The following is a 72,089-nucleotide window of genomic DNA, read 5'->3' as shown; positions in this document are numbered from 1 at the left end:
ACTGGCTACAGTGCTGGCATCCCATATGGGCTCCAGTTCGAGTCCCGGTTGCTCCACTTCTGATCCATCTCTCTGATATGGCCTGGGAAGGCAATAGAAGATGGTCCAAGTCCTTCAGTCCCTGCACCCATGTGAGAGACCTGGAAGAAGCTCCTGGCTCCTGGCCTCAGATTGGCATAGCTCCAGCTGTTGCAGCCATCTGGCGAGTGAGCCAATAGATGGAAGACCTTTCTCTCTCTGCCTCTCCTCCTCTCTCTGTGTAACTTTGCCTTTCAAATAAGTAAATAAATAAATAGATTAATCTAAAAAAGAAAAGAACTCAGTATTATGTTCTATAGATCCCTTTGTACATTCTCTTTCTATAGGGACCATATGGGTGCCCTTTATTTATCTGCAACTTCTATCACAATATTTGAAGCACAAGGGAAATAGAACAGTAGATTTTAAATCTAAATTCTTGCAGGACTCTTATTCTACATTCTGAAAAGATGACTTTTCCATAGAAAACTTTTGAATTTTTCAAACTCCTGTAATGAAAGAACATTCTTAGTAAGCAACAGAGCACTGAAGAGCATTGGCATTTTGCTAATTACAGGAGCCTGGAACAAAAATAGAAATGGATGGGGAAAATGCAAATGAAATGGTCCATTTTATGAATGAGAACTAAGAAACTATGCATAAAATACCTGAGAATTTTGTTCAATAATAAAGTTACAGTCCATTTTTAAGTGCCTTAATGAAGCTATCTAAGTCATAATAAACTTTATTTAACATAAAGAATGTTTAGGTTAGAGAATAGCATTTCTTGATATATTATATACAAAATTTGATTTTTTTTAATTTATTTATTTGACAGGTGGAGTTATAGACATTGAGAGAGAGAGACAGAAAGAAAGGTCTTTCTTCCATTGGTTCACTCCCCAAATGGCCACTATGGCTGGTGCTGCGCCAATCCGAAGCCAGGAGCCAGGTGCTTCTTCCAGATCTCCCATGTGGGTACAGGGGCCCAAGCACATGGGTCATCCTCCACTGCCCTCCCGGGCCACAGCAGAGAGCTGGACTAGAAGAGGAGCAACTGGGACTAGAACCTGGCACCCAAATGGGATGCCAGTACTGCAGGCGGAGGATTAACCAAGTGAGCCTCGGCGCTGGCCCCAAATTTGATTAATCTTATTCATCACAATATATATTATATAAATTGCTTTATTATAAATACTTATATTCTGTGTCTTTTCATTATTTTCAATGATATAAGTAGATCTATATTTTAACATCACCAATTTCATGTTCCAATTAGCACAAATTCTTTTGCCTTCAACATGAATAATCAGTTACAATTTATTGACTGAGAAAATCAATGAATCATAGACATTAGTAATCTAGTGCCACTTTATTATCTTTTCTAAATTTGATTCCAGTTCTAATTGATATGATTTTTAGATAAGATCATGTTGCCTCTGTATGTCTTCAGCCCTGATGATGTTAATTTTTGCAATAAAGAGAATTTGGCATGCAAGTAAGTGAGCTGTCTATGCTAGAGTTATAGTTCCACTTGCTCTCTTTGTGACATTTTAGTTAGGTCAGGATAGCTTTGTACTCCATAACCTATTGCCACTTAATTTGTAGGGCCTGGCAAACAATTTCCTATTTATAACACAAAACTATTTACTCCCTAGGGAGTACTGACTGTCAGTTAAATTAACCACTGCTAAAGCAATTACCATTATAAAGATTCAAATCTCTTTTGAACAATCCAATTATATTTGGACTAGAAAACAACAGATTTTAAGCAATTATGTATAGCACTGCCATGTATACACAGTCTCCAAAAAAATTAATTGACTAATAAATTAGGTGATTATTTACAAAAATGTGATAATGCTTCTTTTTTATTTTAGAGAACCACAACTTCTTAATGAAGATTGCTTTGTTCCAGATGTACATCTGTGAGTGTGGAATTCTTTTAAAAAAAATTATTCATTTATTTATTTGAAAGGTAGAGTGACAGGGGGCCAGCACTGTGGCATAGCAAGTGAAGCTGCAACCTGCAGTGCCAGCATCCCATATGAGTGCCAGTTCAAGTCCTAGCTGCTCCACTTCTGATCCAGCTCCCTGCAAACATTCTTGGGGCAGCAGAAAATGGTTTCAGTCCTTGGGCCCCTGTATCTATGTGTGAGACCCAGAAGAAGCTCCACATTCTGGCTTCGGATTCTCCCAGCTCCAGCCATTGCAGTCATTGGGGAATGAACCAGCAGGTGGAATACTTGTCTCTGCCTTTCCTGTCTCTTTATAACTCTGCCTTTCAAATAAATAAATAAATCAAAAAAATAAAGGTAAAATTACAAAAACAGTGAAAGAGAAAGAGAGAGTTTCTGTCAGCTGGTTCACTCCAAATGCCTGAACCAGCTAGAGCTGGGTCAAGTCAAAAGCAGGATCCAAGAACTCCTTGTGACCCTCAGAGACACAAGTCCTTGGCTTAAAATTCATAGCCTCTCAGGTGCATTACTGAGAAACTGGATTGAAATTGAGAGGTAGACAGGCACCCCAATATGAAATGCCAATGGCTCAAGTGGTGACTTAACCTGTTGCCATACTAAAATATCTTCCCTTGCTGTTATCTTATGCAGATGTTTTATTTAAGTCCTTCTTCAATATTCAAAGTTTATTCTTAATCCATGCCCCTTAAATTAATTTTCTCCCTCTGTAAAACTTGGATTTGTAAATTAAGCTAAGCTTCCCAGATACACCTTTGACTTTATTTTTTTAATTCTTCATTAATGGTTTTTTAAAAAGATTAATGTCACTTATTTGAAAGTCAGAGTTACAGAGATAGAGGAAGAGACAGAGATTGAAGAAGAGAGACAGAGAAGGAGATACAAAGAGATATCTTCCATCCATTGATTCACTCCCCAAATGGTCACAATGGCCAGGGCTGCACCAGGCCAAAGACTACACAGCCTGTGAATGTATCAAGCTCTCCCATGTGGATAGCAGGGACCCAGGTGTGGGCTATATTCTATTGTAGTCCCAGATGCATTAGCAGGGAGTTGGACTGGAAGTGGAGCAGATGGATCTTGAACACTGGGATGGCAGTGTTGCTAGTGATGGCTTAACCTGCTGTGCCATCCTGCCAATCCTATATTTCTCCATTACTGTTGCTTAAGCTCTTGATTCAATGCACTGATACTTTGGAAATGTATTTCATAGCCATGGAATATATGAGTGCATTTATCTCTTCATATTTCCTTTTCTTTGGCCTCATTTTTAACTTGCCTGAGGTATATCCCCATCTTCCTATGTGGGAAAGAAAAATAGTGAGGTTTGGAGATAAAATCATTATCATCTGAAAAAATAAAATAAAACATTAATATTTGAATTTAGTTTCTTGTATATTTGTAAGTCTTGCAAGTAATTAATTTAAAAGTCAGGATTATCAGCACAAAAAGGCTTTAAATTTTCTTTATCTCTTTCTGTCACAGTTGCACTGCAAGTCAGAAGTAAGGGGAGAGGAGGGGCATTGTGTGTAGTAATAGATAAGCCCAATAAAATTTGCTTGTACACATGGGATGGTAGAAAGAAAATAGCTGAAGATGAAGACTACCGTCCCAGGGCTTATGTGTTCCTTAAGCATCTATCCAGCAATGGTCTTCAGAAAGGAGGAAATTTTGTAGGCATAATAAAATAAGTTTTTTGCAGTTCCAGACAGTTCACCATGCTCTAGATAGGGATTAAAAATTTTAAATATGTGATTCTTGAGAGACCATGAGTCTAAGTAAATCTTATCCTGTGACATATGATAAGAATGATCATACTATTTCCAAGTTCATTTGCCTTAGAGAAAAGTTTCTTTCATGCAGTATACATAAATGCATCATCATGAGCTTGGAATGAGTGGAGAAGCATAGACAACTGGTCGAGAATTTATCAAAAATATTATACAATTTGTCCTAATTTTCTACTCATAGTAGAAGAAAAATTTATATACATTTTCTGTAATATATTTCTGTGATTTATAAATTTTCCTTATCATTTTATAAAATATAAATTTTATTTCTCTCTTTTTGAGTGACGTTTTTTCTAATGTTTCATAGTCTAAGTTATTACCCAAGTTTATTTCATCAACACTGGTTAACTTTACTTCAATTGCAGTATTATGTAAAGCTTTACAAAGCTTAAGTTTCCAAAACATAATTGAATTGATTTTTCTCTACTAAGAATATTCATAACTTAATTCTCTTATCATATTATGTTTTATAATTGAGAAAAATAACAAGTGCTACAATTAGCCAATAATGAAGAGTAAAATACATATTAGGATTTTGTTGGCTATTTCACAATATTTACAAGCTTCATGTCAAATATACTACTGTTCTTACACGGTTACATAAAAATACACAGTTCAGTTTGTTAGTATAAAGTAAGTACCTTTGTAATGACTATAAGTAAAAAAATGAACTCTATTTTGCAAACCTCCTATAAGCCCTTCATGAACCTAACCTAAAGACTATGCCTTTATTCCTTAATAGTGAAGTCTATTATGAAATTACAGTGACCACTCTTTTCATATAGTTTTATCACTCAAAAATACAGTCTTAAGCACTGCAGCTTGGTCTTCATAAAGAGGGAGGGGAGAAGGGAGGATGAAAGTAAGGGAGAAAAAAAGAAAAGAGAGAGAGACAGAGACATAGAGAGATACAAAGACAGAGAGAGAAAAGCAACTTGACATATCTTTTGAGTCTCTTCCAATGCATAGATTCCGTATTTTCTTTCTTCTTGAAGAATGCTAGCTCTTTGATTTGCTGTTTCCCACTGGCTTGAATGAACTGACTGCCTATTCATAGAGCAAAGTAACATGTTTCCCTGTCCTCTGCGTTGCCTGTTTTTTGGTAGCTGGTTCCAGAGAGTTACTTCTGAGACCTTTAGTAAGATTTTAAATGGTTTTCTTTTACCACAAGGCACACAGGTATCTTTGCATATTTTTTTCAAGTTCATGCCTGCCCACACTCAATATCAGACAGTCCAGTTATTTATTTGAGTTGCCAATTGGTTTTTGAAGTCAACATATTTTCATTTTTAGATAATGTAATTTTGAATCAGTAATTAAATTCTTAGTGGTGAAGTTGACATGAAAAATAGGTTAAATTATCAATTTTATTATTCTATCTATTTTTAAAGCTAAGGAAATTGCTTTGTTTACTTCAGAGAGAAACCTGAATTTCAATATCACTTTAAAATAATGTAGTTAAATGTAAATAATTCACCATCACTCTTATCCTGCTGGCCTTTGTCTAGAGAATCTAGTCTTCAAGTTGGCATGAATCTATGTTATCACTGGCATATTCCTTATTGTTTGCTTTCTTGTGGTACAAGAGATTCATCTTGTACCTATGCACAGAAGTAGCTATTTCTCAAAGAATCTATAATTCCGCTAGTGGAAAGTGGTATCTCTATATTACAATGTGTTTTACACTCTAAGAACATTTATTGGTTTTACACCTCGATTTTAGGCCTCTGGAAGACAGGACAGAATGGATAGAAAGATGGAATGTGAATAAATCATTTCATATTACCTTTTATAATAAAGTTTAGAACACAATATTTTACTTAATTATTCGTTATTACATGTGTATTATTTATCTTACATCTTAAATATACCATTGTCTATCTTTAATCTTATATCTAAAATTATACTATATTATTTCTCTATATATTTCTTACACATAATGAGTTCTTATTTTCAAAAACACAGAATAAAGAATCAAAGTATCTCATAGTTATTGATCCTACATTTTGCAACTAATTAAATACAACCACTGCTAATTATGACTGCTGAAAGAAATATTATTTTGGATATGTTAAAGTCCATTGCCTTTTGAAATTTTCCAGTTATGTTTGGGTCTCAATCCTGTGTCCTTTTTATAGGATTATGAGTGTTAAAGTTTTCTTGCTTACTATCAAAATAAACAGAAATAAGTGTCTGAATCCTGGGGTTTGAAGACAAAATTACAAATTTTAGAATGTTTTAAAATTAAACTATAAATGTTAGAAAAATGGCGTTGGCCAGTGCTGTGGCTCAACAGGCTAATCCTCCGCCTTGCGGTGCTGGCACACTGGGTTCTAGTCCCGGTCGGGGCACTGGATTCTGTCCCGATTGCCCCTCTTCCAAGCCAGCTGTCTGCTATGGCCCAGGAGTGCAGTGGAGGATGGCCCAAGTGCTTGGGCCCTGCACCCGCATGGGATACCAGGATAAGAACCTGGCTCCTGCCTTCGGATCAGCACGGTGCGCCGGCCGCAGTGCACTGGCCGTGGTGGCCATTGGAGGGTGAACCAACGGCAAAGGAAGACCTTTCTCTCTGTCTCTCTCTCACTGTCCACTCTGTCAAAAATTAAAAAAAAGAAAAATGGCATTGATACTACCATAAAAGGCAAGTACATTATTAAAATTTATAGAAGAAAACCTAGAATAGTCCCTGAAATTGAAGTAGAAATTCATTTTTAAACTTCCATTAAGTTCAAATCCTTAAATTCAAGGAAATGATTAATATACAGTTTCACAGAAAAATACTCTCAGTTATATATTAAAATATTCTCTATTAATTAGAAAAACATGAGTATTTTTCTTAAAAGTTCCAGAAATTCAGAAAATTAAATCAGTAAACACAAAGAAGTATTATTAAGAAATGAGCCTGTAGATGGAAATAAATATTCTTTGACTAACACTAGAGGATGGCATCCTTGGCCAAAAGGAAAGAGGAATGAATTGAGCTGTAGGAAAGGCCTAGCCCCTAAGAGTTTACTTAGGAGTAGAATATGAATATCAAACTCTTCAAAAACTTAGTTTGAACATACCTATGCAATTGCAGATTATTCAACTTTGAATTGCTCTGTATTTTCTTCAAGACAATGACTGTATCAGCTCTTTATTTTACCATTTCCCTGACATTTCATGCTTCCTTAAAAAACAAAACAAAACAAAAAAAACAGCTACTGGTACCCTGAGGTTCTGCAGCTCTGCACTCAACCCTTTCTGTTTCAACACATTCCACTTCTCATCTATCCTTTTTCATTTATAACCACCGTAATATAAACAGTAGGATAATGTTCACTCATATGGGTAGTGATATTGTAGAGGGAACAGTCTAAATTCTGCTTGCTGATTATGAGTGGACAATGAAAAAAGAAAAAAAAAATTACTCCCTTGCAAGTTTAGAATTTATTCACTAAAAGGAATTGCTCAGTAGATGACAAATAAGGAACTAAGCCATAAGAATTTGAAATCTGAATATAGAGTTCAAGCCTGATGGATGAGGCAGAAGAAAGAAAATACAATGATGGGCTTTCTAAAGCAGCTGATGCATGGAAAGTCCAGGGTTACTGGATTTGTTAGGAAATATAAAGTCTAAAGGCCACTAAAATAGAAGTGTATCTCTTAAAAAGAAATTGGGTATTTGGCTTAAGATCCACATCGGATTACCTTGATATGATGGCCACCACCTCTATCTGAGTCTAGGTCCCTTCAAGTGTGAACCCTGGAAGCCAGTAGTGTTGGCTCAATGAATGGGATCCTGCCATTCATGTGGGAGACCTAGATTGAGTTTGTGTCTACAGCTATCACCTGGCTGAGTCCTGGCCTTTATAAGCATTTGGAGGGTTGTCCAGTATAAGGAAGATTCTTGTCTTGTGGTATCTTTGCATCTCCACCAATGCCTTTAAGGCATAATTTTTGTACAAGTAAATTAATAATTTGGGATAGCATTGTGTTGTCAAAGGTTAAGCCTTCACCTGAAGTGTTGGCATCACATGTGGGCACCAGTTTATATCTAGGCTGCTCCATTTCTGATCCAGCTCCCTGCTGATGTGCCTGGAAAAGCAGTGAAAGATGGTCCAAGTGCTTGGGACCCCTGCACCTACATGGGAAACCTGGAAAAAGCTCCTGGCTCCTACCTTTGATGTGTTCCAGTCCCAACTCTTCTGGCCATTTGGGGAGTGAACTAATGGATAGAAGATATCTTTCTCCCCTTCTCTCTTTCTTTCTCTCTTTGTATCTTTGCCTTTCAAATGAATAAATACATCTTTTAAAAATCAATAACTTGATTTCATTTTTAATACTTGCCTAAAAAGCACAATTTGCAACAAATTTATGAAACTTCTGTCTTGCTACTAAATAATCTCCTATGTACATGCAAGGAAAATTCTTGTTCATAACAACTTCATTGGGAATAAATTAATGCACTGTATGAGTTAACATTTTCAGGTTATTGACAAAGTTGTATAACCATCACTATAATCACTTTTAAAATATTTTCACAATTTTGGGGCATCACCTCAAAAAGAAATTTCATGTATATTGGCAATCTCTTCTCATGTCCTATTAAGCCTCTCAATACTAAACCACTACTAATTTACTTCATTTCTTTATAGATTTATCTGTATTGGACATGTTATAAAATACTATCATATAATATGTGAATGTTTTATTGACTTTTTCCAGCTATTCCGTTTTGTACCACATATCAGTACTTAACTTCCAAATGTTACCCATAGTAGTCCACAATCTGAAGAACTGACAAACTATTCATAAAGTAGACTGAATATTTTAGCACCTCCAGTGTTTTAAGGTACTAGTTTCTCTTTCCGCATGCTTAAGCATTTTATTGTCCTCTTTTTAATTATAGCCATTTTAATGAGTAAGAAGTTACAGCTCATGGCTGTTTTGATTTGAATTTAATGATGCTAATGATGTTTAATATTTTTTGTACTTACTATCCATTTGTACATCTTTGCAAAATATTCATACTTTTCTCCATTTTTAATTGACTTCTTTTAATGGTTCAGTATATTATATATTCTAAGTTAATCCTCATCAAATTAATAAATACAATTTGTTCAGCCCTTTGGATGGTTTTAACAGTTTTGAGATAGTCTGTACTGACGCACATTTTCTGAACAGTTCAGAAGAAATTCAGTATTTTTCCTTTTCTTGTTTTTGCTTATATTTTTACTGTCCTAAGAAAGCTTTTGGGACCAGCATGGTGGTGCAGCAGTTTAATCTACAGTTTGTGACATCAACAACCCCTATCATAGTGCCAGTTCAAATCTTGGCTGCTTCACTTCCAATCCTAATGTACCTGAAAAGACAGCTGAGGATCACTCAATGATTGTGCCACCTATGTGGGAAATTTCAATGGAGTTCCTGGCCCAGCACTGTCAGTTGTGGCCATTAGGTGAGTGACCAACAGGTAAAAGTTCTTCCCTCTCCACTTCCTCTCAAATAAGAAAAAATAAATATATATTAGTATTATTCCAAGAGTTAAGTTCCATTTAATTCCATTTAAGCTTCTGTAACAAAATATCACAGAAGGGGTGATTTATTATATATATATATATATATATATATATATATATATATATATATATTTCATGATTCTGAAATTGTGGAGTGCATGATCAAGGCATCATCGGAATTGGCATCTGTTGAGGGCTGGTTCCTTCTCTGTGTCCATGATGTTACCATGTTGCTCCATCTGGAAGACATGAATGGTGTTACCTTACATTGTGAATGAGATGAAAGGGCTAAAGAAAAAGGGATGGCCTCTTTCATTTGAACAATTTTATAAAGGTACTAATTCCTTTCATAAGGGCAAAATACACATGTTCTGATCATGTTCCAAGCCCCCACAATCTTAATACCATCATCCAGGAGATTGAGGTCTAATCTATGGATTTTTTTTAATTTTTTTTTAACTTTTATTTAATGAATATAAATTTCCAGTGTACAGCTTATGGATTACAATGGCTTCCCCCTCCCATAACTTCCCTCCCACCCTCAACCCTCCCCTCTCCCGCTCCCTCTCCCCTTCCATTTGCATCAAGATTCATTTTCAATTCTCTTTATATACAGAAGATCAATTTAGTATAAAGATTTCAACAGTGTGCACCCACATAGAAACACAAAGTGAAACATACTGTTTGAGTACTTGTTATAGCATTAAATCACAATGTACAGCACATTAAGGACAGAGATCCCACATCAGGAGCAAGTGCACAGTGGCTCCTGTTGTTGACCCAACAAATTGACATTCTAGTTTATGGCGCCAGTAACCATCCGAGGCTGTCGTCGTGAGTTGCCAAGGCTATGGAAGCCTTCCAAGTTTACCGACTCTGATCATATTTAGACAAGGTCATAAAAGACAGAGTGAGGATAGTAACTAATCTATGGATTTTACAGGAACATGTAGGTGAAATGATACCATTAAGTTCATGAATATTTAACTCAGTATTTTCTTCTAAGAATTTTTTAAATATCTTTAACAAAGATATATCTTAATTTGATTAAATTAATTTTGTGTGGTATGATAGATTAGCTTATAATTCATTTACAAGTAGATATAACATATTCATACATGAAGATCAAAAAACCTTATATAGTAAATGTGTTTTTCCATTGTACTGCCTTGGGATTCAATCATTGTTTATTCTCTCAGCCTGGAATGTTACTCTGTGAATGAGTTGGAGCTCCATTATTTTGTGCTTCCAGCACCTTGATTAGAATATATCTCCAACATTGGTATGTGCATGGCAGAATAGAAACTCTGATCTCTTGACCACAATTTCTTTAAGTTCAACTTCTGCTATAGGTAACACAGTGATGGAAAATGTGAGTTAACTATACATCCTGACTAAATAACATAGCCCTGAATTGGAACCTGAGGAAAGAAAGAATCCTGATTAGATCCGTGTATACCTGGAATGCAACTTGTTTCACAATGGGCTTGGTGGCAGGAGAAGAGAGTGGGATAGCTATGGGTTTATTTTTTTTTTAATCTTAGATTTCAGAGATATTCTTGTTTCTTGCAATTTGAGTTTGCCCTTAAAGAAATTTCCAGATATTTTAGATAATTTTAAAAACCCATCATTTTAATCACAAAAAGAGAAATATTTGTGGAGTACCTCAGCCATCTTTGCAAAAAATATGTCTTTTCCCCAATATTGATTCATATTCTAATTAAGTACTTTGATATAAATCATTCTAATTCATTGTTGCCTTAAATTATCATTATGGAAATATATACAACATCCAAAAGTTTCAAAATCTCTCTCATCAGTGTACTCTCTTAAAAATATTCTACAAGAGCAAAATTATAGTGATAGATGTACAACAATTATATGGAATACCTTTTCAAATTTACAGAAAAAAAATGATGTTCAAGCAAAATCACTCTTCTGAAAACATGTGTCAGTTACTTAAATTTAAACAGAAAAGGTAAAAATTTGAAAGTTTAAGCATGAACTACAAAGTATTTTATTTCAAAGCCTTGATAACGTATAATAATTTGTTGATTAGTTTTTGATTAAAATAATGTGGATTGGGGTTAGTGTTGTAGCATAGTAGGCTAAGCCATATGGGTGCTGTTTCATGTCCTGGCTGCTCCTCTTCTGAGCTTCTCTTAAGAAGAAAAAATAGGAAATAAATGATCCTTTTATCTCCTGGCAAACCTCTACTCGAGCCACCTCTACCACTTTGCTGGATGCTGCAGGGTACTGTGTGTGTATGGACTCAGGATGACAAGGAATCCTCCTGCCATGATGTTTGGGCTTGTGAACGTTCCTGAATCATATGGATATCTTTATTCAGCTCTCTGAGGAATCTTCGTAATGTCTTCCACATGCCTGTACTAGTTTACACTCCCACGAACAGTGAATTAGGGTACTTTTTTCCCCACATCCTCATCACCATTTATTTTTTTCTATATGATAGTCATTCTGAGATGTGAATAAACCTCCTAGAGGTTTTTCTTTGCATTTCCTAGGTGGCTAGTGATCATGAGCTTTTTTCATGTGTCCATTGGACATTTGAATTTACTTTTTTGAGAAATGACTGTTTAATAATTTAGCTTATCTATTAAATGGATTGTTCTGTTGTTGTTGAGTTTCATGAGGACTTTGAAGATTTCGGATATTAATCTTTTATCAGTTGCATAGTTTGCAAATATTTTCTCCCATTCTGTTGGTTGCCTCTTACTTTGTGGAGTGTTTTATTTGCAGTACAGAAGCTTCTTAACTTGATGTAATCCCATTTGTCAAGTTTGGCTTTAATTGACTGGGCTTCTGAGGTCTTTTCCAATAAATCTTTGACTAGCTAAATGTCTTCAATAGTTTCCCCAGTGACCTCTGTGACTTGAACATAAAAGTTGTGGATTGAGATTCTTAATCATTTTGAGTTGATTTTTCTATTAAGTGTGAAATAGGGGTCTTGTTTCATACTTCTGTATGGAGAGATCAAATTTCCCCAACACTATTTGTTGAAGAGATAATACCTTGATTTTGGCTCATTTGTCACATCCTAGTTCATTGCAGTTACATGGGTAGATTTCTGGGGTTTCTGTTTTGTTCTGTTGGTCTGTGCATACTTGTTTGTGAATAGCAAGGCTGTCATGTAGTATTTTTGAAAATATAGTATTGTAATGCTTCCAACTTTGTTCTTGTTTAAATTTTTTTAGCTAGTTAGGGTCTCTCATGTTTCCACATGATTTTTTTTAAAGACTTATTAATTTGTTTGAAAACCAGAGTTACACAGAGAGATAAGGAGAGGCAGAGAGAGGTATTTAACCAACTGGTTCACTTCCCCAACTTACTGAAGCAGCCAGAGCCATGCCAATCTGAAGCCAGGAACTTCTTTTGGGTCTCCCACATGGTTGCAGGGGCTCAATCTTGGGCCATCTTCCACTGTTTTTCCAGGCCATAGCAGAGAGCTGAATTAGAAGTGGACCACCATTACTTGACTCTGAGCCTGCATGGGATGTTGACATTGCAAGCAACGGTTTTACTCAATATGCCACAGTGCTGGCCAGTCCGCATGAATTTTAGTGTAATTTTTTAGACCTCTGAAATTAATATCATTGGTATTTTGATTGGTAAATATATTGAATCTGTAAATTTCTCTGGATAGTATGGACATTTTGATGATACTGTTTCTTTCAGTTCACAAACATGGAAAATGTTTCTATTTTTTATCTACTTCTATTTCTTTAATGTTTTGTAATTTTCTTCAGAGATCATTGACCTTCTTGGTTAAATTAACTCCATATTTAAAATTTTTGCAGCTGTTATGAATAGTATTGATGATAGAAGTTCTCAGTCATGCCATTGTCTGTGCATACAAAAGCTATTGATTTTTACTTTAAATTTCATTTGTACTTTTACTGGTAAATTTTCTGCCTTCACATTTTTCATAACAATGGGTATCATGCTTTGTTTCTGTGTATAGTGTATCCTTAAGTATCTTTTGTAATACTGGATGAGTGATGACAAATTCTTTCAATTTGTATTTGTTATAGAAGGTCTTTATTTCATCTTCATTCACAAATGAGAGCTTTGCAGGGAGCGGTATTCTGGGTTGAAAGTTTTCTTGTTTTTCTCTTAAGATTTGGACTATGTCTCACCATTCTCTTCTAGCCTATACGGTTTCTGATGAAAAGTCATCTGTGAATATAATTAGATATCCTCTCAAAATAATCTGGCATTTCTCTGGTGTACATTTTAGAATCTTTTCTTTATGTTCTACTGTGGAAAATTTGAGTACAATGTGTTGTGATGAAGATCTTTTCTGGTCATATCTGTTAGGAGTTCTATGTTCTTCTACTTGGATGTCCTTTTCTTTCTCCAAATTGGGGAAGTTTCCTATTATCATTTTACTAAATAGATCTTCTATTCCATTCTCTCTCTTTGCACACCTTCAGGAACTCCTAAGATCCATATGTTTTACAGTAAAGTTTCACAAAAATCTCCAACCCTGTTTTTAACTTTTCTAATTTCTTCTTCTAGTTTTTGGTATGTCTGGAAGGTTTCCACAGATTTGTCTTCTAGCTCTCACATTCTTTTTTTCAGCCTCACTAAATCTGCTGTTCAGGCTTATCACCATATTTTTATTTTGATCTGTTGAAGTCTTCTTTTCTAATATTTCCATTAGATTTCTTCTTAAAAATCTCAATTTAATGGGGAAATTTTATTCATTTCATGTACAGTTTTCTCTACTTCGTGGATTATTTTCTGATTGCTTTTGAGCAATCCTGTGATTAATTTTTTGAATGCTGTTTCAGATATTTTATCAATCTCTTCATCTTCACATTCTAATATTGAGATGGTGTTGTGTTCCTCTTGAGAGATTATGATATCTTCCTTACTCTTGTGTCTTAAAGTTACACATTTATTTTTATGAATTTGTGGAGTTAATTATTGTTTTTCCCTCTGATGGCTTTTATCGTTGAGCTTTGCCTCTTTGACTTAGTGGAATTTCTTCACTCTCATTGAATACCAAGAATGGTGTGGTGAGTATGGCCAGGAAGTTCTGATGACTGCTCCAGGGACAGGTGAGTATCCAGGGTAATACTCAAGTTGGTCATGATAGATCTCTTTCTGTTAACTGAAAGGGGAAATGGTCATCTCTGTTGGTGTGATCATTCCCTCACCTCCTCTCCTTTAACCTGAGAAATATCCATGTGTTAGCCCCCAGTGTGTTTAATACTCATCCACACTGCCATATGAACCTCACAAATGATTTGCACATTCTGTACTATGAGCAATGTTCCCACTGCAATGACACTCCCCAAGCAACCAAGGAACTCCGAAACTGTGGAGCCATAACTTGTGATTGCTCAGAGATCCATCTACACCCAGCATCATCTCATGTAAACACTGGAGTCCCCATGGTTCCACCAGTTGCTGGAGCTGAGTTTTTGCTCCAACCTGCAAGCTCATCCAATCAACAGAGAGGAACAGAGAGGCAGATGTTTATTTGTCAGCTCTGCTTAGGTGGCATGATCCTGGGAGGCTGGGGGCACCTCACAGTCCTACACGGGTGCCCAGCCACCACCCAGCCATGCTGAAAGTCAGCGAGGACTGTGGATTTTTCCCTCTGCTGGAATCTTTAGATTACATGTGTACACTAGAGCTGTTGGCCAAATGTTGCCCTCTCTCAGACATTGCTACCAGTACTGCCAAGAAGAAGGCATTCTATCTCAGCCAATTTCTGTGCATGCGCACAATGGTTTACCCAGATCCTGCTGAAACCCAAAATGATGCCCACGCTTTCCCAGCAAGGCAGCGGGCACTGTTTTGTAGAAGTTGGGGTGAGATAAACATGCCCCTTCTAATTCCACTGGATTCGTAGGCAATAGCTAGCAACAGCTCGTCCCTGGATCTCTAGGCCAGACTCATACCATGCTTTCCCTCTGGCTATATCACCACAGATTGCTGCAGTTTGGTCTCACCTCCATCTCTAAGCTACTGCCCACTCTAGTGCTCAGCTGCTGCAGCCTTATGTTGTATACATATTAGGGTTTCATGCCCACACTCTCCACATAGGTTCAAAGCATTCCTCTTAATTTTGTGCAGTTTCCTCTCCAGTTCTTCCCTGAGTGTTCATTTCCTACACTTTTTTTACTTTTCTTTCTTTTTTCATTTTGTCTTTTTTTTTTTTTTACTATTTATCCCTAGCCTAGTCTGGTGCAGTATGTCATTCACTAATCTGTTATCTTTGGAATTCTCCTATTAATTCTTTTTGATAGTCAAGGACACTAAATTTACTGAACACTTAATATATATTATTCTTGAATTGTAGTTCAAGATATTTTCTGCCTTTGATAATTTTATAATCTAAGAAGGAAAGCAATATATGCCTAATAATATCCATGACCTAAACACATGATAAGAATATTTGCATACACATATGAATGCAAGTACATCATTTTAGGTACTGGAACCATTTAAATACAACATGGATGAAAAAAACGACAAAAAGGTACATAATAGTTTTATTTCTAGTATCTCTATGAGTGGCATGTACCAATGTCATTTTACTAATCAAAGTGATCAGTTAAAATCATAATTGATCATAAGGACAGGATTAAAAGTCAGAGGAACCACATAAACAAGATGAGTGTCTGCTAATACTAACTGATAGAATTAAAAAGGAGAGAACGATCCAACATGGGAAGCGGGATACACAGCAGACTGATAGAATGGCAGATGTCCTAAACAACACTGTGGCCTCAGAATCAGCCCGTAAGGCATTCAGGTCAGGCTAAAAAGCCCATGAGAATTTCGCAGGTAAGGAAAACCAAGACACTGTGCCAAAAAAAAAAAAAATTACCTGAATGAAAGATCTCTACGAATGAAATCCCAGTGGAAAGAACGGGCCATCAAAGAAGGTAGTACCTTTCTCTGAAGGGAGGATAGAACTTCTACTTTGATTATGACCTTGTATAAACAAGATTGGAGTTGTTGAACTCAAGAGGCTTCCATAGCCTTGGCAGCTCATGACAAGGGCCTCAGGTGACATCATAAAGAAGAGTGTAAGTTTTTAAGTCAACAATGGGAGTCACTGTGCACCTACTCCCCATGTAGGATCTCTGTCCTTAATGTGTTGTACTATGCAAATTAACGGTAAAACTACTACTCAAACAGTACTCTATACTTTGTGTGTCTGTGTGGGTGCAGTCTGTTGAAATCTTTACTCAGTATATACTATGTTCGTCTTCTGTATATAAAGATAATTGAAAATGAATCTTGATGAATAATGGGATGGGGGAGAGAGTGGGAGTTAGGATGGTTTGCAGGTGGAAGGGAGATTATGGGGGAAAAGCCGCTATAATCCGAAAGTTGTACTTTGGAAATTTATATTTATTAAATAAAAGTTGAAAAATATTTATGTCCACATATGAATGCAAGTACCTCATTTTAATTACTAGAACCATTTGCATACAATGCGTATGAAAAAAGGACAAAAAATTGTTCCTGCTCTTTGACTAGTTAAAATGAATTTTGGCATAATAATTTTATTTCTAGTATCTCTATTGGTTATACTGAAGTGCACAGTTATAATGAATGAATACAAACATTAAGCTGTCAACTAAATGCATGGGAAATTCTTTTTCAAATGTTTAAGCTACAAGATCAGACTTTCAGGAAAGGGCAGAGGAGCTCTGCAGAGCAGCAATGTGTCTACACAACACCAGAGGCCAGTCCATTCAGATCAATTCATCCACTCTTTTCTTTCCACGAGGAGGCTCGGAGGGATTTCAGTGAAATCATAACTACTGTGTAACCTGGACCTACATCTTCTCTTTCTAGGAGGTTCAAAGAAATATCTATAATCAGTTCCTCGAAACTGGAAGTGATCCCACTGTGAGAAAATTGACAAATGTTTGTTTACCTGCTGGGTAGAAAAATTGAAAAATATCAACCTAAGGACATATTTGTTTTGATCTTGTATTGTGCTTGGTGATTACTCAGCAACTGGAAACTGGCTGCATGACAAGAAATTAGGAGGTGGTCATACACTCAGAAGGAGTTCAGTACTGGAAAATAGATATTTCTTTGCTGTCAGAAGCTTCTTTTTCACCAGAAAGCTGCATGACTCCAAGGTATGTATATATCATGCAGCTCCAGCATGGTGTGTGATCAAGTCCTGGAGAGAATCTCCATATTGTTGTATCTCAGGGATACTAAAGGGAACTTACTAAAGAAATAAATGTTTTATAATCCACTTAAAATTCTGATTTAAGCACCAAAAGTTTTACCATAAAGATGTTTTGTGATAGGAGAGAGAGATGTGCGACTACTGCAAACCAATTCACTTATACTACTTCAGTTGCTCGATGTTCATAATAAACATCTTGAATATATCATGAAACTTTTGTTTATCACATGATTCAAATCAGCTATATTTAAAAATAGAAGAGGAGTCTTTTTCAAGATGTTCAAAAAATGTTACCTTAGAAATGTAGTCCCAGGTTGAAAAGCAAGCAAAGTTGAAAGTTTCAGTACAGTGTATGTTTTCTAATGTAGATGGAAGTGGTTTGCTTAACTCAGACAATGAAAATAAATGCACTCCAAAATTGATGCTATTTCCGCATGCCACAGAGGACCTTACTGTATAACATGTCAGAATACAATTTCTGCATGGGTAGGGAGTTTGGAAAGTTGTTTTTTTTTTTTTTTTTTTCCATTGCCATGTCAGCAGCACCTAAATGAGTTGTGATATACAGAGTACCGTGTATTAGCTTTTTGATAGTAAGGAAATACCTGAGATAGACTAACTTCATCATGGAAGGAGGTTTATTTTGGCATCTGATTCTGGAAGCACAATATCTGTGGGTTTCATCTGTGAACATCCTTCATGCTGGCAGAGTCTTAAGATAGCATAGAACATCACATGGCAAGAGACAAGGATCATGGGTATCTCTTTATCTGTGTCTATCATTCTACTGACTAAGCCAACAAGATTCAATCACGAACCTTACTGTAATGACATAGCCTACTCCAATCACTTTACAAGATCCTCACCTCAAACACCAAAAACTGGGTTAAGCTTGTACCCTCTTGATATCATTAACATAAAACTTTGGGTGCTAAATTCCTGAATAAATTTTGGGGGAATATTTAAATCATAAAAGTTCATAGTTGTGGATGGTTGAATGAGTAAATCGGCAAGATAATGGTTCATAGAGAAAAGAAAATGGAAAGAACATAACAACTAAACTTAGTCTGAGAAGGCTCCATATGAGGTATCTAAACTTTGAATGAGGATACTTAAATCCAACATTGCCCTTTTTCTAGCCAGAGACATACAATTCAAAACTTTTCTAGACCAATGTCTCTCTGCTTAATGTATCTGAACCCATCCACTTCCTTTTAAATAAAGTGTGTAAAATGTTCATCTTAAAACTTACTGATTATACCATTCTTCTATAGTTTGGTCAATAGATGTAATATGATAATGACTATTTTGTAGCCATTATTGTTATGTTGATATGACTAACAATGAAAATGTAGTTTATCTCACCTTCTGTATGTACCTAAAGATATTAGACACAAACATAAGTAGATGATTGATTATAGAGATAGATGATAGAAAAAGATGAATACATCATGTACATAATTCAGACAGATGATAGATAAGAAGCAGCATTAACATTGTTAGTGACATGAAATCCAGGTTCTCCAAGATCATTTTCACCCTGGATAATGAATACCCAGCATTGAAATGAATGACAGGGTGGAGATCACATGGAGACTGAAAAACTCTTTTTTGCAGTAGAACCTTATGAATTCATATAGGAATATTTGCAAGAAATAAATCAGGTATTACGTATTAAATATATTTGCCATTCATTTGTAGCAACCCAATCTTTTTTTTTAAGATTTATCTATCTATCTATCTATTTATTTATTTATTTATTTGAAAGGCAGAGTTACAGAGGGGCAGAGGCAGAGAATGGGAAAGGTCTTCCATCCACTGGTTCAATCCCCAAATGGCTGCAATGGCTGGAGCTGGGCTGATCCGAAGCCAGGAGCCAACAGATTCCTCCAGGTCTCATGTGGGTGCAGGGGCCCAAGCACTTGGGTCATGTTCCACTGCTTTTTCAGGCCATAGCAGAGAGCAGAATAGGAAGTGGAGCAGCTGAGATTCGAACCGGTGTCCATATGGGATGCCAGCACTGTAGGTGACAGTTTACCCACTAAGCCATAGTTTTGGCCCCACAATGCAATCCTAATGCATAGGAATGGTCTCACTCTTATTTCAAATGTGTCTGAATAATGACTTATTTCTACATATCCACTAGGTATTTTAACATGTTGGGTTACAAAAATTCATTAATTCCCAAAGTCTTATGTATATTCACTGAGTTTTTTAATGCATTTAGACCAGTGAGGTGGTTGGGTGGCCCTGATTCCTCAGTCCCCTACCGTCCTCATCTCACAAGTAACTTTCTGACTAGAGATCTTCCTGCTTACCTTTCCTGAACTTTGCAAGTTGTAGAGGCTTTTCTTTCGGAGGGAGTCAGATTTCAACACATATTTTATTGTATTTAACAATACTGTTAAATAAGTGTTTTGTACTTGGACACACTGGTGTACCACTGGCATGGTGGGATTCAATGCTGCATCCATATGCCTGTGGGACTCAGGAAATGTGTTATCTTCTAGCTCTTGTGCTTATCACTCAAGGAAGCAGAATTTTTTTTATGGATATTTGAAGGCCTTTCTGACATGTCTAAGCTTGGTATTTCTAACTGGTCTACTTCGGTAGCACTGGAATGACTGGCCCAGAGAAGGGAGAAGGTCCTAGGAGAGTTCACCTGCGTTATCAGTGCTCTTTTTAGATTAGTATGCTATTAAAGCCATGCACCTGGTCTCCCAGACTGACTGCAAATTTCTACCTCTCAGACTCAGACTGGCAGCTTCTCAGGCTCCCCTCTGTACATCCCTACCAGCCAGAGGAAAAATGCCTCCACTCCCTACACACTTGCCCAAACTGTGGGTCAGCTCCCAGGCAAGGGACCTGGGAAGCCCTCCATGCAGTCCCCGATCTGATCCCTAACACAGGTACCCTATCTATGATGGTGTGCAGACAGTGCCATGAGGCAGAGTGTGGGGAAGATATACAGGTGAAATTTCTCACCCAAGAAAATGTGTACAGAGCCCTTGCCTACAGATTGAATAGAAAGAAAAAGAGTCTTATGCAGCAGTTAGCCCAAGCTCACTGTTAGACCTGGGGCGCCTAGCCACAAAGCTGCTACTCATTCACCAGGTGATCTTGGGGTAGGCCCTCTCTGGGTTGGTGGCCAAAGGAGGAAGAAGAGGATAGATCCCCACTTGCTCTCACAACAGACCAGAGATGTAGCTTGCCCATGGCTATGTAGCATGTTCAGATGTACATGAGACATTTCTCTATTAATAAAGTACCTAGTGGTTAGTGGTTAATAGCTACAAGAAAAAGAACTTTGAAAAAAGAAATGACGGGCATATAAGCATAAATCACAAAGAATTATAAAAATGCAAATTAAAATATCAGAAGATTTATTCTCATTGAACGAATCAGCAAAATTTATAATATGAAGCATAGTTATAAACATATACACATAAATTAATCACAATTGCTTTAGACATTATAGCTTATGTTAAGCCTTGGCTCGGGAATCACATCCTATATAGGAGTGCCTGGGTTCATGGCTCCCCTGTGCTTACTATCCAGCTTCCTTCTAATGTGCATTCTAGGCAGATGATAAGTGAAGGTATTGGGTCCCTACGACTCAAGTGGGAGACCTGGATGGAGTTCCTGACTTCTAGCTTCAGCTTCACCCAGCCTCCAGTTATTGTGGACATTTGAGGAGTCAATCAATGGATGGAAATTCTCTCTCTGTCTCTCTCTCATTCTCTGTCTCTCTCTCTCTTTCCCTCCTTCCCCATCTTTCTCCCTTTTCTCTTTCCTTATTTCTCTTTCTGTCTGCATTTTAAACACATTTCTAAAAATCTTTTAGAGATAACTACCGTATCTTATACTAAAATGTATGAATAATTACCTCGTACCAAAGAATACTAATAGAAGAATCTTTAAAAGATTTAAATCAATACATTAATGAAGGATACACCACTATCCGTATAAGTAGAAAAAAATCCTATAAATAAACTAGCTGACAAAACAAATTATTAAGGAATAAGTCCAATACAATTTGAAATATAAGATGCTCAAGAATTTATTTGGTGGGCCAGCATTGTGGCTAGTGGGTAAAGACTCTGACTGCAATGCTGGCATCCTATATGAGTGCTGATTCATGTCTTTGCATTTCCCATTCAGATCAATTCTCTGATCAATAGAAGGTATCTACGTTCTTGGCCCTATAACCATGTGGGAGACCTGGAAGAAATTCCTGGGCCCTGGCTTGGACCTGTTCTAACCCTAATCATTGTGACCATCTGGGGGATGAACTAGTGGATGGAAGATTTCTCTTTGTCTTTGTCTTCTTCCTCTCTATATAGCTCTTTCAAAAATAAATCTAAAAAAATCCACTTCAACTGAAAATTGCAGAATTAAAATAAAAACCAAAAATCCTTAGTGGTTAACTAGGAGAGATATGTATTTTTACTCAAAAAATACATTTTCATATGACTGGAGTTTTTCCTACAAGAATATTTTCATACATTAGCTCAATAATTTGTAAAGTAGAATTATTTAATACTGAAAATACTTTTTTTCAGCTGTTTGTACATCAAAGCCTATGAAGTTGATATTTCTTTGTCAAGAAGAAACATGCAACAAAAAACTTACATTATAATATATACTGTGCAATGAAGCAGTTTCAGTACTGCATCTTATGGTTTTCACCCTTGGTGTTTCGGAATCTTCTTTGCATTGTGTTTATTCACTAAATACACAAGAAAATCTAAATAAACCTAAATTAATATGTATTACTTATTTAATGTATTTGTGGTGATATGTCAATACTATCTACAAGTTTATTTTATTCTACTGCAAATCTCAATATTGACTGGAACTACTTGAGATCAACCAGTTTCTGCATAGTGAGGTTCTGTTAGCTTACAATTAGATAGGAAAATAAATATCGTTAGCTAAAATAAAATTAATTAATGAGGGGATATCAACGTAGAATTCATAGTACCCAGTCTCTTGTAGTCAAAGAAAGGTAACATAAGCGGATGTTAATCATAGTCTAATATGAACAAAGAAGAGAAGATTATGTAAAAAGTATGTACCAAAAATCAAAACAGTGAAGTGTAGACCTTCTAAAAGAGGAAAGCTGAGGCACTAGGATACAATTTTAAGCATGGAGAATGTGATATAAAACCTCAAGTGAAATGTTAAATAGGGTTCTGGTCATGCACATAGGTGGAGAAAAGACGTCTTCTGTTGTCTATGTGGACATTGAAGGCAGCAGAAGACGGATTGTCATCATTCGCTCTAAATAAGTTATTTTTCCATCCTGGAATTGTGCTCCATGGAAGGACTATTTGGGGCTGGTTTTGGACTCCTAGTGGGAAGCTGGAAATAGATGTCTGTGACAGTGTACTCCAAATGGAGAAGCAACAGATGAGACTTTCTGGAAGTTCTGATTTTCAAATATTTGAACTAGAGCCTGGAAATGTAGGGCAATCTATGCATTCATTTATGAAAAAATGGAAAAAGTACAATCTCTATTTATTGCATGTAAAAACAGTTGCACATTCTTAACAGGAAAGAGTGGAGATGGAAGAAAGAGAGAGATGAAGACAGTAATCAACAAATTGAATCTCTTTTTTAAAAATTGGGGGAACATAGATCCAAGATGGCTATATACTGAGCAGCCACACTGACTTTAGACACAGAAAGATAACAGAAAACCAAGGAAGGACCAACCACATTCTCACAGGACTGATTGACAGAAATTTTCAGGGTAGAAATGTTGGAACACACTGCCAGTTACACCTGCATGTATGGGTTCCGGCAAAGATAAGCTAGGAAGAAGGTACCTTGGCTCCTGTAACTGGCAGTTTTCACTGAGGGAAAATTCCAGTTTCCACTGGCTTCAAGTCCAGGCTGGGGAGCTGGCTATGATCTGGGTGGCCACTTTGCTCTATAAAGGGAATCCACATTATTTATCCCCATTCCTCACCACCCAAAGTGCCAGACTTAATGCTGTAGGTCAGTGGTAAACTCGGTTCTGACTCAGTGGACCACTGTTTCCAGAAGCTACCACAGATAGAAATAGGGCAACTCTCACTTCCTGCAACTGTAGGAAATTTGGGCATAAGCCCTGGAGCTGTGTTCACTTACTCTGCATGACCCAGTGGAGTTCCCCTCAGTATCTTGTGCCTAGCACCGGCAATAGGTCCTAAAATATCTGGACTTCAGGAAGATGCTGTGACATAGTGAGTAAAGTTCTCACCTATCATGCCTTCATCAGATATGGGCACCAGTTTGAGTCCTGGCTGCTCCACTTCCAATCCTGCTCCCTGCTAATGCACCTGGGGAAAAGCAGTGAATTATGACCCAAGTATTTACTTGCATTCCACTTTTCCAGAGCCATACCTACCAGTGTAAAATCTCCTGTATATCCTTTTTTTTTTGGACAGGCAGAGTGGATAGTGAGAGAGAGAGAGAGAGACAGAGAGAAAGGTCTTCCTTTTTGCCGTTGGTTCACCCTCCAATGGCCGCTGCGGCCGGTGCACCACGCTGATCCGAGGCCAGGAGCCAGGTGCTTCTCCTGGTCTCCCATGCGGGTGCAGGGCCCAAGCACTTGGGCCATCCTCCACTGCCTTCCCGGGCCATAGCAGAGAGCTGGCCCACAAGAGGGGCAACCGGGATAGAATCCGGCACCCACACCGGGGCTAGAACCCGGTGTGCCAGCGCCACAAGGAGGAGGATTAGCCTGTTAAGCCATGGCGCCAACCTCCTGTATATCCTATAATCACTCTGGAGGACTGCAGCAGGGTCCAGTTCACATGTCCCATCATGGGATGAGGACTTTTGGTGATACCTGATCATCAGCCGTATTCTCTCAGCAAGATCTGAGGAAATCACATCCATATCACAAGCCCTACAGTTGCAGCTATTGAAGCCTCACGAGCAGCATGTCTAACTTGCCCATAGGAAAAGGAGAAAAACAACTTTGTATTCCTTAGCACCAGGAATAATACCCTAGCTATCATACTATCTACTGTAACTGACACCCGACTTTGTGTGGACTGAAGATACACACTCTAGGAAATCCACATTCTCTTCAGACTCATGCTTCTACTCCTATGAACTGCTTCAGACTAGAGAAAGGTGTTGCTTATAGAAATGGCTGGCATTGTTTAATTCAAAAGGAGTCAGAGAGAGGTTACATTTCTGGGTTAATCTGAAACCAGAGCTAAAGCAACAAGCCAAGTGATACTCTGCATTCCATCTAAATAATAAACTCTTTTACAATAAACCTATTCCTGGAAGGGGAAGAGGAGCAGGAGAGGGGAGGGTTGCAGGTAGAAGGGAAGTTATTGGGGTGGGGAAGCAATTGTAATCCATTAGCTGTACTTTTAAAATTTATATTCATTAAATACAAGTTAAAAAAAAAAAACAATAAAACCTATTCCTTGTAGAAGAAGTAAAAATTACAGCAGATGTGCAGACATCAATATAAGAAAAGAAAAAACATGAATCAAGGTAGCACAGCATTTGAGAAGGAAAACAATAGTCCTTTAGAAACAGAACCTGATCTGAAAGAAATCTGTGGAGTTCTAGAAATAGAATTCAAAATCAAGGTTGTAAGGAAAAACTCTGTGATGCAAGAAAATACAGGCAGCTTAAAGAAATGAGGAAAACAATAGGTTGGTATGAATGAGACGTCTATTAAGGAGTTAGAAATCATTAAAAGAATGAAACAGGAATTTTTTAGATGAAAATTTAAATAAAAATAAGAATTTCCATAGTACGACACTACAAAAGTCACCAACATAGAAGATACAATCTGTAACCAATCAACAAAATGACAGCAACTAATTCTCATTTATCAATACTAATATTAAGTGTTAATAGCTTAAATTCCTGCATTCAAATGACCTAGGTTGGATAAGTGGGTAAAAAAAACAAGGCTCCACAATATGCTGACTACATGAAACTTCATAATAAGGATACACATACATTGGAAACGAAGAGCTGGAAAAAAATATACCAGGCAAACCTAAACCATAAATGCACAGGAGAAGCTATAATTATGTCAGATGAAACATACTTTAAAATTTAAAAAAAATGACAATAATAGTCAACTACACCTCACTCTCATTACTGGACAGATCATCGAAAATGAAAATCAACAAAGATCCTTTGAAGTTGAATCACACTGTTGAGGTTCTAGTCCCAGTCGGGGCGCCGGATTCTGTCCCGGTTGCCCCTCTTCCAGGCCAGCTCTCTGCTGTGGCCAGGGAGTGCAGTGGAGGATGGCCCAAGTCCTTGGGCCCTGCACCCCATGGGAGACCAGGAGAAGCACCTGGCTCCTGCCATCGGATCAGCGCAGTGCGCCGGCCGCAGCACGCTGGCCGCGGCAGCCATTGGAGGGTAAACCAACGGCAAAGGAAGACCTTTCTCTCTGTCTCTCTCTCACTGTCCACTCTGCCTGTCAAAAAAAAAAAAAAAAAGAGAGAGACGTTTATAGAAATAAGTTCTTACATTAAGAGAGACCACAGTCTCAAATAAATGACCTGAAGGTACATTTTGAGGACATTGAGATTTATGAATAAACCAGAACCTAAATTAGCAAGTGGAAAGCAATAAAAGAACAGAACAGTAATTAAAAAAAGTTTAAAATGCAAATTTTAAACTAAGAAAAAGCTGATTTCTTGAGAAAAGATAGAAAATAAGAAAACCTTTATCCACACCAGCAGAAAAGAGAGAGAAAAAATAACTCAAATAAATAAAATTAGAGATTAAAAAGGAGACTTACAATTGACACTACTGAAATACAAAGGAGCACAAGAAATTGCTATGAACAAATACATGGAAATAAATCAGAAGACCCATCACAATATCGAAGCAGTAATTAATAGGATCCCATCAGGGGAATGTCCAGGGCCTGAAGATTTCACTACTGGATTTGAAAAACATTTAAATAGAATCTAACTGTAATAGTTTTCAAATCACTGCAAAAATATTGAATAGGATGGAATTGGCAAAATCTTTTTATGAGGCTATCATCAATCTGATACTAAAACTGAACAATGATACAATAAAAAAAACCAAACTACAGACCTATATCCTTGATGAATTTAAATACAAAAATTCTCAAAAAATTATTGCATACTAAGTCTGGCACTAAATAAAAATGATCAAGCTTCATGATCAAGTGGGATTCATCTCAGAAATGCCATGGTGATCCAACATTCATCAATCAATAAATGTCATAAATGACATCAATATAATGAAGAACAAAAGTCATATTATCATTTAAATAGATAAGAAAAAACATTTGATAAGATTGAACATATTTTCATGATAAAAATTTTGCTAAATTAGGTATAGGTGAAATATGACTCAGAATTATAAAGGCTATGTATGGCACATCAAACGGTAATATGATGAGTGGGAAGAAGCTGTACGTTTTTACCCTCAGACTTGGTACTGTAAAAGTATGTATGTTGTCATCATTCTTACCCCATATAATATTGAAAGTATTAGCATGAGCACTTATGAGGAGAAAGAAATGCATGGCATCAAAATTGGAAAAGAGTTCAAAATATCCACATTAGCAGGTGGCATATGGAAAAACCTAAACACTCCACCAAAGAGCTGTTAGAATAGATAAACCCACCAACTCAGTAAAGTTATACAGTAACTTAATACTCATGCAAAAGAGTTGCTTTTTAATATGTCAATGATGAACTCACTAAGGAAGAAATCACATTTACAATAGCCACAAAAATCAGATTTTAAGAAAAAGATATAACAAAATAAGTGAAACACCTCTACAATTTACAAAACATTAATGAAAGAAATTACCAAGGACACATAAGCAGAAAGCTATTATTTGCTCATGGGTTGGAAAAATTAACATCACTAAAATGTCTTTACTGCCTAAAGTAATCCACAGACTGAATGAAATCCCTTTCAAAGTACCAATGACATTTTTTTTTAACTTTTATTTAATGAATATAAATTTCCAAAGTACAGCTTATGGATTACAATGGCTCCCCCCCCAAACTTCCCTCCCACCCGCAACCCTCCCCTCTCCCACTCACTCTCCCCTTCCATTCACATCAAGATTCATTTTCAATTCTCTTTATATACAGAAGATCATTTTAGTATATATTAAGTAAAGATTTCAACAGTTTGCCCCCACATAGTAACACAAAGTGAAAAATACTGTTTGAGTACTAGTTATAGCATTAAATCACAATGTACAGCACATTAAGGACAGAGATCCTACATGATATTTTTTTAAACATTGATTAATTGTCTATGCAATTTTCAATTTAAAACTAAGGTTTTTTATTTTCAATTATCTTTATATATGGAAGACCTATTCAGTATATACTAAGTAAAGATTTCATCAGTTTGCACCCACACAGAAACACAAAGTGTAAAATACTGTTTCAGTACTAGTTATAGCATTACTTCACATTGGACAACACATTAAGGACAGATCCCACCTGAGAAGTAAGTACACAGTGACTCCTGTTGTTGACTTAACAATTTGACACTCTTGTTTATGGCGTCAGTAATCTCCCTAGGCTCTAGTCATGAGTTGCCAAGGCTATGGAAGCCTTTAGGATTCACCGACTTCGATCTTATTCCGACAGGGTCATAGTCAAAGTGGAAGTTCTCTCCTCCCCTCAGAGAAAAGGTACCTCCTTCTTTGATGACACCGTTCTTTCCACTGTGATCTCACTCACAGAGATGTTTCATTTAGGTCTCTCTCTCTCTCTCTCTCTCTCTTTTTTTTTTTTTTTTTTGACAGAGTGTCTTGGCTTTCCATGCCTAAAATACTTTACAGTATTGGAAAACACAACTGTAAATTTCTGTAAACAGATCAAGCTGGACGTACCACAATACCTAACTTCAATGCATATAACAAAGACATTGTAACTAAAACAGCATGGTGCTGGCATAGAATCCAACATATGGTTCTGAGGAACAAATAAGAAAGCCCAGAAGTTAAATCATATTCTCACAAAACTGCCTGAAATAGGCATTGTAGAAAGGGCAATATCTTCAATAAATAGTGCTGGCAAAATTGGATATATTAGTTCCTTAACTCTAAGCTATCAAAAAAAAAAACCTGAAAATGGTTTATATATATATATATAAAATACCGAATATTATATATATATATATATATATATATATATATATATAATACCTATATATAAGACCTTAGACCATGAAGTTGGTGGAAGAATATCTAAGGGAAACACATGAAGATATTGGTGTAGGAGATGAATTCCTCTCTCCAAAAAAAAAAAAAGAAAGAAAGAAAAAAGGATTTATTTATTAATTTGAAAGACAACTGGAGTGAGAGAGAGAGAGAGAGAAAGAGAGAGAGAGAGAATCTTAAATCTGTCAGTTTACTCCCCAAATGACTGCAACTGTTAGGTAGTATAGGCCAAATCAAAGCCAGAAGCCAGGAACTGTATCCAGGTCTCACTAGTGTGTGACAGGGTCAAACAACTTGGGTATTACTCTGCCATCCCAGGTACATTAGTAGGGAGCAGGGTTGGAAGGGGAACAGCCTGGGGTCAAACACACACTCCTATATTGGATGATGGGGTCACAAGCAGTGGCTTAACCCACTTCACTGCTATGCCAGACCCATTGTTCTTCCTAACATCTTAGATTAGATCACCACAGCACGGGAAACATAAACAAAGCTAGAAAAATATGTGTATAAGAAATTCAGAATGTTCTGCACATCAAGGACAACATTAGAGTAAAGGGACATCTGACAGAATGGAAAAACATGTTTGCAAACTACTTGTCTAACAAAGGATTCAAATCCAGAATATAGCAGTAACTCAAAAAAGGTCAACAACAGAAAAATAACCAATCCTGTTAAGAAATGGCAAAGGACCTTCATTGCACGCAAAAAGAAGAAATACAAATGGGCAACAAATAGAAGAGAAAATATTCAACATCACTAGCCATCAGGTAAATTCAAAGCAAAACTGCGTTGAGATATCACCTTACCTCTGTGGGAATGTCTATTATTCAAAAGACAGCAACAAATGATGACAAGGATGTGGAGAATAGGGGACTCATATAAACTGTTGGTGGGAATGTCACTTGGTGCAGCCACTGTGGGAAACATTATGGAGATTTCTTAAGTTAAAAAAACCTAGAAATAAACTTACCATATGATCCAGCAATTCTATTGCTGTGTATATACCCAAATGCCATGAGCCTTTGTATCAAAGAGATATCTGCACCACCGTGTTTATAACAACACTGTTCATATTAGCCAAAATATAGAATCAACCAAATTGTCCATCATCAGGGAAATGGATAAAGAAGATATCATACCACATACTTACACAATGGATTATTATTCAGCTATAAAAAGAATGAAATAGTATCATTTGTATCAAAGTAGTTCCACCTGGACAACATCATTTTGAGTGCGAAAGTGGGAAGCAAAAAACAAACACCACATTCTTCCTTATATATGGTGACTAAACTTTTTAAACATTTATTTATTTATTTGAAATTCAGAGTAATACAGAGAAGGAGGCAGAGAGAGAGAGAGAGAAAGAGAGAGAGAGAGAGAGAGAGAGAGAGAGAGAGGTCTTCCATCCACTGGTTCACTCCCCAGTTGTCTGCAATGGCCCAGAGCTGCAGCCAGGAGCCAGGAGGTTCTTCCAGGTCTCCCATGCAGGTGCAGAGGCCCAAGGGCTTGGGCCATTTGGGCCATTTTCTACTGCTTTTCCAGGCAATAGAAGAGCTGGGTCTGAAGTTGAGCAGCCAAGATTTAAAGTGGTGCCCATATGGGATGCAGGCATTGCAAGCGGCAGCTTTACCCGCTATACAATAGTGCTGGTCCTGGGGCTAATTTTTTTTTAAAAAGACAAGATATATGCTTGTGTGTATCAGTTTTGCTGCAAATATAGTTTTGTTAAACATTATTTAAAATTGTTATCAAACAAGTTGGTAAAAATTATATACAATAGTTTTAACAATGTATAATCTTTAAAATTTCCTGTTATGAATGCTGTTGATAAATATTTTTTTTTATTTTTTTTATTTTATTTTTTTTTTATTTTTGACAGGCAGAGTGGACAGTGAGAGACAGAGACAGAGAGAAAGGTCTTCCTTTTGCCTTTGGTTCACCCTCCAATGGCCGCCGCGGTAGCGCGCTGCGGCCGGCGCACCGCGCTGATCCGATGGCAGGAGCCAGGTGTTTATCCTGGTCTCCCATGGGGTGCAGGGCCCAAGGACTTGGGCCATCCTCCACTGCACTCCCTGGCCACAGCAGAGAGCTGGCCTGGAAGAGGGGCAACCGGGACAGGATCGGTGCCCCGACCGGGACTAGAACCCGGTGTGCCGGCGCCGCTAGGCGGAGGATTAACCTATTGAGCCGCGGCGCCGGCCTGCTGTTGATAAATATTTTGTGTAACTATTGTTTATATCCATTTTTATATTCCTGATGTAATATGTCTTTTTCCTTTTCATTTGTTTTACCCTTTATTTAGTAGAATATTAAGCCTTATACCAAACATAAATTGAAAATATTCTTTGTTAGAAATATACCAAGAGATTCACAAAGGGAAAATGCACCTTCAGATATTCCACAGCATGATAGTGCCATTCATATTTAATTTAAAACTTCAGGTGATTTTTACTGACTACTGGGAATGCGTTCTCACATGTTAACATTAAGCAATATCTAAATTCTACTTGTAAGACATAAGAAAGTGTTTTTTTTATGACTCTCCAGTTTTCTCAATACATAAAAGTCTCAAAACATATATTAATTATTTCATCAAGATCTAAATGTCTCCTTTTTATTGTTGTTATTTTTTTTAATTTCTGTGAACTTATGTGCCTGAATATCATCACCTCACATTCAGTTCTTCAGAGAGCAGATATGGTAACATTTAGTGTTTGTTAGGTAGGAAGTCAGATATGAGCTTATGTGTATGTAACAGGCCCATGTCCAGCATATGCATCTGCATCTCAAAGTCATCCCAATAATGTTTCAGGGGCAGCCCAGTATTCACATCCTGCCCTCCCCCTTCTACCTGGTACCTGCCAGGTGGGGGGTCCCTGCCCCTTCTGCCTGACAAATCTTCCACAATCTCCCAGATGCAGCCCAGTATCTGCATTTCAAATACCCTGCTCTGGATCCCCATTCTCCAGGGGATCTTGCTCACCCTTCCTCTAAACTCGGGATGGCGCCAGCTATCCTGTCTGATACCTTCAGGGGAAAACTCAGAAGTTTTTCTATTTACATCCAGAAAGCCCTTTGTTCCAACAGGAGCAGAAGTGGGGAAGCAAGACCCATCTCCTTAACACACACACACACACACACACCCGCCTCCTCAACCGCCTCTGCCTCTCTGCTGAGCCGCCCACCTGATCTGGCCAGGTGAAATCTCTCTACTCAATCATGTAACCTCACTTCTTCCCCCAACCCCAGCGACCGCACTCTCAGGTCCTTTCTGGAGAGGTGCCCATCCGTTCTTGCAGATGTCCCTACCTTAATAAACTTTGCTACTTTTTACTTTCCACTACTCTGTCTCACCCTGAATTCTTTCTTGCGTGAAGACAAGAACCCTCCATTATCTGGTAACAGTGTTGTTCTAGAGCAGCATTAAAAGAGGCATTGAAATTTTAGCTTTCTCAGGCTTCTCAGTAGCCAGCAGACACAGTCTTCATTAAGAAGCAGACATTGTCTTCTCCCCCTCCATATTTATTCCTTAAGGAGAAGATAATTTATTTGACTGGTAAATTCTGATGACATGCTTAATTTGAAATCCTACTTGTTAACTGTAGAGGAACTATACCTTGAGAGGGAATGTCTTACCTAAAAAATTCTGTTTTTCACAACATTGGCAGTGAAATTATGAAACAGAATATAAAATGGTTATCCAGTGATACACTTCAGATTGCAAACTGTGGCTTCAGAATCAGTTGGAATTGCTTCCCAAATTTATTTCAGCTTTTTCTCTAGACATCTTAGCTCCTCAAACTGTCTGACCACCTGAAAAGAAATAGAGGCACATAGCTAGTCTGTCCTGATTTTTGTGTACAGTTTTTGTCAGAAAAAATAACACCAAATATTTAATACCCATGAAAAATTTTTTTCTCCTCTTTGTCATCAAAATCTGAAATGTCAACTAAAAAATCTTGATTTATTTAAATATTTTAATTCATCATTTAAAATATTTCTTTTACTTTTAAAAATGCTTCCTTAATTTCTGCAAAAGATTAAGGCTTTAACTAAAACATAGATCACTTGCAGCCCAAAATACAAACAAATAAAATATATGGGCACCTATACCTGGAAGAAAAAGATATAAGACGTAATGCTGCATATTGCAAAAAAAAAAAAAAATTATCATTGCTAGTGTGATAAATTACCAGTACTGATAATATTGCATGTTGAGAAATGTTTTATTTTTATTAGCTTGATAATATATCATCCTATTCTGTTTTGCATAATTATGAGCCAGAGAGTGAGAGAGGTCTTCCATCGCTTATTCACTCCATAAAAGGCCACAATGGTAGGAGTTGGTCCTATCTGAATCCAGGATCCAGGAACTTATTCTAGTCCTCCCATGTGGGTGAAGGGTCCCAAACACTTGGGACATCTTCCACTGCTTTCCTAGCCCTTAACAGGAAGCTGGATAGAAAGTGGAGCACCTGGGTTTCGAACTAGCATCCATGTGAAATGTTGGTGCCACAGTCAGAGGCTTAAGCTGCTATACCACAGTGCTGACCCCTATGCCAGGGTTTTGAATTGAGAAACCATAGAAGTGAAAATTATGTGGCCAATGTACATGATGGAATACTACTCGGCCATAAAAAATGAAATTCTGAAGCCAAGACACCCTGGTTCTAGTCCCAGCTGCTCCCCTTCCAGTCCAGCTCTCTGCTGTGGCCCAGAAGGGCAGTGGAGGATGGCCCAAGTGCTTGGGCGCCTGCACCTGTGTAGGAGACCAGGAAGAAGCAGTTGGCCCTGGCTTCAGATTGGCGTAGCTCTGGCCATAGAGGCCATTTCGGGGGTGAACCAACGGAAGGAAGACCTTTCTCTCTGTCTCTCTCTCTCTCTCACTGTCTAACTCTATCTGTCAAATAAATTTAAAAAAAGATATTTTTGGGATATTTTATAACCAATATACTTCTGTGTCCTTTTATATGGTAACAATAATTTCTGTGTGTGTGTATTTCATCACTCATAAGTCAGATCATATGGCTTGGCCCCATAATAGCAAGTACGTAACAGTTTAATTTTTTGTATGTCGTGTCACTGTGTAGAAACTTAGACTGCAATGGACAGCCTAGTTGGCTATATGAATAGGAATAGAGAAAAGCTCATTAACAGTAACCAGCCACATTGTTTATAACTCAGCCATTGAATATTTTAGTGATTACCGGATTTGCATCAAATCATCTTTGTAGAAGGCTGGAAAGCCATTGCAGTCCACTGTGCAGGATGTCCTATTGTCCTTGTTGGATCTATCTGTGTACCGTGCCTCTGCCAGAATCAGCAAAGTTTCATCTTGGATTGGACTGGGTACTAGTTCCATGTCACATGGGGCCTTGAGGTCAGGGGACTCAACTTTTTTTAAATTTAGCATGTCATACATAGTTTTGTGTTTAAAACTCCTCTTTGTTGTACGTAGGCTCTCATTTTGCCAATGTATTTGTGTTGTCCCTGATTTTTATGTGATTTTCTCATATTGTCTCATATCCAATCAACAATAGGGTATGAGGTAAACACAGTGACAGGAACAGTGCTACTAAATTATTCTGAAGTTAGCTATATTTTTTAATTAAGGACTACCAAGTGCTTATTTATTTTTATAAACTGAGACCAAAACTTGATAGTTTGTCTCTGCCTTTTAAGTTGCTGTCACAGACTCAACTAAACTATTCTGTAGTGACATGCACATTAAGTTCACATTGGAAGATTGAATTAAACATATTAAGGGACTCCATGGTTCAAGAGTCCCAACATTATAGAGGTATTGCACATGACTATATCCCACAATAATGGCTGTAACTGAGCTTTTGCCTGTGATTTACTGACAGCTCCAGGTAAATCACCAATATTAGCCCACACTAATCTAGCACCAACCATAAATCAATCCAAGAGAGAATATTACCTACAGTAATAGGTAATAGTGATAGGCAGTCTGGATCCTCTGACTCAGAGCTGGGTACATAGTCAAAGATGTCAATTTGTCTATTTCTAGTCCCAAGAGCAAAATGTTATCCACCCCTACATCCCATAGCAGAAGCAGCCACGTTGCAACAACAGAGGACTTCTGTCTGAACCTAGTCCCCAGATCCATTAATTCTGGTTGAGTGTACAGACAGAACACTGAATGCTCTACAGCCTGAGGCGGAGTCTGCAGCTGTCCTAAGGGAGCCCTTGGCTGCTGGGTCTTTGTCTTTTCAGTAACATCAGATGGGTTTTGAACTGCACAAGACTGCCAAGGTCATCCTCACTGGAGAATATAACCACTATATTCGGCAGATCGTCTCTGAAATTGGATGCCACTTGGAGAATGGCAACACTTTTCCCTTTGATTCTCTCTCATCTCATTTAACATTTTGCAGGCCTGTCACCCCTGACTCCTGAGATTCCACCTTCAATTTTTCCCCATCTCTGAGTGTAAGGAATGCAGAAGCATCCAGCCCCTGGCTCCAGCCAATGTTTACATACCCTTTTAATCAACAGTTTCTCTAAGGGATTGCAATGCCTCTCCACACTGGTCGTCAAGTCATTCATTCCAGTCTGCTCTTGCGGGTGTGTCCAGACTGACCAAGCCTTCTTCACTGGGTACCACACACTAGTGACTGGCCACCCCTGAATTTTACTGTCTGGGGAGTATGGATGGAAGACTTCATGCTTTTGGTTTCAGTCAAACCCTGCTGACTACACAAGGTATACTACAAAAGCTCAGCTCCTGGAGACGAGGTCTGAATCTGGGTAGGACAAACAGTGATTTAGAAGCCTTTTGCAGATTTATACCTGTATTACTCACAGCAGCAGCAAATAACACACAGGAATATCTCTACTTGCTGGTGGGGGCAATCAGGCCCCAAAGAGGATCTACATCTTACCATGCCTCCCCGAGTTCATTATGTAAGATTACAAATGGCCGGCACCACAGCTCACTTGGCTAATCCTCCAACTGCTGCACTGGCACCCCGGATTCCAATCCCAGTTAGGGCACTGGATTCTGTCCTAGTTGCTCCTCTTCCTGTCCAGCTCTCTGCTGTGGCCCGAGAAGGCAGTGGAGGATGGCCCAAGCGCTTGGGCCCTGCACCCGCGTGGGAGACCAGGAGGAAGCACCTGGCTCCTGGCTTTGGATTGGCACAGTACGCCGGCTATAGTGGCCATTTAGGGGGTGAACCAATGGAAGGAAGACCTTTCTCTCTCTCTCTCTCTCTCTCTCTCTCTCTCTCTCTCTCTCTCTCTGTCTAACTCTGCCTGTCAAAGAGGAAAAAAAAAAAAAGATTACAGACAACAGTTGCCAGAAATGAAGTAGTTGCAGAGAGAGCTACGGCAGTTCTAGGTTTGTTGGTTACCATGCCGCTGATTGCCACAGAAGCATAAGGATATGGGAAAGAGAAATGGGAACCTGAAAAACCTCACTTTCCCAACAGAAACATTGCAGTTATTGATTAAATAGTATTACAGATGATGGCATTTTGGTATAATGGGTTAAACTGGTGCTTATGATACCAATGTTCTGTTTAAGAATGATAGTTTAAGCCTTGGCTGTAAAGCTTCCAATCAGTCATCCTGCTGGATGATGAGAATTTGTTTGGTCCCCTGCCCCTATGTGAGACATTTGGATGGAGGTATTGGCTCTTGACATAAACCTGGGTCAGTATGAGCTTTGGTGGGCATATGGGTAGTGAACAAGCAGATGAAAGATGTATTTGTCTCTTCCTCTTTCTTCCTGTGCTTTTCAAATAAATGAATGAATAAATATATTAAATTGAGAGAGTTACAAATGGAGAGAGGGAGAAAGAGAAAGGTCTTCCATCCACGGGTTCACTTCCCAGATGATATATAATCCTATACTCAATTGTAATTAATTTTGGAGAATAATAAAAGAAAGTGAATGCATCTGTACAGCAGTGGGCAAAAATTTCAATAGAATGTTCAATTCTGGCCGGCACCATGGCTCACTAGGCTAATCCTCTGCCTGCGGTGCCAGCACCCTGCGTTCAAGCCCCGGTTGGGGCACCGGATTCTGGTCCTGGTTGCTCCTCTTACAGAGCAGTTCTCTGCTGTGGCCCAGGAAGGCAGTGGAGGATGGCCCAAGTGCTTGGGCTCTGCACCCACATGGGAGACCAGGAGGAAGCACCTGGCTCCTGGCTTCAGATTGGTGCAGCGCGCCGGCTGTAATGGCCATTTGGGGGGGTGAATCAACAGAAAGACGACCTTTCTCTCTGTCTCTCTCTCTCTCACTAACTCTGCCTGTCAAAATTTGAAGAACAAAGAAGATTCAATACTTTCAGGAGCAAGAAGACACTTTTCTGTGAAAGGCAATTTGGTTATTATAATATCATTCATGGCCATACAAAATCATTAATGTAAAAACTAACCTGCTGCAGATATCGAATTCATAGTCCTGCCTGCGGTTGCCTTACAGAAACAGATCATATGATTTTTCAGGCCTTATATGTCCCACAGGTTGGATGTTCCCCACCCCTACTTTATTTTTAATCTCATATATTTATAATGATGAAAAGGAATCATGAACAAATAAATATAATTTTATTCAAATCAAAAGAATTTATAAATAAGAATAAGCATTTAAGACTCCTATATTGAGGAGGGTTCCAACAATAGCGTCAGGGTGGTCTGCTCTGGATTAGGTGAAAGTAGTAGAAAAAACATGAATAAAATTTGCTGTCAAGGGAACATTGCTGAGAAAATTGTGGTAGGAAATTGGGTGCAGAAGCATTGGAGACCTGTTTGGAAGGTGCAAATGTGCAGAAATGAGCACAGACACAACAGATGAACCCAGCATCCTCTATGGCAAGCAAGGTGACTGACTGTACAGGACCATGCCACTGTTGATACTGCTGGAGGAAGACCCTAGTGGGTCACAATATCTTTGAGTCATACACAGAACCCTGCATGCAACAGGGCAACTGTTCATCCAGAGGAAGTAAAAAAAAGCTGCATGTCTCTCTCACTACAAAACTCAGCTCTACAAAAGCACCATGTGGCCAGGTGTGGGAGGGCTGGTGCCATTTTGGGCATAAGCAGGTAGTAGCTATTCTAGCTCTTGTGTGCACACCCAGCAACTAATGGGGACACTCACCACCCAGTCCACAAGAGCAAGCACTGCAGTTGGACTGCAAATGGTGGGGATGGTCTCCACCTTGTTAGTGGGACAACAGCAACAGCTCGGCTGTGCCCACGCAGCAACTGGTGGGGAGTGGGAACCATCCCAACAGAAGCAAAGTGCCACCTGCAGGGACTCTTGTACCTGTTTAGCACAATTGTTAAAGGAGCGGGGCTGTGATTGGCAGGTATTGTGTATGCCTGTGATCCAAGGATTTTACTAGAGGGAAAAAATCTGGCTTCTCCACTGACTTTGAGTCTGACTGGGAGAATTGACAAGGGGCTGGCCACCCATATACATATGTTGGGTGCCCCCAAACTCTGCCAGTCATAGGCTCTAGGGCTTCTGGGGAATCTGGGCAGAGTACACATAGGTAGCCCCTTTGGGAACCTTTCAGTTTCTCTTTTGACTAGAGAGGCTAGTAGGGCAGAGTGACTCCCCTGGCACTCCTTAACTGTGGGATCCCTGTGTGCTGAGAATGTGAAAACACTGTGACTGCATGAGGGTGCAGGTTGCAGTGTAGCTGGGTCTCTGGGAAATCACGGTTAGCAGTTCCCCACACTCAGAGTTCCTGATTGCTTAGGGTGGGTCACTTCAACAGGATCCAGGCTCACACTGAGGACTACGGAAACCCCTGGCTCTATCTTTGTGGGGTACTACATCCACTGAGGGCTAATGCTCAGTCACAAATTACCTAGGAATAGAGGAGGTTAGAGTGTGGTCAAGCCAAAAGAAGTGACCATACCTCCCTTCTGTTAACAAGAAGAGATCTACCATGTCAAAATTTGGCATCATCCTCTATACTTACCACACCCTGGAACACTAACAGAGCTTCCTGGCCACATCCAGCACACAGCTCTGGATATTCACTGAAAGGGCAGACATTCCACTAAACCACAGAGACATAAAAACCATCAGAGGGAAAAAACACAAAACAGCCAACATTAGGAAAGAATATGAATGTAGAAAATCTCCCATTAATTGTACAAAGGAAATCCAGAGTAAACAATAGGAATAACCATGGGTCTGGCGCCCCGACTCACTAGGCTAATCCTCCGCCTGCGGCGCCAGCACTCCGGGTTCTAGTCCCAGTTGGAGTGCAGGCTTCTGTCCTGGTTGTTCCTCTTCCAGGCCAGCTCTCTGCTGTGGCCCGGGAGTGCAGAGGAGGATAGCCCTGGTCCTTGGGCCCTGCACCCATATGGGAGACCAGGAGAAAACACCTGGCTCCTGGCTTTGGATCAGCGGGTGAACCAACGGAAAAAAGGAATACCTTTCTCTCTGTCTCTCTCTCTCTCACTGTCCACTCTGCCTGTCAAAAATAAATAAATAAAAAAGGGAAAAACCATGGAAAAATTTCAGAGGCGTGTCGTTACTTATAGTTACAGACTGCTTGAATGGATTAAAAAACAAGACCCATCTATTTGCTGACTAAAAGAAACATACATCAACAACAAAGATACATGCAGACTGAATGTGAAAGGTTGGAAAAAGATGTTCCATGCTAATAGAAAAAAAGAAAAAAGCTGGTGTAGCCCCTCCCCCCTCAATATCAAACAAAATAGAATTTAGCACAAAAACTGTTAAAAGAGACAGGATAATTACAAGATGCAATGATTAGGGATCAATTCAACAGGAAGATGTTACTAAAGTTGTTGGACCTCTCAGTTGCAGAGATGCCCACTTGCTCGGGAGGACGCCCAAAGATCCAGACCAGTTGATGCAAAAAGCACGAGGTTTTTATTGAACGTTTGCGCAAACGGGCCCCCACCTCAGGCAGTGAGGAGCCCTGAGCGGCAGTTTCACACAGGTTATATAGGCAACGAATTAGCATATGGAATGCAGAGGTGGCACGGGATTGGCTGGTTCGGAGGGACAATTAGCATACCGGAGAGTGCTGAGGAGAGTGCTGAGGGAACCAGCTGAGGAGAGTGCTGAGGAGAGTGCTGAGGGAACCAGCTGAGGAGAGTGCTGAGGAGAGTGCTGAGGGAACCAGCTGAGGAGAGTGCTGAGGAGAGTGCTGAGGGAACCAGCTGAGGAGAGTGCTGAGGAGAGTGCTGAGGGAACCAGCTGAGGAGAGTGCTGAGGAGAGTGCTGAGGAGAGTGCTGAGGGAACCAGCTGAGGAGAGTGCTGAGGAGAGTGCTGAGACTCTCCGAAGGGGAGTGGCAGCTCTGCTCTGGGCATGCCTAGAGGTTCTCTGAAGGGGATTGACTTTTCCTTCCCAGAGAACGTCCTGCCCGCTGGACTCTGGGGAACATCTAACCTCTTTAAGAAGCCCCTGATATCTGCCCAGGCCTAGTTTCTTGTCCCTCTCCCCCATAAGGGTCCTTCAAAGTAAATGCACATACATCCAATAACAGAAAGCCTGGCTATTTAAAAGAAATGTTAAGGTATCTAAAGGGAGACATTGACTCCAATACAATAGTAATGGGGGACTTCAATAAACTAATCTCATCAATGGATACATTAACCAGACAGAAAATCAACAAAGAAACAACAGAACTAATTGACATTATAGACCAAAGGGACCTAACTGATATCTACAAATATCCTGAAGTTGCAGAATACACATTATTCTTTTCAGTGCAAGGAATGTTCTCTAGGATACTCCACATATTAAGCCATAAAGCAAATCTCTGGAAATTAAAGAGTCAAAACCATCCCTTGCATTTTCTCTGATTAAAATGGATTGAAGCTGGAAATCAACAACTTAAGAATTTCTAGATTATATGTAAACACATGGAGACTGAAAACATGTTACTGAATGAACAATGGACCACAGAATAAATCAAAATAAAAATAAAAAAGTTTCTGGAATCAAATGAATACATTATATCAAAATTTAGGTGATGCAGAAAAAACAATGTTAAGAAGCAAGTTTATATGAATTGGTACCTACATCAAGACAGTGGAAAGGCACCAAAGAAATGAGCAATCAATGCATCTCAAGGACCTAGAAAACAACAACAAACCTAACCCCAAATTAGTAAATAAATAAAATTGAAATAAAAACAACACAAAGATCAGCAAAAAGAAGAGTTGCTTTTTATGAAAAAATAGGCAAAATGCAAACAACACTAACCCAACTAACCAAAAAAGAATGGAAATGACCCAAATTAATAAGTTCAGAGATGAAAAAGGAAATGTAATGACAGATGCCACAAAAATAAAAAGAATCATCAAAAATTAATACAAAGAGCTATATGGCAACAGATTGGGGAACCTAGAAGAAATGGTAAAATTCCTAGACACATGCAATCTATCAAAATTGACTCATGAAGATGTAAGAAACCTAAACAGACCAATAACCAAAGTGGAAATTGAATCTGTAATAAAGACTATCCCAACAAATTAAAACCCAGAACTAGAAGGCTTCACTAATGAATTCTACCAGCATTTAAATAAGAACTAATTCTAATTCTGTATTTGAAAACACCTCTTAAATATCTAACATGGTGTAGTTTGTTTAGCCAGTAAACTTAAGCACAACCATCTAAAATGTTTTTAGTTTCTTTCTACCAACAAGTCTAAAACATATGATACACAGATTCAGGTCCCACAAATTAAAATGTATCTTTGATTGATTTTAGCAGCTTAAATTTATAGACAATCTTATCTATAAGCCATTTAAAATAAAAATCTTAATAAAATTTCCCCATGTGGACATACAATATGTACACACATATAATATAGCATAATAGACCAATATAGCAATTTTAATAATAGCTTTTAAAATCTTTAACTCTTTTTGTAGATTGCCAATTGATTTGAATTGCTTTTTGTTTTTAGTAACCTCAGTTAACCATACTTTCTCTCAGTTGGTACTGTTAATACATTATTGGCTTCATCTCTTTACAGAGCCATCCCAAAGTACTGAATACAATAAAAGTGGCTGGAAAAAGTCCATAGGAACCTGTAGGAGGACAGCTAAACACAGAACCAACAACGCTTTAGTTTTATGAGCAGCAAATCATATATAACTATGGATGACAAAAGACTTTAAGTCGCCATGTTTAAAATTATAAACTCATCAACCAACAAGAGGCACTTGCTTACTTCACAGTATTTTTGAAAGCACCTGTAGGATTTTACAAGTATTTAACCCTTTAGGCCTCTGGGGCTTTCACATTAAGATAACTATCATGTCTAGTAACACAAGATCATTAGACTTTTTAATTCTCAAACATTTGTATTAATAGCATTTTCCATTATAGAAACTTAAAGTCTGGTACCACATCACATCTTGACAGTCCTTCTAATATAATCCAAATAGCCTGATTAGTTGGTGTCTCTATAAGATGAGAGACATAGGTCCTTCGATTTTTTCAGTTGGGCCCAAACTGGAAAAACCAAAGTCCAGGATTTACTGGAAATTTTAGAGACCAGATTGTTTGAAATTTTGATTTTTTGAATGCCTGTCAAGAATGCCAAGAAGGCTCAAAATCCAAAATATCTGATTGAAATAAGATTCCTTAAAATCATGACATAACATAGACCCAATTTGATCATTGTTACAAGGTGATTATTCAAATCTTTGAAAATAAGCACATATTTAAATAACCCATAGCTCTTAATAAAAATGCAGCTGTTTTTGAACAATTAGAATTTAACAGACATCAAGAGAACATAATAGGTTACTTTAACACATTGCTTTAACAGAGCATCAGAGTTTAATTCTATGTCAAAGAGAAATTGAGCTTCCTGTGATCTTTTGCTGTGAGGTTTCCTTCCTTTACCTTCTTTCATATTGGTGACCATGTTTCTGTGTTTCTGTGTGTAACACATCTTTAAGCACCTTTTGCAGGGCAGGATGAGTGGCAACAAATTCTTTCAGTTTCTGTTTGCTATGAAAAGTCTTAATTTCACCTTCATTCACAAATGAGAGCTTTGCAGGATATAGTATTCTGGGCTGGCAGTTTTTCTCTCTTAGTACCTGGGCTATGTCTCACCATTCCCTTCTAGCTTGTAGGGTTTCTGATGAGAAGTCTGCTGTGAATCTAATTGGAGATCCTCTAAGAGTAATCTGACGTTTCTCTCTTGCACATTTTCTAATTCTTCTTAAGCTATTCAAAATAATTAAAAGAGAGGGTATCCTCTGAAAATCCTTCCATAAAGAGAGTATCTACTTAAACATAAATCAGAAAAAGGAAACAATAAAGAAAGAGAACTGTAGACCACATTCCCTGATGGACATAGATGCAAAAATCCTCAAAAAATACCAATCAAATCCAATAACAATCAGAAAGATCATCCACACAGACCAAGTAAGCTTTATCCCTGGTCATAAGGGATGGTTCAACATTTGCAAATCAATAAATGTGATATATCCCATTAAAAAACAGAAGAACAGAATTACATGGTACTATAAATAGATGCAGAGAAAGCACTTGATAAAGTACAGCATCCTTTCATGACGAAAGCCTTAAGCAAATCAGTTTAGAAGGAACATTCCTCAACATATTCAAGGGACTCTATGAGAAACCCACAGCCTGCATCTTACTGAATGGGCAAAAATTGGATGCATTCCCACTAAGACTCAGAATACAAGGATACCCACTCTTAACATTGCTATTCAGTATAGTTCTTGAAGTTTTAGCTAGAGGCTTTAGGCAAGGAAAAGAAATCAAAGGGATGGAAGTTCAGAAGAAGGAAGTTAAACTATCTCTATTTGCAGAGGACATGATTCTATATATGGGAGATCCAAAAGACTCCACTAACATACCATTGGAACTCATTAAAGTTTTTGGTGAGGTAGCAGGCTATAAAATCAACACACAAAAATCAATAGTCTTTCTTTACACAGACAATACCATAGCTGAGAAAACATTTCAAAGTTCAATCCCATTCACAACAGCTTCAAAACAATTAGATACCTTTGAATAAAATTAACTAAGAATGTTAAAAGTCCTGATGCTGAAAATTATAACACATTAAAGAAGGAAATAGAAGAAGACATAAAAAAAGTGGAAAAATCTTCTATGTGCATGGTTTAGAAGAATCAATATCATCAAAATTTTCATATTAACAAAACCAAATTACAGATTCAATGCAATGCCAATCAAAATACTAATAACATTATCACAGATCTAGAGAAAATGATGCCTAAAGCAATCTAAACCCAAGTCATACTACATGTCAGATATAATCAAAACAGCCTGGTACTAGCACAAAAACAGATGTGTAGGCCAATGGAAATGACTAGAAACTCCAGAAATTAATCCACACATCTAAAACTAACTTATCTTTGACAAATAAACTAAAATCAATCCTTAAAATAAAGACAGTCTCTTCAACAAATGGTGCTGGAAAAACTGTATCTCTGCATTCAGAAGTATGAAACAAGAATCCTATCTTACACCTTAAACAAAAATCCACCCAAAATAGATCAAAGACTTACATCTACAAGTCGATACCATCAAATTACTAGAGAACATTGGGGAAACTCTATATGTTATTGTCATAAGCAAAGACTTCTTGAAAAAGTCCCTTGAGGCACAAGCAATCATACACAAAATTGACAATTGGGATGACATCAAGCTGAGAAGCTTCTGCACTGCAAAGAAACAGCAAAGTGAAGAGGCTACAGACAGAATGGGAGACAATATGTGCAAACTATGCAACTATCAGTTTAATGTCCAGGATCTATAAAGAACTCAAATTCAGCAACAACAAAACAAAGGGTCCAGTTAAGAAAAGGGCAAAGGACCTGAACAGACATTGTACAAGAGAGGAAATTCAAGTGGCCATCAGACACATGAAAAAAATGTTCAGGATCATTAGCCATCAGAGAAGTGCAAATCAAAATCATGGTCATGTTTTATCTACCCCACTTAGAATGGCTTTCATACAGAAATCAACAAACAACAGTGCTGGCAAGGATGTAGAGAAAAGGGTACCTTGTTCCATTGTTGGTGGAATGTAAACTGGTGCACCCATTGTGGGAAATATTATGGAGATACCTCAGAAATCTGAATATACACCTACCATATGTCCCAGCCATCCCACTCCTGGGAATAACTCAAAGGAAATGAATCCAACATATTAACAAGTGATGAGTACCCCAATGTTTATTGCAGCTCAATTCACAATAGCTAATATATGGAAACAACCCAGATGTCCATCAGCTGAAGACTGGATAAAGAAATTATGGTGTTTTTACACTGTGGAATACTATACAGCAGTAAAAAATATTAAATCCTGTCATTTGCAAGAAAATGGATGCACTGGAAACCATTATACTTAGTGAAATAAGCCAGTCCCAGAAAAAAAAATACCATATTTTCTCTCCAATCTGTAATAATTGATAAGAGTAGGTGGCCTCACAGTCTAGCTACCTGAGCCAGGCTCCACCCCAATCCTAATGGGATTCACTGCTCCTGCTTCCCTGCCCACCCTCAGGCAAAGTTTTAAAAGGGCCTGTTCTTGAAGTTTTAAAAGGGCCTGCTCTCTGGGTTTCTCCCTACTCTTTGTCTCTCTCTCTTACAGTCTCCTTCTCTTTTTCCTTCACCGCCCCTTCACTCAGGTCTGTAGGGTGTTTCCTTTAAAAAAAAAAAAAAGTACCTAAAAGGTAATCTACAGGAATAAAATTGACACTTTGTGATGTGATGATTTTGATTAACCCTTGTCTTGCTTGTTCAGGAACAATGTTTTTTGTTTCCTTGGTTTTTTTTGTTTCTTTGTTTTGTTTTTTTTTTGTTTGTTTTTTCTTCATACTATTTGTTGAACTTTCTACTTAGTATAGGGTTATTGTGAGTATAAAATTAACTGAAAATAGATCTTTATAAAAAATAACAATAAGAATGGAAAACGGAGAGGAAGAAGGGTGGAAGTATAGGTGGGAGGGAGGAAGGGTGGGAACAATCATTATGTCCAGAAATTTGTGTAAATGAAATGCATGAAGGTTGAATTCCTTAAATATTTTTGTTAAATTCCCTCTCTTGCTCATCATAGTGTGTGAATTTTATTCCCAGCTCTAGCCCCTGATTACAGTTTCCTGAAAAAGCAGCCCCAGAAAATGAACAGTGATGGCTTAAGTAACAGGGTTCCTGCCACACAAGTGGGACACTTGGATAGCTTCTCAGATTCTAGATTTGATGTTGACCCAGTCCCAGTCCTTGTACATATTCAGAGAGTAATGGAGCAGATAGGAGGTCTCTCTAGTTCTGTCCTTCTCTGTCTCCCTGTTCTTCAAACAAAAGTAAAGTAAAATAAAATAAAATAAAATAAAACAAAACATAAAAAGCAAAAGTACAAAGAATTTAAGTAAGAAAACCATGTGTCTAAAAGAAATCTGCAAGAACAGAGTAAAGTAATGTTATTTAATTGCCCCTTCTGAAAATATAATAACTTATTGTCTATTTACTAATTTATAATTCAAATACTATTTAAAGATACTGTGTGAATATAATCATTTCTTGCTAACATAAATAGAAACTATTGACTACTTATTTACAGATTTGTAGTTAGGGATCTTAAAGGAAATGTTGGGTTCCCTTAAAGAAAAAAAATTATACAATTGTTGATGCTCAAGTATGGTGATTCTTTTCCTTAAATTTTGACAAGCAAAAGGGCTGTTTAATTTTATTATTGTTGTATCTTCTACACTAAACCTTGAACCAGAAGTGCTCTCAAGTTTTATTTCAATAATTCACAGTTGTGAGCCACAATGTCAATGTACACTTTAGTATGGTTATGAGAAGGTAAAATAAATGGTTGTTTAAAAGAAACTTATTTTTATATTATCTAAGCCTCAGGGCTTGACATATTTTTATTTCAGCACTGTAATCTCATAAGTTGAATACCAAAAAATCATTCTTGCTTTATAGAGTATGTGATTTGTTTAAAAAATATTTATAACATAATGGGAATTTTGCAACTTATCCATATTATTATTACTATTAATAAAAACTGAACAACTTTGCTACATGCCTGAAGAGTTCTTTTAATGAGACAAAAAAACAAAATTAAAACATGAAAATATTTGGAAGTAATCTCTCACTAGTAAATGTAAATATTTGGTGAAATTCAGAAGATTCTAACATTGGAATGCTGTTATGTAATATAACATTTCTAGTGTAAAGATTTTAAGGCAGAACTATTAAGTAGCAATTGGTCAATAATTTTTAATGAATATGTAATATCAAATATGTAAATTACAATATAAAAATACAAAATTGAAAGCTATGTATCATTGAAGTTAAGTTATTGTCTTTTTAAAATAGACTATTACAAGCATCTGTTGTTTTTCATGAGTTTCGTGGTAACCACAAAACTAAATCCTATAGTAAATATACAAAAGGTACAGAGAAAGGAATCAAAGCAATTCACTAGACAATAAAAGAGGAAGGAAAAACGGAATTATGAGGAAGCAGGAAACAACAAATAAACTGTCAGTTAAAAATCCTTTCCTATCAATAATTATCTTGAATGTAAATGGACAAAATACCATAATCAAAAGATACAGAATGGCTGAAGGAATTAAAACACATACTATATTCAATTCTCATGACCAATGTTTAGTTTATAAATCATGCATTTTCAGCAAAACGAATACCATTAACTGGAAACAAGAAATATATCAAGTGCTAAAATAATTGCATAGCAAAGTTAGAAATAATAATCCATATGTATCTTTTAAGAACTGTTTTCTTGAAATTGGTAGCTAAAAAGAAGATAATTAAAGAAAATCTGTGACACATTAATAAATCTACAATAAATCATTCATTATAATGGGTAATGATAGCTAGTTGTTGAAAAGTAATATTAAAAACCTGATCCGGGCCGGCGCTGTGGTGTAGCAGGTAAAGCTGCTGCCTGCAGTGCTGACATCCCATATAGGTGCCCGTTTGAGTTCTGGCTGCTCCACTTCTGATTCAGCTCTCTGCTCTGGACTGGGAAAGGAGAAGATGGCCCAAATCCTTGGGCCCCTGCACCCACGTGGGATACCTGGAGGAATCTCCTGGCTCCTGGATTCAGATTGGCACAGCTCCTGCTGTTGTGACAAATTGGAGAGTGAACCAGCGAATGGAAGAGCTCTCTCTCTCTCCTCTAATGCTCTCTCTTTTGTAACTTTGACTTTCAAGTAAAATAAACAAATTTAAAAAAACCTGATCAAGGATATATGTTATGTTCTACAGATACCATTATGCCCCTAATATTGTTTGTGATTGATCAAAGCAACTCAAGGTTCACAATTAAAAAAAATGTGCTTTACTTCAAGCTGAATACAGACTACCCTTCTCGAATATTTACGATTATATCCAACAAAATTATTTCAGTGTAATATGTTCTTAACTTTGCTCTATTACAAGACACTATCAACATTTTGTGAGTTCATGACAGCAGGGAAATAATAGCTTCTGGCAAGGCCGTCATCTAAAATGAGCCTATCATCTCAATCTCATTTCTAGCTCATGATGACAGCACTTAAAACATAGATATTGAGATCAGCTCATTCCATTTAGTCCATAAAATTATGTCAAGTCGTATTTTAAAATAGTGCAATTTTGAAGTGAATCGGGAATATAACACAAATATTGCTAAACTAAACCCCATGTTACTTCTGAAATTAAAGCCTATGAAAAACCAATGAATAGGGTTGGTGCCGTGGCTCAATAGGCTAATCCTCCGCCTGCGGCGCTGGCACCCCGTGTTCTAGTCCCGGTTGGGGTGCCGGATTCTGTCCCGGTTGCTTCTCTTCCAGTCCAACTCTTTGTTGTGGCCCGGGAGTGCAGTGGAGGATGGCCCAAGTCCTTGGGCCCTGTACCTACATGGGAGACCAGGAGGAAGCACCTGGCTTCTGGCTTCGGATCGGCGCAGCGCGCTGGCCTTAGCGGCCATTTGGGGGATGAACCAACTGAAGGAAGAACTTTCTCTGTCTCTCACTGTCTAACTCTGCCTGTCAAAAAAAAAGAAAGTGGTTAAAATTCACCTGTAAGCCTCCTTGTACATGGTAATGGACTAAGCAAGTGCACATCAAGTTCAAGAAAAATGACCTATATTTTTAAAAAGCTTTACATAAATCACAAAATATTATAAAAGTACTGCTATAAAAGTTTACTATTTTCAAAAGAAATTTTACTTTTGATTTCCCTTTTAATACCACTCAATGTATTTCTCAGTAAAGCACACAGGACCACAATAAGTCCGGTTGGTCAAACCAACTATTCTCAATTCCTGACTTATTTTATTTTCTTTCAACAATACAGATATTTCTCTATAACCTTGAAAGTGTCAAATTGTCTTTTTCCAGATATTGAACAGATTGTTCACCTTGCATGGAATGTTTTACCATCTCTTTCCCTGGGATTTTATTTTTAATTATTCTCAATAAACTTAGGCCTCCACTGCTCCAAAAACATTTCTAGGCCAATCTCTTCAGTATTATTTATAGGTCTCATTTTATTTCTGTCACGCATTTATTTCTTTTTTTTTTTTTTTTTGACAGGCAGAGTGGACAGTGAGAGAGAGAGAGAGACAGAGAGAAAGGTCTTCCTTTGCCGTTGGTTCACCCTCCAATGGCCGCCGCGGTAGCGCGCTGCGGCCGGCGCACCGCGCTGTTCCGATGGCAGGAGCCAGGTGCTTATCCTGGTCTCCCATGGGGTGCAGAGCCCAAACACTTGGGCCATCCTCCACTGCACTCCCTGGCCACAGCAGAGAGCTGGCCTGGAAGAGGGGCAACCGGGACAGGATCGGTGCCCCGACCGGGACTAGAACCCGGTGTGCCGGCGCCGCAAGGCGGAGGATTAGCCTGTTGAGCCACGGCGCCGGCCGCTGGCACTCATTTATTTCTTTAAAATTCGTGTTTGCAGATAAGGAATATATAAGGTAAGCACCATTTTTAAATAATTTATTCTTGAAACCCCAAACTCTAACAAGCTATGTAATATTTAATAGAAACTCTGTAGATATATGTTGAATCAATAAATAAATGAGGCCGGTGCCATGGCTCACTTAGCTAATCCTCTGCCTGTGGCGCCAGCACCCCCAGTTCTAGTCCCAGTTTGGGCACCGGATTCTGTCCCAGTTGCTCGGCTTCTAGTACAGCTCTCTGCTGTAGACCGGGAAGGCAGTGGAGGATGGCCCAAGTCCTTGGGCCCTGCACAAGCATGGGAGACCAGGAGAAGCACCTGGCTCCTGGCTTCAGATCTGCACAGCATGCCGGTCATAGCGGCCATTTGGGGAATGAACCAATGGAAGGAAGACCTTTCTCCCTGTGTCTCTCTCTCACTGTCTAACTCTGCCTGTCAATAAATAAATAAATGAAAAATTAACTTATGATTGTATAAAGAAATTGTGATATGTATAGATAGAATTTAGATAGATAGATAGATAGATAAATGGAATCTTACTCAGCCATGAAAAGAAATGGATTCAAATGAAGACTTTAATGCTTAGTGAACTAACCCAATCCCAAAAAGACAAATATTTTATGTTTTGTCCAATTTGTTGTAGCCAAAAATAGAGTATAAAAAACTGTAGTATGGCCGGCGCAGTGGCTTAACAGGCTAATCCTCCGCCTTGTGGCGCCAGCACACCAGGTTCTAGTCCCGGTTGGGTGCCGGATTCTGTCCCGGTTGCCCCTCTTCCAGGCCAGCTCTCTGCTGTGGCCCGGGATGGCAGTAGAGGATGGCCCGAGTCCTTGGGCCCTGCACCTGCATGGGAGACCAGGAGAAGCACCTGGCTCCTGGCTTCGGCCAGGATGCGCTGGCCACAGCGGCCATCGGAGGGTGAACCAACGGCAAAAGGAAGACCTTTCTCTCTGTTTCTCTCTCTCACTATCCACTCTGCCTGTCAAAAAACAAACAAACAAACAAACAAAAAAAAAACCTGTAGTATGTGTGAGTGAAATTGAGACCTTGAGATGAGATTATTGTTTATAGTATTTGTCTACACACCTGAGGAACAGTAATCATTATACTTTGTACTTGTTGAATTCTTTATTTATTAGAGGATTAATCTTGTGATTATGAATTTAATTGAAAGTAGGTTATCCCCCAAATGAAAAGTTAAATAATAAAGAAAGGAGAAAGTAGGAAGGAGGGTGGGAATTACAGTTATACTATTAAAATTACATAAAGGGAATACATGGAATCTATACTACTTATGTAAATAAATAAATACATTGAACAATTAACATAAAATGTAGAAATGGAAGATAACAATATTCTGAAGATAGCTCACTTAGCTTCCAGTTTGGAACCTCATCTTCAGGTGTCTGATCTCCAGGTACTAAAACTCTTGTATGTTAAGACTCCCTTAAATGTGAGCCTAACCTGGTGACTTCTACTAACATAATATGAAAATGTTAATAAATACTTTAATGTTTACAACAATAAATAAATAGAGTACTGACAGATTCTTTTGCTGACTGTGTTGAAAGAAGCTACCATGTCAATGGTACTTATGGGACATTTAACTGTAGGAAGCCTTTCTCCCCAGCAGCAAAAAAGAAACTGATCCCCTATATGTCTGATAACTCTTGGGTAAGTCAGTCCTGTGAACACATTCATGGGTGTTTTTAGGAGTTTCATCTTCCCCTACTCTCTTCAGATGCAATCCCTACCCTGATCAATGAATTGATTGTAGCACTCTGGAGATACCTGAATTATGAATAAACGCAGTTAAGCCACAAATAGGATCTTAAACCACATAAACACTGAAATAATAAAAACTAATTGCTTGATGCCTCTGTGTTTTAGGGTATTATTTTATGCTGCTTTAGTTAACTGAGACAGATTTTGACCATCAGACAGGAAGGAAATTTCACTGTTACAGTGAGAGGAGCAAGATGGTGGGAAAGATGCATGGAAAAAGGAAAATGAGTCTGCTGTGTATCCCACTTCCCATAGAATGGCAAATGTCCTAAACAGCACTCTGGCCTCAGATTCAGCCCTTAAGGCATTTGGATCTGGCTAAAAAGCACATGAGAGTATTTCAGGCGTGAAAAGACAAGACACTGTGTTAAAAAAAAAAAAAATTTAAATGACCTAAATGAAAGATCTCTGTGAGTGAGATTCCAGTAGAAAGAACCGGCCATCAAAGAAGGAGGTACCTTTATCTGAATGGAGGAGAGAACTTCCACTTTGATTATGGCCATGTCTAAATAAGGTCAGAGTTGGTGAACTCAAGAGGCTTCCATAGCCTTGGCAGCTCATGACAAGAGCCTTAGGTGATTACTGATGTCATAAATTACAGTGTCAATTGTTAAATCAACAACAGCAGTCACTGTGCACTTACTCCCTATGTAGGATCACTGTCATTAATGTGTTGTACTATGTGAATTAATGGTATAACTAATACTCAAACAGTACTTTATACTTTCTGTTTCTGTGTGGTTGCAAACTGTTGACATCTTTACTTAGTATATACTAAGTTGGTCTTCTGTATATAAAGATAATTGAAAATGAATCTTGATGTGAATGAGATGGGAGAGGGAGTGGGAGATGGGAGGGTTGTGGGTGGGAGGGAGGTTATGGGGCGAAAAGCTGCTATAATCCAAAAGTTGTACTTTTAAAGTTTATATTTGGGGGGAATCCATTGTAACTATAAGCTGTACTTTGGAAATTTATATTCATTAAGTAAAAGTTCAATTAAAAAATAAAATTTATATTTATTAAATAAAGGTAAAAAAATAAATAAAAAGAAAAATGCTTCAGTAAAAAATTATGGAGTAATTTCTGCTTGTGATCTTCCATTCTTTTAAGGCCTGTGGTCCTGTATTCCTAGGAGTGAACATCAATAATAATTTGTATGGGGGAAGGCTTCTGATATATAAATTCCTGATTTCATGAGCCCTAATGCTTCACTTGTTATTTATTGAATTAAAATTATGATCAATCAAGACCAAGTGTTTTTTTTTAAGCAATTTAAAATATAGGTGATGCTTAAGCAATTAAGACAACATGTGGATACTTGAGTTGTTTGTTTCTTGAGGGTTAAGTTAGAACTTTGGAGAAATTTACTAACAGAATATGGATTTACTTTAAAAAAAAAAGAGTATGATATTGAGCAGATGAAATTCAAAGAAATGGGGGATTGGTCCTTGTTGAGGAGACAAGGAAGTGAAGCTAATTATTCAGCTTACAGGATAAATCAATGCAGTGGTAATTTAGTTGATTAAGCATCATTTTCCATTTTAATGTTCCATGTATCTCAAATTAGATATGCAGTAGTCAGTCAGTCTCATTTGCATGCAAGGAATAAAATCCCTAATTCACTAAGCTTAAGAAAATAAGAGTTTCCTAAAGAATTTAACCTGTTATTCAACTAATTTACATAAAGAAACATGAGGAGCATTATTGGGTACCAAGGGGCACTGTAACCCTAGGCTAGAATTAATCAGAATTGTATTTCATGCATCTTTCTATGACTTTCTTTTATTATTACTTTGATTCTCTTTAAGTAATGACTTTCTAAAAGGGGATGATGGCCACATGGATGAAAGACATAAGGATTCATATAAAAAGGGGTTCAATTTTAGAAATATCAATAAAAGCATAAACAAGAAAGGAAAAACAAATGAACATTAAATTGTAATCAAAAACTTATCATGAGGGCCGGCACCATGGCTCAACAGGCTAATCCTCCGCCTTGCGGCGCCGGAAAAACCGGGTTCTAGTCCCAGTCGGGGCACCGGATTCTGTCCCGGTTGCCCCTCTTCCAGGCCAGCTCTCTGCTATGGCCAGGGAAGGCAGTGGAGGATGGGCCAAATGCTTGGGCCCTGCACCTGCATGGGAGACCAGGAGAAGCACCTGGCTCCTGCCTTGGGATCAGTGCGGTGCGCCGGCCGCAGCGCGCTGGCCACGGCAGCCATTGGAGGGTGAACCAATGGCAAAAGGAAGACCTTTCTCTCTATCTCTCTCTCTCTCACTGTCCACTCTGCCTGTCAAAAAAAAATATATATATATATAGCTTATCATGAAAGTAAAAGTGGAGGAAAATATTCATAAGTCATTGGAGACCACTATCCGGTAAAGGTCTAGACTCTAGTGATAAAAAACAAAAACAAAACAAAAAAAACAAACAAACAAAAAAAAAAACAACCTCTTATCACTGATCAATAAAAATGAAAATGATTCAACTCAAATATGAAAGAAGAGCTGAAATAAACATTTTTCCAAAGATGTATCCATATCTGAAAAGTACGTGAAAGGTGCCAACATCGTTAGCAATAAAATGAACACAATTCAAAATCACAGTGAGATACTATTTCACAATGAGAAGGTAATAATAGCGATAAACATGCACAAAACTAGTTTTGATGTAGATGTGAGAAATGATATGTCTGGTGCTTTGCTGCTAGGATGTAATGTTGTTGAGTAGATATGAAAAACAATTAGCAATTCAAAATTTAGATATAGAAATGCCCTATAACCTAACTAACTCTACTCCTTGGTATATGCCCAAAGCATTTAAAACAGGTATTCAAACAAATACTTATATATGGAAATTCATAGTAGCACAAATTATGTTCAACGTTAGCTTAACCAAAGTATTTATTTAAGGGCCTGCACTGTGGCATAATATCTTAATTTCTGTCTGCAGTGCCTGCTTCCTTTATGGGAAAGGGTACCAATCTCGGCCAGTCCCAGGGAGAAGCTCCTGACTCCTGGTTTCAGATCATCCCAATCCTGTCCATTGTGGTCATTTGAAGAGTGAACCAGTGAATGCAAGACATCTCTCTCCGTCTGTCTGTAGCTCTGATTCTCAAATAAATAAATGAATCTTTTAAAATTGCCTACACTTGAAGTATAGGCAACAATGAATTCTGAACTGGAATAAAATTTGAAAACCATTGATACAATGATTCAACAACTACATTAAATTTGAGGTATTTTTTTCTATTTTTTCTGAAATATACCAATTTTGACATTGTTGAGGGAAGGTATTTTCCATAAAATGAACCATAGATATTGAAGGCAGTTATCATAGTTTATCCTCTGAACTATTTTGAGTTATGTCATTATTACTGAAATAAAATATAAACACATACAAATATATGTATACAAGTCACTGTTTGCATGCTTGGTTGTTCATATGTGTGATGGTTATAGTATTTTACAGTCTTAGTTAACATTCAATAAAATTTGTTTAAACCCTACTCTAAAAATAATAGTCATCCATTACCATGTGAAATATATGGTCTGTGTGTCTATATGTGTGTGATTGAATTTAATGTATAAGAATATTCATTTTTTGAATATTTACTTGTTTTGCTTGAAAGAGTTACAGAGAGAAAGGAGGAGAGGCAGAGTGAGAGAAAAGAGAGAGAGAATCTTCCATCCGTTGGTTCACTCCCCAGTTGGCCTCAACGACCAGCACTGTGCTGATCTGAAGCCAGGAGCCAGGAGCTTCTTCCAGATCTCCCATGCAGGTGCAGGGTCCCAAGGACTTGGGCCACCCTCCGCTGTTTCCCAAGCCATATCAGAGAGCTGGTTCGGAAGTGGAGCAGCTGGCAGTTGAATCGATGCCCATATGGGATATTGGCACTGCAGGCGACAGCATTACCAGATACACCATCGTGCCAGCCCCAGAATTTGAATTTTTTAATTTATTTTTTGACAGGCAGAGTTAGACAGTCAGAGAGAGACAGACAGAGAAAGGTCTTCTTTCCATTGGTTCACTCCCCAAATGGCCACTACGGCCATCGCGCTATGCAGATCCGAAGCCAGGAGCCAGGTGCTTTCTCCTGGTCTCCCATGCGGGTGCAGGGCCCAAGGACTTGGACCATCCTCCACTGCCCTCCCGGGCCACAGCAAAGAGCTGGACTGGAAAAGGAGCAACTGTGGCAGAATTCGGTGCCCCAACCGGGACTAGAACCCCGGGTGCCAGTGCTGCATGCGGAGGATTAGCCTAGTGAGCTGCAGCACTGTTCCAGAGTTTGCATTTTCAACACATACAGCCTCAGGGAAGAATTTATCTCCAGGCCAACATTTTCTTTGTTATTGGTGAAGCCTGTTCATGGATGATTAGCATGACTTTACCTAGTAGGTCTCACAGGGAATAGTTGTCCTTCCCACATCACATTTCAGGGATAGTTAGTGCATTTCAGTCTTTGAAATTTCAATGAATTTTATATTCCTTTCAAACTCATCGAATATATATTTAATTTCTTAGATGTTTTGACTTAATTTGTAGTTTATTATTTAATGTACTGGTAATACAATTTCAAATCATTGTTTCTCTCATGTTATTGCTCTACATTTTCCTAAAAAAATAGAAGTGCCATATTTACTATTCCTCAATCTTTTTTTTTAACTTTTATTTAATGAATATAAATTTCCAGTGTACAGCTTATGGATTACAATGGCTTCCCCCTCCCATAACTTCCCTCCCACCCGCAACCCTCCCCTCTCCCGCTCCCTCTCCCCTTCCATTTGCATCAAGATTCATTTTCAATTCTCTTTATATACAGAAGATCAATTTAGTATAAAGATTTCAACAGTTTGCACCCACATAGAAACACAAAGTGAAACATACTGTTTGAGTACTAGTTATAGCATTAAATCACAATGTACAGCACATTAAGGACAGAGATCCCACATGAGGAGCAAGTGCACAGTGGCTCCTGTTGTTGACCCAACAAATTGACACTCTAGTTTATGGCACCAGTAACCATCCTAGGCTGTCGTCATGAGTTGCCAAGGCTATGGAAGCCTTCCAAGTTTGCCGACTCTGATCATATTTAGACAAGGTCATAAAACACAGGGTGAGGATAGTAACCAATGATCCTAAGAGTGGCATTTACCAGGTTTGAACAATTATCCAGCATTAAGTGGGGAAGAGGACCATCAGTACACACAGGTTGGGAGTAGAGCCATTGGTGGTAGAGTAGAGGTTATGATTACAAAGCAATGAGGCCCAAGTGCACTAGACAGGGCCTAGAACAAAGGACAGAGTCATTATTAGAGGAGCTAAGAAAGGTGCTGTCTAAACTACAAGTAATTTTTCTGATTGAGAGGCAAATAGAACCTGATAGAAGGGGCTTGATAATAATCTGGTGGGCTTTAGGCCTTGTAAATTCAGAGGCCCAGACCTATCTATCTCTTCACATGGGGTATATCCTAAGGGAGGTGTGAACCTCCTAGGGGAAGGCACTCTGTTGACTTTCATTACTTGGCTGGCCTGGGAGGAGAGCTGGCCAGGTAAAGGCAGGGGGCATCTCTAACAAGAAATTTACAGTTCTGCCTGCAATGTTGCTGACCCTACTTGACCATCCCCTCAGCTGCAGTGGTCACTTTGGAAGTTGGGCTGAGTGAAGGGCTTTTCAGCTTCGAGCCAATAAGATCTGTGGCTCTGACCTGGGCATCCTTCGACTCCAGGGCAGGTCCATTTCCAGTGATCCAACTCTTGGCAGAGCTGCCAGGGCTCTTCACAAGCTGACTTGAGCTGAAGCCCAGGCTTACCACATGGAAAGCCACTGCAGTGGACTGGCCTGTTGGGTCTCCTTGAGGGCAGATCACTGTACAGATCAGCCATTCATAGGCCTGCCACCCATTGCTTCTGATGCCGAGCTTTCTTTTCCTCCTGGTTTGTGTTAAAGCAGACCAGAGGATGCAAGTCAAGGGAGCGCCCAAGTCCCATCTCTAATCTTCGGTGGCCTGAACTACAAGTCTATAGTCACAGGCATGTTCTGTAGTAGTTTTTCTAAGGTAGACAATGCCCATGAGGAAAATTATATTCTCACTTTAAAACTTTCTTTCCCTTTGGTCTGAAAGGGAGGTTTTTTCTACTTACTGTATACTTCGCTGATGGTGATGTGAATCTAGCTATGAGATTATTATTTGAGTTCTTATTTTGGCTATGCTATTGCAGAAAAATGTTAGCCATCTCTTTTATAAGGTCTAAAGATGAACTTGTGCATCCTACAGATTCCTTCATAATAGCATTAGTTTCCTACCTTGAAGAGAATAGAGAAATGAAAGAACAAGTTGGGCTTAGAATAGAGAAATGAGGGAGCAAGTCCTAGATTGCTTGCTGACAATAGCAATATCACATGAATACTTAGCAAACCGTTTCAACCATTAGATAACAACTTAAGAAAACATTTACCAGAAGGTCCAATGCCTTCTATAAATTTTAAGAATCATGTATTTGAAAACACCTCTTAAATATCTAACACGGTGTAGTTTGTTTAGCCAGTAAACTTAAGCACAATCATTTAAAATGTTTTTAGTTTCTTTCTACCAACAAGTCTAAAACATATGATACACAGATTCAGGTCCCACAAATTAAAATGTATCTTTGATTGATTTTAGCAGCTTAAATTTATGGACAATCTTATTTATAAGCCATTTAAAATAAAACTCTTAATAAAATTTCCCCATGTGGACATACAATATGTACACACATATACTATAGCATAATAGACCAATATAGCAATTTTAATAATAGCTTTTAAAATCTTTAACTCTTTTTGTAGATTGCCAATTGATTTGAATTGCTTTTTCTTTTTAGTAACCTCAGTTAACCATACTTTCTCTCAGTTGGTACTGTTAATACATTATTGGCTTCATCTGTTTACAGAGCCATCGCAAAATACTGAATACAATAAAAGTGGCTGGAAAAAGTCCATAGGAACCTATAGGAGGACAGCTAAACACAGAACCAACAACGCTTTAGTTTTATGAGCAGCACATCATATATAACTGTGGATGACAATAGACTTTAAGTCGCCATGTTTAAAATTATAAACTCCTCAACCAACAAGAGGCACTTGCTTACTTCACAGTATTTTTGAAAGCACCTGTAGGATTTTACAAGTATTTAACCCTTTAGGCCTCTGGGGCTTTCTCATTAAGATAACTATCATGTCTAGTAACACAAGATCATTAGACTTTTTAATTCTCAAACATTTGTATTAATAGAATTTTCCATTATAGAAACTTAAAATGTGGTACCACATCACATCTTGACAGTACTTCTAATATAATCCAAATAGCCTGATTAGTTGGTGTCTCTATAAGATGAGAGACATAGGTCCTTCGATTTTTTCAGTTGGGCCCAAACTGGAAAAACCAAAGTCCAGGATTTACTGGAAATTTTAGAGACCAGATTGTTTGAAACTTTGATTTTTTGAATGCCTGTCAGGAATGCCAAGAAGGCTCAAAATCCAAAATATCTGGTTGAAATCAGATTCCTTAAAATCATTATTATCAATTTGCTTTCTTTTTTCTCAGGGCAAAAGAAGATGAAAAATCCTTAAATAGCATCATCCTGAGAATATTCTCCATCTGAGAAATTAAATGATTCAACATTTTGAAAATGGAAACATTGGAACAAAAACTTATTCACGTCAAATAATATTTTATTTGATGATATAATGATGCTGAAGAACATTCATGTATTTTCAACTGATAAGTAACATGTATTTGGAGCATATACAAGAATCAGTGATGTTAACTTAGTAAAGAACACTAAAAAGGAAAAAATGCTTATATTTTCCTGATGAGTACGTAACTAAGTGAGTCTTAAAAGTCTGAGAAATAGAAATGAAATATTTGGAAAATAGTGTGTGAATGAGACTTTTATATTAAATGTCAGACAACTGCTTTGCGATGTTCATTCCAAATCATTGAATAGTTTCATTTTGTTTCAGAAGTAATAGATGCTGTTTTAACTAGGAAAGAAAATGGGGCCCCTGATAATTGAGCCTGCTATACAATAGTTACAATCTGGTTTCTTTTCATTGTTTTCCCAGGCAGCAATTGTTACAAGCAACTGGTGTTGCAGATCTAAATTTCTGAAAAGATTGGATATAAAAATTCTGGAATGAAACACATAAAGTGTATAATGCATGTTATTTAAAGAGTAAAACAAACTGCTGTATCCAATATAATAAATATACATCTATATTATACATATGGATTTATAATTCTTATTTTTTATTTTGAAATTTTGTTAAAGTGTTTTAATCTATAGAAATAGCTATTATATGACTTATTGCTTCCATTCACTTATTATTTTGCATTGAAATGTAATTACAATATTTCTACTTAATAAGTTATTCAGAAAGATATTTTCATTTGTATTGCTTTTCAATCTTCTTTTCTGACAAAATTAATTATGTCAGAGAAATAAATTATTACTGTTCTATATGTTACCTTTGTGCCTTTGTGCTTAGATGTGGAGTTACACATATATATTTTACATTTCAGTTAATGTGATGGTAAAATTTTCTTGACCAGTATAGGTTTCTTCTGTTTTTCTTTTAAGCAGCAGGAGACAGAGATACATTACCTTATTATAGTTTCATTGAGGAATGGGAGGATGTTGGAAAGAAGAGAGAATTATCTAATTAGTACATATAAGTGAATTTCATAAATCTTTGTTAAATATTCAGTGTAAACTATAACCTCTTATACATATAAATGTAGCTTCAAAAGATACCTATATCAGTAACTTCATATGCATAAACTGAGATTGGAACATGTTATGTTTTTTTCAAAAAATACTTTTAAATATCATATAAAGCCAAAATCAGCCAATAGGATTTAAAAACAAATATTTCTGACAGAAGTTTATATTAACCAAAATACGCAAAGGCTTTATGTTATTACTGCTATGCTGGTGAAGTTTAGCAACTGACTTTTTAAGGACACAAAATATATATTGCTAGGTGTTTCCTGATTTTGTGATGCCCCTATCTAGTCATGGTGTTGGTAAGGTCTGCAAACACTATACACTTGTGAGCCAAAGAAACCACAGTTTCAGAATAACACAGTTACTGATTACGCTAGCAAATAATAAAATTATAGTATTAGGTGCATAGAGATGCTAAATAAATTTAAAAAATCTAAAAATAGAAGAAGGATAAGTCTTTGATGATCTGATGACAAAGGTAATGCATAGGAAATCTGAAATACAATACTGTTGTTAATTAATTACAAAGTGTACTCAGAAAAATGTACATATACATATAAATCATTGAAATTAATTCAAAGGTATATACAAAAACTTGGGGCTCTCATGAAAGTCTGTACAAGTACAATATAATAATTACATAGACCATAGTGTACAAATAAAATTATTAGAATAAAAGTATGATTTTTCAAAATCAACAGCAAATTTAGGATAATTAGCCAAAACAAATATATAAATACAGTTTACATACATTGAACAAGCTATCAGAATCATCTCCCACAATGATCAATAGTTTTAAAACTCAATGGAAGAGGGGCCGACGTTGTGGCACATTGGGTTAAAGCCCCAGTCTGCAGTGCCAACATCCCATATGGGCACCGGTTCTAGTCCCGGCTGCTCCTCTTCTGATCCCACTCTCTGCTTTGGCCTGGGAAAGCAATAGAAGATGGCCCAACTCCTTAGGCCCCTACACCCAGATGGGAGACCTGGAAGAAGCTCCTGGCTCCTGGCTTCGGATCAGCTCAGCTCTGGCCATTGCGGTCATTTGGGAAATGAACCAGCAGAATGGAAGACCTCCCTCTCTCCCTGCCTCTACATCTCTCTGTAACTCCTCTGTCTTTCAAAATAAATAAAATAATTCTTAAAAACAAACAAAAACTCAGTGGAAGAGATCATTTAAATGTTGAAAGTTTTAAGAAATAAAAGCATAAAAGGAAAATGCTAGAGTATCAGTTTTGCTGCAAATATATAGAGTTCTGTCAAACTTATTATAATAAGTCTTAAAAAAAAAAGAGTAGAGTGGAGGTAATTAATAGATAGCTCAATGCCAACACCAAGTATCTAGATTTAAAGCAGGAAACTGGAGTAAGATTATGTAATTCAGATGTATAACTTATTTTTAAAAGACATAGTTAATTTTGACTCCACTCTGAGAAATCCATGAGGGAAGAGAACACACCTACATTCATAATTATATCCGTAATTATTTTCCAACATGCTTGGGACATAGAATCTCTAAAAAATATTTATGGAAAGAAAATAAAGAGCTTTTTGTAAAAATATATATATATATTTATTTATTTGAAAGGCAGAGAGAGAGAGAGAGAGAGAGAGAGAGAGAGTCCTTCCATCTGCTCATTCACTCTTCAAGTGAACGCAGTAACAATGGTTGGGTAGGCCAGCTAGGATCCTGGAATCCCATCCAGGTACCCCACATGAGTGGCAAGGGCCCAAGCACAAGAGCAATTTTCTGCTGCTTTTCCAGGCACAATAGCAAAGAGCTGGTTGTGAATTGGAGCAGCTGGAACTAAAACAAGTGCTTGTAGAGATGCCGGCATGGCAGGTAGTGGCTTAAACAACTGAACCACAACGCTGGTGCCATGAACTTTTTAAAATTTATTATCGTTTTATTTACTTAAGAAGCAGACAGACAGAACATTCCCATCCCCATCTGCTAGTTCACTCTCCAATTGCCTACAGGAGCCCAGGCCAGACCTTGAAGGGTGAAGCCATGAGTCAAAAACCCAATCACTTGAGGCATCGCCTGCTGCCTCCCTGAGTTTGCATTATTAGGAAACTGGAATTAAGAGTGAGAGGTGGGACTCAAATCCAGTCACTCTGTTGTGGGATGTAGGCACCCAAAGCCATGACTTAACTACTAATGTCTGCCTTGTGAAGACTGTTTCCTTGCAATAACAATGCTATAATTAGAGATATCTTAAGCATTATTCTGCCATTTAAGATAGAGAAACAAACTTAAAGAGACTAACTTGCTTAAATTTGAATATAGGTGTGTCTGATTTTTAAAATTTTCTTCTTTTTAACTTCTTGATTTCCTTCCTGAATAGGTGACAAAGGGTATCTCAATGATTCTTTAGCCAGGACCCTTGTGCTGTAACTTTGCTGGCATCTTGTTCTTACTAAATATTGTGAAACTGCTTTAGAAATAAAAATAAAAAGAATGAAGTATTGAAAATGTTTCAAAATGCAAAAATAAAAGTCTTGATCTTCTATTACTTAACACCTTCCTTCCTGTCAAGAATTCTTGTTCCCAAGAGTCCTTTATGATAGCTCTATTACATTCTGCTCTACCATGTACCTGCCTGGCTTCTCCTAAACTAGTTTCAATTCTTTACTCTCTAAGCATCCTGAGGGTTCTTGAAATGTTCCTCTGATATCCTTATTCCGCATCACTGAGACACCTCCTCTTACTCTGAACCTGCACGGATACAGTCCAAACTACTTACCTTCTAAGCTTATGTAAATTTTATGTTCAGATATTGCTTGTCTCCCTTAATACAATGTGAAGTTCCATTAAGGCAAGTGAAATAATTTTCTGTTACTTTGCAATATTGTCACAAAAATAGTTTAAAACAATACAAATGTATTATCTCACAGCTGCCTTGAACTAGAATTCTGTGAAGAGTTTTAGAGCAAGGGTCTCAATCAGGCTGAAATAAAGGTTTTAGCCACAGCTGTGATCAGAAAGCTTCAGTATCTGTGTCCAGGCTCACTGGTAATTATCAGAAGTTAGTTCCTCATAATTTTAGAACTATGATGATTGCTTTCTTACTCGCTGTCGCTTGGAAACATACTCAGTTTCCAGAGCTTATCCACTATTCTCTGCTACATGATATTCCTAGATATGTAACTTAGCTTCAGTGCAAGCTAGATAATAGAATCCTTCATTCTGCTAATACAAAACTTTATATAAATAAATTTTGATGTAAGTATCCATAATAAAATAAAATATATTAGAAAATATTACATATATGAGAATATATTACATATGTGAGAATATTACTTTTTAATGTGGTTTGCTTTATTTCTTTCTATGAAGCCAGCATCACCTTAATTCCTAAACCTGAAAAAGATGCAGCAGAGAAAGAGAATTACAGACCAATATCCCTGATGAACATAGACACAAAAATACTCAATTAAATTCTGGCCAATAGAATGCAACAACACCTCAGAAAGATCATTCACCCAGACCAAGTGGATTTATCCCTGGTATGCAGGAATGATTCAAAGTTCACAAATCAATCAGTGTGATACACCACATTAACAAACTGCAGAGGAAAAGCCATCTGATTATCTCAATAGAAAATCATTTGATAAAATACAACACCCTTCCATGATGAAAAATCTAGGCAAATTGGCTATAGAATGAAAATTCCTCAATACAATCAAAGCAATTTATAAAAAAACCACAGTCAACATCATAAAGAATGGGAAAAAATTGGAAGCATTTCCACTTAAATCTGGTACCAGACAGGGATGCCCACTCTCACTACTGCTATTCAATATTGTTCTGGAAGTTTTAGCCAGAGCTATTAGGCAAGAAAAAGAAACTAAAGGGATACAGATTGGAAAGGAAGAATTCAAACTATCCCTCTTTGCAGATGATATGATTCTTTATTTAGGGGATCCAAAGAACTCTACTAAGAAACTATTGGAACTCATAAAAGAGTTTGGAAAATTAGCAGGATATAAAGTCAATGCACAAAAATCAGCAGCCTTTTTATACACAGGCAACACCACGGCAGAGAAAGAACTTCTAAGATCAATCCCATTCACAATGGCTACAAAAACAAATACCTTGGAATAAACTTAACTAAGGATATTAAAGAACTCTGTGATGAGAATTTCACAATCTTAAAGAAAGAAATAGAAGAGGATACCAAAAAATGGAAAAATCTTCCATGCTCATGAATTGGAGAACTCAATATCATCAAAATGTCCTTTCTCCCAAAAGCTATTTATAGAGTCAATATGATACCAATCAAAATGCTCAATCAGACTTGCCCCCAAATGATCAAGTTAGAAACATGCCAGGGAATTCCAATACAATCCCATCAAGGTGGCATGTACCAATGCCATCTCACTAGCCCAAGTGATCAATTTCAGTTCACAATTGATCACACTGATAGGTCTAAGAGTCAAAGGGATCACACAAACAAGACTAGTGTCTGCTAATACTAACTGATAGAATCAAAAAGGGAGAGAACGATCCAACATTGGAAGTGGGAGACACAGCAGACCCATAGAATAGCAGATGTCCTAAATAGCACTCTGGCCTCAGAATCAGCCCTTAAGGCATTCGGATCTGGCTGAAGAGCCCATGAGAGTAGTTTAGGCATGGAAAGCCAAGACACTCTGAGGGAAAAACAAAAACAAAAACAAAAACAAAAAAACAAAACCTAAATGAAAGATCTCTGCAAGTGAGATACCAGTGGAAAGAACAGAGCCATCAAAGAAGGAGGTACCTTTCTCTGAAGGGAGGAGAGAACTTCCACTTTGACTATGACCCTGTTGGAATAAGATCGAAGTCGGCGAACCCTAAAGGCTTCCATAGCCTTGGCAACTCATGACTAGAGCCTAGGGAGATTACTGACGCCATAAACAAGAGTGTCAAATTGTTAAGTCAACAACAGGAGTCACTGTGTACTTACGTCTCATGTGGGATCTGTCCTTAATGTGTTGTCCAATGTGCAGTGATGCTATAACTAGTACTGAAACAGTATTTTTACACTTTGTGTTTCTGTGTGGGTGCAAACTGATGAAATCTTTACTTAGTATATACTGAATTGATCTTCTGTATATAAAGATAATTGAAAATGAAAAAAAAAAAAACCTTGGTTTTAAATTGGACATTGCATAGAAAATTAATCATTTTTTTTAAAAAAATCATGTAGGATCTCTGTCCTTAATGTGCTGTACATTGTGATTTAATACTATAACTAGTACTCAAACAGTGTTTTTCACTTTGTGTTGCTATGTGGGGGCAAACTCTTGAAATCTTTACTCAATATATACTAAACTGATCTTCTGTATATAAAGCGAATTGAAAATGAATCTTGATGTGAATGGAAGGAGAGAGGGAGCGGGAAAGGGGAGGGTTGCAGGTGGGAGGGAAGTTATGGGAAGGGGGGTAGCCATTGTAATCCATAAGCTGTACTTTGGAAATTTATATTCATTGAATAAAAGTTTAAAAAAAAATACCAAAGCCATTCTTCTCAGATCTGGAAAAAATGATGCCGAACTTCATATGGAGACACAGGAGACCTCTAGTAGCTTAAGCACTCTTGTACAACAAAAACAAAGCCAGAGGCACCCCATGACCAGATTTCAGGACATACTACAGGGCAGTTGTAATCAAAACAGCATGGTACTGGTACAGAAATAGATGAGTAGACCAATGGAACAGAATAGAAACACCAGAAATCAATCCAAACATCTACAGCCAACTAATTTGATCAAGGGACCAAAACCAATTCCTGGAGCAAGGGAAGTCTATTCAACAAATGATGCAGGGAAAACTGGATTCCCATATGCAGAAGCATGAAGCAAGACCCCTACCTTACATCTTACACAAAAATCTATTCAATATGTATTAAAGTCCTAAATCTACGACCGACACAATCATATATTAGAGAACATCAGAGAAACCCTGCAAGATATAGGCACAGGCAAAGACTTCATGGAAATGACCAGAGGCACAGATAGTTAATTCAAAATTTACAATTGAGATTACATCAAATTGAGAAGCTTCTGTACTGCAAAAGAAACAGTCAGGAAAGTGAAGAGGCAACCAATAGAACAGGAAAAATAATATTTGCAAATTACTCAACAAATAAATGTTTAATAACCAGAATCTACAAAAAGTTCAAGAAACTCCACAATAACAAAACAAACAACCCACTTAAGAGATGAGTCAAGGACCTAAATAGATTTTTCAAAAGAGGAAATTCAAATGGCCAAGTGACACATGAAAAAATATTCAGGATCACTAGCAATCAGGGGAATGCAAATCAAAACCACAATGAGGTTTCACCTCACCCCCAGTGAGAATGGCTTACATACAGAAATCTATCCACAGCAGATGCTGGTGAGGATGTGGGGAAAAAGGGACATAAATCACTCTTTGTGGGGATGTAAACTAGTAAAGCCACTATGGAAGGCAGTTTAGAGAATGCTCAGAAACCTAAATATAGCCCTATCATATGACCCAACCTTCTCACTCCTTGGAAATTACCCAAAGGAAATTAAATTGGCAAATTAAAGAGCTGTCTGCACCTCAATGTATATTACAGCTCAATTCACAATAGCTAAGACATGGAATCAACCTAAATGACCATCAACAGAAGACTGCATAAAGAAATTATGGGATATGTACTCTAGAATACTATACAACAGTAAAAAAAAATGAAATCCAGTCACTTGCAAGAAAATGGAGGAATCTGGAAAACATCAAGCTGAGTAAAGTAAGCCAATCCCAAAGGGACAAATATCATATGTTCCCTCTGATCAGTGACAACTAACTGACCACCTAGAAGGAAACCTGTTGAAGTGAAATGGACACTATGAGAAACAATGACTTGATCAGCCCTTGTCCTGACTGTCAAGGAACAACTTACTACTTTATTCCTTTTAGCATTTTTTTTGATCTACTTAATACCACTGGCTGAACTCTTTAATGAACACACAATTATTCTTAGGCATTTAAAATTGACTGAAAAGTGATCCCTGTTAAATATAAGAGTGGAATAAGAGAGGGAAGAGATGTACTTTTTGGCACATGCTCACTCGGATTTAAACCAATGGTAGAGCTAGAAATGTGCCAGGGGATTCCAATTAAATCTCATCAAGATTGCATGTACCAATGCCATCTCACTAGTCAAAGTGATCAATTTCAGTTCACAATTGATCACACTGATAGGTCTAAGAGCCAAAGGGATCACATAAACAAGACTAGTGTCTGCTAATACTAACTGATAAAATTAAAAAGGAGAGAACATTCCAACATGGGAAGCAGGATACACAGCAGACTCATAGAATGGCAGATGTTCTAAACAGCACTCTGGCCTCAGAATCAGCCCTTAAGGCATTCAGATCTGGCTAAAATGCCCATGAGAGTCTCTCAGACATGGAAAGATAAGACACTTTGGAAAAAAAAAAAGAAAGACCTGTATGAAAGATCGCCGCGAGTGAGATACCAGTAGAAAGAACAGGTCAATAAAGAAGGTGGTACCTTTCTCTGAAGGGAGGAGAGAATTTCCACTTTGACTATGGCCTTGTCTAACTAAAATCAGAGTTTGTGAACTCAAGAGGCTTCCATTTTCTTCACAGCTCATGACAAGAGCATAGGGTAATTACTGAAGTCATAAATTAGAGTGTCAATTGCTAAATCAACAATGGGAGTCACCGTGCATCTATTCCCCATGTAGGATCTCTGTCCTTAATTTATTGTATTATGTGAATTAATGGTAAAACTACTACTCAAATGGCACTCTATATTTTGTGTGTCTTTGTGGGTGCAGTCTATTGAAATCATTACTTAGTATATACTAAGTTGATCTATATATAAAGATAATTGAAAATGAATCTTGATAAAGAATGGGATGGGAGAGGAAATGGTTGTGGTTGGGAGGGAGATTATGGGGGGAAATGCCGCTATAATCCAAAAGTTGTAGTTTGGAAATTTACATTTATTTATTAAATAAAAGTTGAAAATATAAATAAAAATATAAAACAATTAAGAGTTTGTGGCAATATTATATCTGGTAAATATATCATTATCTTTTTCCATAGTTTATGCTCATTTCCTGTATCTATGTTGCATTATGGTAATTATCAAAATAAGTAAAATTTTCCACAGTAGTTGTATGTTATGTTGATCTTTGATTTATATTCTGCAGGATACTATTGTAATTATTTTAGGGTGCTGAGACTCTCATCTGTATAAGGCAGGAAATTTAAATAAGTGTTTTGTATGTTCCGAGTGCTCCTCTGATCAGACTTTGTCTCTTATTCTTAACCTCTTTTAAAACTTTCCTATCTTCTGGGACACAAATATTTTGAATTACTACAGTCAGAAACTATGAAATGATCTATCAGCATTCAAATGAAGTCACATGTCTCTAACCTTAAAATCTAGATGAGATTTAATGTACTGGGGACAATATGTTGAAAGCCAAGACAGGCCAAAAGTTAAGTGACTTGTGTCAAATACTCAAGTTGTCAATATAAATGAAAAGTCCTCAGGGCCAGTATTGTGGCACAGAAGGTCACAAAAAGGATTGTGAAGCCTGAATCCTTTATCAGAGCACTGACTCCAACCCTATCTTCTTCAATGCAGCTCCTTGCTAATGCACCTGGAATTTGCAGGAGAAGATGGTTCAAGTGATTTGGAACTTGCCACCCCATGTGGGAGACTCAAATAGAGTTCTCGGTTCCTGGCTTTGGCCTGACCTAGCCAGGATCATTGCTGCCATGTGAGGGAGTAAACTAATGAATGGAACATGTCTTTCTCTGTCTCTCTCTTCCACTGTCACTCTGCATTTCTAGTAAATAAAATAAATCTTAAGGAAAAAGCAAAACTTTTCAAAGGAGACTAAAGGTGGTACTCCAGTGAACACATGAATGAGAAGAAATTGAGAATCTCATTGCTGTTACAGAAGAAAGTTGAGTGATCAAGACAGAAGGTCAAGCCAGTCCCAACATTCCCTTAAAGTGTTGCCTAATTCTGCGGAAGGTCCGCAATCTCCTTAATATTAGGAATGTGGAGACAGGTGAGAAAATTGCAGAAGACTAGTGTGTAGCCAACGAAGGATTTTTCAGGAGATATGGAAAGAAAGCATCTCTGTAATGGAAAAATATATTCCATAGCCTTGGAAGCTCATGACAAGAGCCTTGGGTGATTACTGACATCATAAATTAGAGTGTCAATTGTTAAATCAACAACAGGAGTCACTGTGCACCTACTCCCATGTAGGATCTCTGTCCTTAATGTGTTGTACTATGCAAATTAACAGTAAAACTACTACTCAAATAGTACTTTATACTTTGTGTATCTGTGAGGGTGCAAACTGTTGAAATCTTTGCTTAGTATACACTAAGTTGGTCTTCTGTATATAAAGATAACTGAAAATGAATCGATGTGAATAGGATGGGAGAGGGACTGGTAGATGGGATGGTTGTGGGTAGGAGGGAGGTTGTGGGGGGGAAAAGCTGCTATAATCCAAAAGTTGTACTTTTAAAATTTATATATTAAATAAAAGTTAAAAAGATAAGCAGATAAAGAAATCTTTAATAAAATATATATTGACATGAATTCATAGCTACTGTAATAATCCAGTTAATATAATTGATAAAATTGACTATATTTAACAATAAATGTTAATTTTACACAACTCTTCTGTTGAAAGAAGACAACATCCTGGCCTCTCACAGCTACAAAGGAGAAATCCATGCTTCGGATGACAGCTGGAAACTCTTGTTAGTGGCTAAGGTAAATGCTGACTTAACTCTGAAGCTAATATTTATTTGCCATTCTGAAAATCCTAAATCTGTTAAGAATTATATTTAATCTATTCTTCCTGTGCTCTGTAAATACAGCACAAAAGCATGAATGACAGCACATTGTTTACAATACAGTTCACTGAGGATTTTAAGCCCACAGTGGAAACCTACTGCTCACAGATAAAACAAACAAACAGGTCTCTTTCAAAGTATTATTGCACATTCACAAGGCCCCTGGTCTCCTGAGAGCTCTGAAGGAAATATATTAATCTCATTGTATATTGTTTTCATGCCTCATGACACAAACTCCATTCTGCAGCTCATGGATCAAAAAGTAATATTAAACTTCATGTGTTATTATTTAAAACATGCATTTCATAAAGTTATAGCTACCATCAATAGTGATTCATCTTTGGATCTGGGCAAAGTAAATTGAAAACTATGGAAAATATTCACCATTCTATATGCCATTAAGAACATTCTTAATTCATCAAGGAGTTCAAAATATCAACATTAGCAGGACTTAGAAGAAGTTAATTTCAGCTTATACGGATAACTGCGGTAACTGAAAATGTAGTGGAAATAGCATGAGAACCAGAATTAGAAGTTTTCACACCAGCCAGAGTGACCAAGTTCCCCAATACCAGTTTAGAATTTTAATTTCAAGGATTATAATTTTTTTCCTAAGACAGCCAGGCTGTTTTACCCTTTAATCAAATGCAAAGCCAACAGAAGCAAATATAGTTTGTAATATGAATTACTTAGTCTACTGCAAAGCATGCAAAAGCAGAATATGTAAAAGTTAAGATAGACAATATGAAAAGGTAAACAAAGGAGAGTAAAAGAAAACTATTTGATTATGGAATGCTAGTAATGAGCCAAAAACAGTTTTCCATGTAGGAAACTTTTCAAAGATTCCCAAAGATAATCCCATTGGAAGTCGCCCTACATAGTTCCAGATACTGTCAAGCAGTCAGCATTGAAATAAAGGATATTTGTTTCCAATAGATCCTCCTCTGTCTGATGCCTTTTCTTGCAGAGTGGAGCCACAGAAAGGTGAATCTCAAATTTCAGTTTGATGGTAAGATATGTGAGTTACTGTGCTCGCTTCGGCAGCACATATACTAAAATTGGAACGATATGTGAGTTACTAAGGGACCCTCCTATACAAATAGAATATTAAATGTGTTCAGTACCTTAGAATGATCATGCAAACTATGACATCTGTGTTACCTTTGAGTGTTAGTAGCAGGATTGAATTGATTTATACTGTATACAGTTGATGTTACAGAATTGAAGAATTGACTGGGATATGAAAAAACAAGTTCCTACCATTGGGCACAACAGGTTAAATCACCACTTGGGACATCAGCTTTCAACATCAGGGTGCCAATTGGAAACATGGTTGTTTCACTTCTCAACTTCCTGCTAATGTGTCTAGGAAGGCATCCACTAATGCCCCAAGGACTTGAGCCTTTGCTTCAAATGTGGGTGACCCAAATAGAATTCCTGGCTTCTGACTGTAGTCTGGCCCAGCTCTGGTTGTGTGGGCATTTGGGTGTTGAATCAGAGGATGAAAGATATCTCTCTCTCTCTCTCTCTCTCTCTCTCTCTCTCTCTCCCTCTCTCTCTGCCTCAAATCCATCTTTCTGGCCCTCTGCCAAAAATAAATTTAAAAATCTTGAAAACAAACAAACAAGAACATTTTTAGTTTTGCCATATAAAATGAACTAAATAACGGTGTGGATCTGCTGTCCTGATTGTAACTCCCAGTATTAGTTCAAAGCAATTTGATTTCACAGGGCATGTACAACATTATATGTGTTTGTGTGGGGGGAATCTAAAACTATCTTAAAATTCTTCTAACCACAGCAGACATAGGAAATGCCTAATCTGTAAAACCATGCTTCATACACTTAAACTTTATAATAACAATTGGCTTCTTGACAATGAATTTTCTTCATTTTGGATATTGCTTATACTAATAAATTTTTATTTCAATTGAGTTAATTTTAATTATTCATATATAATCTTTAATCTCATTTATGTTTATATAGTCTTTCTGTGTTAGATTTTAGATGCTGAT

The sequence above is a fragment of the Lepus europaeus genome, chromosome 2 (assembly GCF_033115175.1).
Source record: "Lepus europaeus isolate LE1 chromosome 2, mLepTim1.pri, whole genome shotgun sequence".
Lineage (NCBI taxonomy): Eukaryota > Metazoa > Chordata > Mammalia > Lagomorpha > Leporidae > Lepus > Lepus europaeus.
Note: the sequence above shows the minus strand (reverse complement) of the source record.